Here is a 72,089-nt window from a genome sequence, read left to right on the forward strand (position 1 = left end):
GGTAAGTACTGCCGCTGTCTGTGTGTAATGTGGGAACATCTCATGAGCTCTTACTGAAATATCTGGAGCAAAAGATCAGAAACATAGGTGTCTATGGGAGTTGTGTTACTGTCATTTCGGGGATACAGCGCTCCAAAACAAATACTGTGTTCCTACATAAAGTTAAGAAGGGAAAAAAAAACTTCCATCCCGGAGCCATCACTAAACTCAAGCCCCTGTTAATGGTGTAGAATAGAGAGATAGAATAGAAGGGAAAAAGGACCTAAGTAGTATTGAAGGTAGATGAAGAATGTATCTCCGGTCCCCTCCTCGTTTTGCTCTCCTGGTTCTTTACTTGCCAGTGAGCCATTTGTTAGTTTTTTTAGTATGGTGCATGAAAATTGGGCTTCACGCATAATAGAAGCAGGGTGTTAGGACTATGCCTATAGGGATCTTGGAGTAGTCCTCGGATTGCGTAGTACGACCGAGACTGCGTTTTTGTTATAGCTTTGTACTCATTTTGTGATTTCTTTTCTGTTGTCTGAACCTTCTATTGTCTTGTTTGGTTTCCTTGCTTATTAGCTGCTCCTATCTTCACCTGCTGTGTCCTCCTGTCTTATGGTCCTTCTATACGGAGCGATAATTCGCTCAATTGATCATTTAACGATGCATGCAAAACATAGGAATCCTGGCGGCACTACAAGTCACATCCAGCACTAAGGCTATTGTTAGCAAACGGACTCTGCACACAAAGTAATGGAGGTGCCAACTCAACTGTATAGAGAATTTCAGTCCAATAAATAGAGATTGAAAATGTAAAAGTTCCTTGTCTTTATTCCATCTTTACAAAAACATAACGATGCAGGACTTGGTGCAGGCAAAGTGAATGCAGACGCTGCAAGGGTGTTGGTGACAGGCTATTTCACGCCCTCTATGGCGCTTCTACGGACCACCCTCTTGCCACCTCATCACGTTATTTAACCCCTTAAGAACCGGGCCTTAAATGGCCTTAAGGACCGAGGCAAATTTTATGAATATGACCTGTGTCACTGTATTCATTAATAACTTGGGAATGCTTTTACCTATCCGGCTGATTCTGAGATTTTTTTCTCGTGACATATGGTACTTCACATTTCTGGTAAATTGGAGTCGATACTTATAACGAATCTTTATGAAAAAAAACAAAATAACATGAAAAATTGTGAAAAAATGCATTTTTCCAACTTTGAAACCTTTCTGCTTATCCAAAAAATGGTTATGCCACATAAATTATATATTAAATAGCATAGGCAATATGTCTACTTTATGTTGGCGGCATTTATTAAACTTTCTTTCATTTTTTTTAAACAATAGAAAGCTTAAAACATTTGCAGCAAATTTCCAAATTTTCAGTAAAATTTCAAAATCAGATATTTTTAGGGACCTGTTCAGGTTTAAAGTGTATTTGAGGGGCCTGTATGTTAGAAAGCCCCACAAAGCACCCCATTTCAGAAACTGCACCCCCCAAACTCTGCAAAAGCACATCCAGAAAGTTTTTTTAACCCTTTAGGGGAGTCACAGAAATAAAAGCTAAGTGTGTAAGAAATTTAAATTTTTTTATTTTCTGTGCAGAGATTTTATTGTAATCCAATATCTTTCATAATTATAAACCTATTACCAGAGAAATGCACCCCAATATTGATTGCCCCGTTTCTGCAGTTTATAGAAGTACCCCATATGTGGCCCTATTGCGCTATTTGACGCAACCACAAGCCTCAGATATAAAGGAGCGCCTAGTGGATCTCAACGCCTCCGTTATATTTGGTCATTTTTGACTGTACCACTTCAGGTTGGCAGAGGCTCTGGAGTGCCAAAACCTAAAAAACACCCCTAAAGGGACACCATTTAGAAAACTACACCCCTCAAGGAATGTAACAAGGGGTGCGGTGAGCATTTGGACCCCACAATTGCTTCACAGATTGTCAGAACATTGTGGCGTGAAAAAAGAAAAAATTATTTTTTACACTAAAACGTTGTTCTAGCCTTCAATTTTTCATTTTCACAAAGGGATAAAAGGAATAAAAACCCAAAAACCGTGTAGCGCAGTTTCTCCCAAGTACGGAAATACCCCACATGTGGACATAAAGTGCCAAGCAGGCGCAAGACGAGCCTCCAAAGGGAGGAGCGCCAATTGGCTTTTGGAAGCTGGATTTCACTGGAATGGATTTCAAGGGCCATGTCGCACTTACAAAGCGATCCATTCTGGAAACTTCACCCCTCAAGGAATCTAACAAGGGGTGCAGTGAGCATATGGACCCCACTGGTGACGGGCACAAATGTGGAACAATGTGACGTGAAAGGGAAAATTTTCATTTTTTCACTTTCAAGGCACAAATGTGCCCTTCATCAAGGGGTCCATATCCTCACTGCACCCCTTGTTAGATTCCTTGAGGGGTGTAGTTTCCAGAATGGGGTCACTTGTGGGGGGTTTCCAGTGTTTTGGCAGCACCAGGGCTCTGTAAATGCGACATGGCGTTCATCATCCATTCTGGCCAAAACCAGCCTCCAAAATCCAAATGGCGCTCCTTCCCTTTGGAGGCTTGCCCTGCGCCCACATGGCGCTTTATGTCCACATGTGGGGTATTTACGGACTCGGGGGGAAATTGCTCTACACATTTTGTGTCTTTTTTTATCTTTTAACCCCTTGTTAACATGAAAAAATCAAGGCCAGACCAACATTATAGTGTAAAAAATGTAATATTTCATTTTCACTCCACAGTGTTCTACATTTTTGCCTGTCACCTGTGGGGTCCATATACTCACTACACCCCTTGTTACATTCCTTGAGGGGTGTAGTTTCCATAATGGGGTCACTTGTGGGGGGTTTCAACTGTCTTGGCAACACAGGGGCCTTTTAAATGAAACATGGCCCTTGAAATCCATTCCAGCCAAATCCAGCCTCTAAAAGCGAAATGGCGCTCCTTCCCTTTGGAGGCTTACCCTGCACCCGCATGTGGCCTGAAGTCCACATGTGGGGTATTTCAGTACTCAGTGGAAATTGCTCTACACATTTTGTGTTTTTTTTTATCTTTTAACTCCTTGTTAAAATGAAAAAATCAAGACAAGATCAATGATTTAGTATAAAAATTAAAAAATCTTTACTCTAAATGTTGGTCTAGCCTTGATTTTTTCCATTTCCTCAAGGGGTTAAAAAAGGAAATGAATGCAAAACGTGTAGGGTAGTTTCCCCTGAGTACAAAAATACCCCACATGTGGACATAATGGGCCATATGGGCACAGGGCAAGCCACCAAAGGGACAGAGCGCCATTTAGAGGCTGGAAAGGAGGATGGAGGCCATGTCGCAATTACAAAGCTCCTGTGCTGCCAGGACAGTAGAAACCCCCCACAAGTGACCCCATTCTGGAAACTACACCCCATAAGGAATCTAACAAGGGGTACAATGAGCATATGGACCCCACTGGTGACGGGCACATATGTAAAACATGTGGTGTGAAAATAAAAAATCCCATTTTTTTCATTTTCACGGCACAAATGTGGCCGTCACCAGGGGGCCATATCCCCGCTGCCCCCCTTGTTAGATTCCTTATGGGGTGTAATTACTACTTCTGATATTTTCGGATCGTGCCGCAAGCTACAGTATCTCGGGCAGTGACTGACCAGAAGAGGGGGTGCTGGTATAAATGTTATCCCCGTACAGGTGGTGACCTTTATCCAGCAGTGGGAAGATCAGTTCCCGGACGATCTTCCCACTAACTCTGAGGACGGGAGAGGGGGGGAGGGGGTTCATCTGGGGGCATCTGGGGCTGGATTTGGGTGTCCCTTCCTTCATACACTCTAAGGGTACGTGCACACTGCGGAATGGCGAAGGATAACCCTTTGTGCATTTCGCAGCTGGCACCCGCCGGCGGACTGATGGAGGCGCGCACGTCTCCGCACATATCATAGACTCCATTCTATGTACGGGCGGATTCCGCCCTCTGTCCAAAGAATGAACGTGTTCATTCTCGGGATTGATGACAGTATCCGCCCGTGCATAGAATGGAGTCTATGACATGGGCGGAGACGTGCGAACCCCCATTAGTCTGCCGGCGGGTGCCAGCTGCGGAATGCACAAAGGGTTATCCTTCGCCATTCCGCAGTGTGCACGTACCCTAAAGCTGGGTTCACACTACGTATATTTGAGGCTGTATGTTTGAGGCTGTATAGCAACCAAAACAAGGAGTGGATTGAAAACACAGAAAGGCTATGTTCACATAATGTTGTAATTGAGTGGATGGCCGTCATTTAATGGCAAATATTTGCTGTTATTTTAAAACAACGGCTGTTATATTGAAATAATGGAAGTTATTTACCGTTATATGGCGGCCATCCACTCAATTTCAACATTGTGTGAACAGATCCTTTCTGGGTTTTCAATCCACTCCTGGTTTTGGTTGCTATGAGGACCTGACATGAGGACCAAATACAGCCTGAAATATACATAGTGTGAACCCAGCCTTAATCTGTAAGTGTACCCTGAGGTACTCTCACAGAGTTTGTAGAATTTCACGCCATACCGTCATCTCTTATTGGGACGGTACTGGCGGAAAAGACATGTCAGGATGAATGGAGGAAAGAAGGATCCCCCCCATTCATCCTCACTGGCTGTTTCGGTGTTGGAGGCAATAATAACGTATGCGTCCGACGCCGAAAACACCCTGGGGGCCATTTTTATACGGGGATTGGTATATGGGGTATGTAAATGTGTAGTGGTGTAGTGTAAAACTTTATTCCGTGTAGTGTAATGGTGTTTTTTACATGTTTTTTTAACATTAAGTATAAAAAAAAAAAACTACGCCAAGAAAGGAGTTGCCGATAAATGCCGCACTTATGTGCGGCACTTATCAGCAGACCGTGGCTGTAGGATATAGGAAAAAACCACCCTACGCCAAAAAGGAGGAGTTGCTGATCAGCGGCGCACTTACGTGCAATGCTGATCAGCACTCAGCAGCAATAGGGTGCGGAAAAAAAAAAAAAAAACTTGGAAAAGAAAAAAAAAAAAAAACTTTCTTCAACCCTGTCGCTACTGATATGTGTATTATATACACTTATCAGCCGCTAGGGGGCAGTAGGACCCGAATTCCGGAAATTTCCGAAGTTTTTTCCCCCTGCAACATCAGCCTGTCCCCCCATCACCCCAGCCTCCCTCCCCTGCAACATCAGCCTGTCCCCCCATCACCCCAGCCTCTCTCCCCCATCACCCCAGACTCTCTCTCTCCTGCCACCCCAGCCTCTCTCCCTCCTGCCACCCCAGCCTCTCTCCCCCCTGTCACCCCAGCCTCTCTCTCCCCTGCCACCCCAGCCTCTCTCCCCCCTGTCACCCCAGCATCTATCCCCCCTGCCAGGGGCGTAGCTAGAGGTTCAGCCTAGGGGGGGCGAGTGAGTCTCAGTGGGCCCCCAACCGATTGTTACCCATAGGGAACCTCAGTAGGTGACAATGCTTTCTGAATAATAAAGGGTATTTTCTACTACATTATTCATAGCAAACAGGGACTGAGAACAGTGGGAAAGACTTTCTACATTTCACATATATAACCATGTAAAAATTAAAGGGGCTATCCAGCTTTGCAAAAGCATAGCTGCCTTTTTCCAGAAACAGCGTCCCTGTCCTCCAAAGCTTGTGTGTGGTAGTGGTAATACCAGAATACCAGATAGCCATCCATCCATCCATCCATTCTTCTATCTCTTTATCTCATATCTATCTGTCTAATATCTATTTGGCAGCATGAGGACTACACCACAGCTGATGGTCAGTGACCAAATTAGCAACACCCGCAGTACCAATACAGTAAATGTATAGTACAAATGTTGGGTAATAACATGCAGTTCAAGGCAAGTATACTAAATAACCTATATACAAAAGAGCCAGACTACTGCAACATAACTAAATGGAATAATTACTTTATTAATCCATTGAAACAATATCAGCTCCAATAATCCTGGTGTACAGGGTATATGAGAGCAGCCAATTTATGCCTCCATGTAGTATTTAGACCCAATTTTATCCCTCATATAGTTCACAGGTTCCTTCTATGCTCTCATATAGTAAAAAGGTCACCATCTATACGCTAACATTGTAGATTATCCCCCCTAGTTCCTCCCTGTGCACCCCATATTGTAGTCACGCCCCTCTGTACCTTCATGTTGAAATTCAGTTTTCTGTGCCCCAACATAGTTATTATTTCCCTCTGCTTCCATGTAGTAGTAGTTAGGGCCCTCTGTGCCTTTATACAGAAGTTTGACCCTCCTCTGTGCTTTTATCTAGTATTTAAACCTCTCTGTGCAGGCAATCCCCCCCCCCCCCCCCCCAAAAAAAAAAAAAAGAATGTTGTATCCTCCATGTAGGCATCCTCTCCAGCACCATCTCATGTAGATAATCCCTCCCCCTGGTATGTATTCCCCATGCAGTCACACCCTTCCCCAGCAGTAATCTCCCTGGTGGTTAGACCCACCACCACCACTGTGAGTAGACTGTACCTCTAAATTAGGTACTACCTTTTCAGTTAGCCAGCACATCCCATACCCCAACCCCCATAGATAACCTCCTTCCCAGGAATTAGCCCCACCCACATAGGTCTTCTCCTCTTTTACTAAGTGAAAATATCCATACTTACCTGCAGTGTGGTTGCAGTACTGTAGTCTTCTCATGTCAGCTCTCTTCCTGCTCTGTGAGCGCACGAGTGACATCACTCATGTCCCACAGCTCTAAGGGAGGGAACGGCCTATTGTGGCCACAACAGTGATTGGCAGGGTGGAGAGCCAATGCTCTCCTCGCCTTTTCAATCACCCTGCAGTATTCGGCTATGTTCACACTAAGTAAAACTACGGCCGTTGTTGCCGATGGCAACAACGGCCATAGTTTTTGTGCAGTGCAACACAGCCTATTGAGCAATGACATCCCGGCTGGAGCGTACACACATTGTATACGGTCCGGGCGGAATCTGTGCGGCCCCGCAAATAACTGACAGGTCAGTTTTCTGCGGGCGGAATTCAGTGAATTCCGGCCGCAGAAAGACCTGTCAGTTCACACAGTGAAGCGAGCAGCTCCAGCCACTTGCTTCACTGTGTGCTGTGAGAAGCTCTGATGCAGGCGCACGCTGATGCGCCCGCATCAAAACTCTGCTGTCGGAAAGATCATCCAGCCGGTACTTAAGTACCGGCTGAGATGATCTGGCCAGAGACCGGCCGTTCCGTGACCCGGCCGGGGTCACGGAACGGCCGGTCTCATACGTAGTGTGAACATAGCCTTCAACTGTATGTCCTCCTCACATACAAGCGCATACAGCTAAATTGTCAGACACAACATTTGGTAGCCATGTGGGCGCCCCAGAAGCACTGGTTGCTGTCCAGGGGCAACCTACAGCCAATAGACATTTGTTAAGTCTGTCTGCAAAAGCAATAGCTTTGGCGGACAGAATTAACTGGCCAAATCTTCAGTGGGCCCCCTGCCTGTGTGGGCCCGGGAGCGGCCGCCCCCTCTGCCCCCACCAAATTACGCTACTGCCCCCTGCCACCCCAGCCTCTCTCCCTCCTGCCACCCCAGCCTCTCTCCCCCTGTCACCCCAGCCTCCCTCCCCCTGTCACCCCAGCCTCTCTCCCTCCTGTCACCCCAGCCTCTCTCCCTTCTGCCACCCCAGCCTCCCCCCCGTCACCCCAGCCTCTCTCCCTCCTGTCACCCCAGCCTCTCTCCCTCCTGCCACCCCAGCCTCTCTCCCTTCTGCCACCCCAGCCTCCCCCCGTCACCCCAGCCTCTCTCCCCTGTCACCCCAGCATCTATCCCCCTGTCACCCCAGCCTCTCTCCCCCCTGTCACCCCAGCATCTATCCCCCTGTCACCCCAGCCTCTCTCCCCCCTGCCACCCCAGCCTCTCTCCCTCCTGTCACCCCAGCATCTCTCCCTCCTGCCACCCCAGCCTCTCTCCCCCGTCACCCCAGCCTCTCTCCCTCCTGTCACCCCAGCCTCTCTCCCTTCTGCCACCCCAGCCTCTCTCCCTCCTGCCACCCCAGCCTCTCTCCCCCCTGTCATCCCAGCATCTACCCCCCCTGCCACATCAGACTGTTCCTCCATCACCCCAGCCTCTCCCTCCCCAATAGCCTGTACTCTCCTGTTTATGTATGTATGTGTATATATATATATATATATATATATATATATATATATACTGTATATATACACACACACACACACACACAGTGGTACCTTGGTTTAAGAGTAACTTGGTTTAAGAGCTCACAGTTTTTCAAAATAGTGACTTGGTGTAAGAGCATTGCTTTGGTGTAAGAGCTCCCTGTACTGGGTGGGAGGGGGGTGGGGGAGGGGCATGGTCTGCATAACGTGGTCTACAGCCCTGTACTCTGACCCAGGAAGTCTCCCTCACCTTCCAAATCATAGCAGATCCACTTCAGGCTGGGGCTTACATCAGGGGACAGGACTGTGGAGGTAATCTCTCCATAGCTGTAACCCCTCTCTCCCCGGACAGAGAGTGCTGCTATACTGTGCCCACATCTGCCCCGCTCATTCCTTCCTGCTCCCTGCAGTCTCTGTCAGCCCTTGTGTTTCCCATCCTCTCCATTACTGTACAGTAACTTATAATATCACAGATTCTGCTGTTTCTCAATGTTTGTTTCATCTGTTTTACATGTTATTCAGAATAATAAATCATTATTTTTGGGGTGTGGAACCAATTTTCTGCAGATCAGTGATTTCTTATGGGAAAATTTGCCTTGGTTTAAGAGTGGATTTGGATTACAAGCGCGGTCCCAGAACTAATTATGCTCGTAATCCAAGGCACCACTGTATATATATATATATATATATATATATATATATATATAAATATATATATATATACACCTCCTACCTGTGTAATGTATATACACTGCTGAAACCAGAGAGCAATAGCCTGTGTACAATATATATATATATATATATATATATATATATATATATATACACACACACACATATACACACATCCTCTACCTGTGTAATGTATGACATGAGCTTTCTGTACGAGCGTAACAACAATACTATGTGCATGCGGGGGATGGGCAGTGAGAAGTGCGGGAGGTGTGTGTGGGCAGGCGAACTTTATATGGTTCTGCAGCAGCTGAGGTGTATTATGAAAGAATAGGGACATGTTTCTTCTATCTGTACTGCTGTGCAGACAACAACAAAATGGCGCTGCCCAACAGTACACATAATATCACCTTTCCCCTTTTTGTTCTCCTGTGAAAAGAGGGGGGAGGTGATGATGTCACAGCAGTTGAGCAGAGACTGCCTCTTTTTTTCAGCAGCCAGGTTTCAGGTTACTTTTACAAGCAGTTTTCTGCTGGAGCTCCCCCTGGTGGCCATCACTGGGAAATATGAAAAATTAGATTGTTAATTTTTCATATTTCCTTACATGTAAAAAAAAATGAAAAACGCATATAAATTAACAAAAAAATAAATAAATTCACTTTCAAAAATTTTTTTTTACTTGGCGACACATTCCCTTTAATGGAACCCAGGTCGCTCTTAAAGGGACCCAGGTCGCTCTTAAAGGGACCCAGGTCGCTCTTAAAGGGACCCAGGTTGCTCTTAAAGGGACCCAGGTTGCTCTTAATGGGACCCATTTTGCTCTTAAAGGGACCCAGATCACTCTTATAGAGACCCAGGTCGCTCTTAAAGGGATCCAGATCGCTCTTAAAGGGACCAATTTCACTCTTAAAGGGACCCAGGTCACTCTTAAAGGGACCAATTTCATTCTTAAAGGGACCCATTTCGCTCTTAAAGAGACCCAGGTTGCTCTCAAAGGGACCCAGGTCGCTCTTAAAGGGACCCAGGTCGCACCTAAAGGGACCCATTTTGCTCTTAAAGGTACATATTTAGCTCTTAAAGGGACCCAGGTCGCTCTTAGAGGGACCTACTTTGCTCTCAAAGGGACCCAGGTCGCTCTTAAAGGGTCCCATTTCGCTCTTGAAGGGACCCATTTCACTCTTACAGGGACCCAGATCGCTCTTAAAGGGACCCATTTCACTCTTACAGGGACCAATTTCGCTCTTAAAGGAACCCAGGTCGCTCTTAACCCCTTAACGACATAGGGCGTATATTTACGCCCTGATGCCGTTAAGGACGTTCAGAGCGGGGCCGTGCCCGCTAATACAGTAATCAGATGCAGCTGTCAAACATGACAGCTGCATCCGATTACCGGACGCAGCACTTCCCAGGTGTCTAGTGGAGGAGATCGCTCCTCCGGGATGTTATCCCGGAGGAGCGATCTCCGTAACTGAAACCGTCCAGGGACTCGTCCAAGATGGCGCCGTCCCCGGCTCGGCACTCGTTTACTTCCGGCTGCAGCAGCCGGAAGTAAACGAGTGCCTATCTCATGGATCTCTGCAGCATATCTATGCTGCAGAGATCTCTATGAGAGATCAGAGCACTTATACTAGAAGTCCCCTAGGGGGAATAACCCTAACCCCAGGGGGAATAACCCTAACCCCAGGGGGGAATAACCCTAACCCCAGGGGGGAATAACCCTAACTACAGGGGGGCTTCTAGTATAAGTGTAAAAGTAAAAAAAAAATATTGTTATTAGTAAAAAAAAAAACCTCCCCTAATAAAAGTCTGAATCACCCCCCTTTTCCCAGGTTATAAATAAAAGTAAATAAATAAATAAATAAACATGTTTGCTATCGCCGCGTGCGTAATCGCCCGAACTATTAATTAATCACATTTCTGATCTCGCACGGTAAACGGCATCAGTGCAAAAAAATCCCAAAGTGCAAAATTGCGCATTTTTGGTCGCATCAAATCCAGAAAAATTGTAATAAAAAGCGATCAAAAAGTCATATATGCGCAATCAAGGTACCGATAGAAAGAACACATCATGGCGCAAAAAATGACACCTGACACAGCCCCATAGACCAAAGGATAAAAGCGCTATAAGCCTGGGAATGGAGCGATTTTAAGTGACGTACTGTATATTTGTTGACAATGGTTTGAATTTTTTACAGGCCATCAGATACAATATAAGTTATACATGTTATATATCGTTTTAATCATAACGACTTAAGGAACATATATAACAAGTCAGATTTACCCCAGGGTGAATGGCGTAAAAACACATTTCCCCCAAATAAACAAAATGCTTTTTATTTTTTTTCAATTTCACCACCACAATTTTTTTCTGGTTTTGCAGTGTACTTTATGGAAAAATTCAGCCTGTCATTGCAAAGTACAATTAGTGACGCAAAAAATAAGGGCTCATGTGGGTCTCTAGGTGGAAAAATGCAAGTGCTATGGCCTTTTAAGCACAAGGAAAAAAAAAAACGAAAACGCAAAAATCGAAATTGGCTCTGTCCTTAAGGGGTTAAAGGGACCCAGGTCGCACCTAAAGGGACCCATTTTGCTCTTAAAGGGACATATTTAGTTCTTAAACAGCCCCAGGTCGCTCTTAGAGGGACCTATTTCGCTCTTAAAGGGACCCAGGTCGCTCTTAAAGGGACCCAGGTCGCTCTTAAAGGGACCCAGGTCGCTCTTAAAGGGTCCCATTTCACTCTTACAGGGACCCAGATCGCTCTTAAAGGGACCCATTTTGCTCTTAAAGGGACCCAGGTCGATCTTAAAGGGACCCAGGTCGCTCTTAAAGTGACCCAGGTCGCTTTTAAGGGGACCCAGGTAGCTCTTAAAAGGGACCCAGGTCGCTCTTAAAGGGACCAAGATCGCACTTAAAGGGACCCAGTTCGCTCTTAAATGGACCCAGGTCGCTCTTAAAGGGACCAATTTCAAGCTTAAAGGGACCCATTTCGCTCTTAAAAGGACCCATTTTGCTCTTAAAGGGACATATTTCGCTCTTAAAGGGACCCTGGTCACTCTTAAAGGGACCCAGGTCGCTCTTTAAGGGACCCAGGTCGATCTTAAAGGGACCCAGATCGCACTTTAAGGGACACAGTTTGCTCTTAAATGGACCCAGTTCGCTCTTAAAGGGACCCAGGTCACTCTTAAAGGCACCCAGGTCGCTCTTAAAAGGACCAATTCCGCTCTTAAAGGGACCAATTTTGCTCTTAAAGGGACCCAGGTCGCTCTTAAAGGGACCCATTTCCCTCTTAACGGGACCCATTTCGCTCTTAAAGGGACTCATTTTGCTCTTAGAGGGACATATTTCGATCTTAAAGGGACGAATTTCACTCTTAAAGGGACCCATTTCGCTCTTAAAAGGGACCCAGGTCGCTCTTAAAGGGACCAAGATCGCTGTTAAAGGGACCCATTTCGCTCTTAAAGGGACCCAGGTCGCTCTTCAAGGGACCCAGGTCGCTCTTTAACCCCTTAAGGACAGAGCCTGAAATGGCCTTAATGACAGAGACAAATTTTATGAATATGACCAGTGTCACTTTATTCATTAATAACTTCGGGATGCTTTTACCTATCCGGCTGATTCTGAGAATGTTTTCTCGTGACAAATGGTACTTTACATTTCTGGTAAATTGGAGTCGATACTCATAACGAATCTTTATGAAAAACACCAAAATAACGTGAAAAAATGCATTTTTCCAACTTTAAACCTTTTCTGCTTATACAGAAAATGGTTATACCACATAAATTATATATTAAATAGCATTAGAAACATGTCTACTTTATGTTGGCGGCATTTATTAAACTATATTTCATTTTTTTTAGACAATAGAAAGCTTAAATCATTAGCAGCAATTTTCCAAATTTTCTGTAAAATTTCAAAATCAGATATTTTTAGGGACCTGTTCAGGTTGAAAGTGTATTTGAGGGGCCTGTATGTTAGAAAGCCCCACAAAGCACCCCATTTCAGAAACTGCACCCCCCAAACTCTGCAAAAGCATATCCAGAAAGTGTTTTAACCCTTTAGGGGAGTCACAGAAATAAAAGCTAAGTGTGTAAGAAATTTGAAAATTTTTATTTTCTGTGCAGAGATTTTATTGTAATCCAATATCTTTCATAATGATAAACCTATTAGCAGAGAAATGCACCCCAATATTGATTGCCCCGTTTCTGCAGTTTATAGAAATACCCCATATGTGGCCCTATTGCGCTACTAGACGCAACCACAAGCCTCAGATACAAAGGAGCGCCTAGTGAATTTCAACGCCTCTGTTATATTTGGTTATTTTTGACCGTACCACTTCAGGTTGGCAGAGGCTCTGGGGTGCCAAAACATAAGAAACACCCCTAAAGGGACACCATTTAGAAAACTACACCCCTCAAGGAATGTAACAAGGGGTGCGGTTTGGACCCCAAAGGGGCTTCACAGATTTTCAGAACAATGTGGTGTAAAAAAGGAAAAATTCTATTTTTTACACTAAAACGTTGTTTTAGCCTTCATTTTTCATTTTTACAAGGGGATAAAAGAAAAAAAAAACACCAAACGTGTAGCGCAGTTTCTCCCGAGTACGGAAATACCCCACATGTGGACATAAAGTGATAAGCGGGCGCAGAACGAGCCTCCAAAGGGAAGGAGCGCCAATTGGCCTTTGCAAGCTTGATTTTACTGGAATGAATTTCAAGGGCCATGTCGCATTTACAGATCCCTCGTGCTGCCAAAACACTGGAAACCCCCCACAAGTGACCCCATTCTGGAAACTACACCCCTCAAGGAATCTAACAAGGGGGGCAGTGAGCATATGGACCCCACTGGTGACGGGCACAAATGTGGAACAATGTGACGTGAAAGGGAAAATGTTCATTTTTTCACTTTCTCGGCACAAATGTGGCCGTCATCAAGGGGTCCATATCCTCACTGCACCCCTTGATAGATTCCTTGAGGGGTGTAGTTTCCAGAATGGGGTCATTTGTGGGGGGTTTCCAGTGTTTTGGCAGCACGATTGCTCTGTAAATGCGACATGGCGTTCATCATCCATTCTGGCCAAATCCAGCCTCCAAAATCCAAATGGCGCTCCTTCCCTTCGGAGGCTTGCCCTGCACCCACACGGCGCTTTATGTCCACATGTGGGGTATTTACGGACTCAGGGGGAATTGCTCTACACATTTTGTGTGTTTTTTTCTCTTTTAACCCCTTGTGAAAATGAAAAAATTAAGGCTAAACCAACATTATAGTGTAAAAAATGTAATATTTAATTTTCACGCCATATTGTTCCACATTTGTGCCCGTCACCAGTGGGGTCCATATGCTCACTACACCCCTTGTTACATTCCCTGAGGGGTGTAGTTTCCATAATGGAGTCAATTGTGGGGGGGTTCAACTGTCTTGGCAACACAGGGGCCTTTTAAATGCAACATGGCCCCTCAAAATTCATTCCAGCCAAATCCAGCCTTCAAAAACCAAATGGCGCTCCTTCCCTTTGGAGGCTTACCCTGCACCCACATGGCGCTTTATGTCCACATGTCGGGTATTTCCATACTCAGGGGAAATTGCGCTACACATTTAGTGTTTTTTTTGTCTTTTAACCCCTTGTGAAAATGAAAAAATCAAGACAAAATCAATGATTTAGTGTAAAAATTAAACATTTTTTACACTAAATGTTGGTCTAGCCTTGATTTTTTTCCTTTTCCACAAGGGGTTAAAAAAGAAAGTGAACACAAAACGTGTAGGGTAGTTTCCCCTGAGTACGAAAATACCCCACATGTGGACATAATGTGCCATATTGGCACAGGGCAAGCCACCAAAGGGACAGAGCGCCATTTAGAGGCTGGAATGGAGGATGGAGGCCATGTCGCATTTACAAAGCTCCTGTGCTGCCAGAACAGTAGAAACCCCCCTAAAGTGACCCCATTATGGAAACTACACCCCATAAGGAATCCAACAAGGGGTGCAGTGAGCATATGGACCCCACTGGTGATGGGCACTTACGTAGAACATGTGCCGAGAAAATAAAAAATACCATTTTTTTTCATTTTCACGTCCCAAATGTGGCCGTCACCAGGGGGCCATATCCCCGCTGCCCCCCTTGTTAGATTCCTTATGGGGTGTAGTTTCCAGAATGGGGTCACTTGTGGGGGGTTTCTACTGTCCTGGCCGCACAGAGGCTTTGTAATTGCATCATGGCATCCTCTAATGGGAATGGCGGCCATACCTACTTAGCTGGGGAAAAGGGACAATTCTAATTTATTTGGGGGTATTAGGCCAATTATTAGTTTATAAGGTTGGAAATGACAGGTGTCCATCAAATTCAACCTGTGTTGATCCAGAGGAAGGCAAAAAACCCTCGTGAGGCAGACGACAGTAGCCTCATCAGTGGGAAAAATTCCTTCCCGACTCCATAATGGCGATCAGAATAATCCCTGGATCAACGTGACCCCTGAAATAGGAATAAGGGACAGAATTTAGATAATGTAGAACCCCAGTGACGTGTGGTGCACCTTGAAGCGATCCAATATGCAGAGGCCGGGGTGATCAGGACAGGTGTCACACTGGGAAATGGCGTCCTTCCTGATCCCCCTGTTACGCCACACTCTGCACTTCTTCTGGGGTCTCCTGTTTTCCAGTGTGGGGGACGTCACCTGGAAAATGTTGTCCTGGTGCGATCCGGGGTCCTTCATATCCAGAAGCGCTGGGTCCGCTCCATGGCTGCTAAATATTAGGGCTCTATTACCACTTCTGATATTTTTGGATTGTGCCGCAAGCTACAGTAGCTCGGGCAGCGAGGGACCAGAAGAGGGGGGCGCTGGTATAAATGTTATCCCCGTACGGGTGGTAACCTTTATCCAGCAGTGGGAAGATCAGTTCCTGGACGATCTCCCCACTAACTCCGAGGATGGGGGGGGAGGGGGCATCTGGGGGCATCTGGGGCTGGATTCGGGTGTCCCTTCCTTCATACACTGTAATGGTACATGTACACTGCGGAATGGCGAAGGATAACCCTTTGTGCATTCCGCAGCTGGCATTTGCCAGCGGACTGATGGAGGCGTGCGTCTCCGCTCGTGTCACACTCCATTCTATGCACGGGCGGATTCCGCCCTCTGTCCAAAGAATGAATGTGTTCATTCTTTGGACGGACAACGGAATCCGCCCATGCATAGAATAGAGTCTATGACACGGGCGGAGACGCGCGCCTGCATCAGTCCGCCGGCGGGTGCCAGCTGAGGAATGCACAAAGGGTTATCCTTCGCCATTCCGCAGTGTGCACGCACCCTAAATCTGTAAGTGTACCGTGAGGTACGCTCACAGAGTTTGTAGAATTTCACGCCATACCGTGATCTCTTATTGGGACGTTACTGGCGGAAAAGACGTGTCTGGGGGGCAGCGTACGCTACGCTACCCCCAGACACGTCACTTGATGATGATGATGATGATGAGGATGAATGGGGGAAAGAAGGATCCCCCCATTCATTCTCACTGGCTGTTTCGGTGTTGGAGGCAATAATAGCATATGCGTCCGACGCCGAAAACACCCTGGGGGCCATCTTTATACGGGGACTAGTATATGGGGTATGTAAATGTTTATTGTAAAACTTTATTTCATGTAGTATAGTGTAATGTAGTGTTTTTTAAGTTTTTTTGACAGTAAGAAAATAATATCCATACGCCAAGAAAGGAGCTGCTGATAAATGCCGCACTTACGTGCGGCACTTATCAGCAGACAGTGGCGGTAGGATATAGGGGGGAAAAAACGCTCCTACGCCAAAAAGGAGGAGTTGCTGATCAGTGGCGCACTTACGTGCGATGCTGATCAGTACTCAGCGGCGTTAGGGCGCAAAAAAAGTAAAAAAAAAAAAATTGGGGGAAAAAAAAAAAAATTCTTTTTAACTCAAAGCAACTGATCAGTGAATGATATTCACTGATCAGCCGCTAGGGGGCAGTAGAGAGAAGATTGACGGAGATTACCGAGGCCCGCCCAAAACGAAGACCCGAGTGTTTCCGAAGATTTCCGACGCTGGACGAACGAACCCGGCAGCGACGCGAAGAAGATGCGAGGATGGCGCGGACCGCAGATCTTCGCTCCGGACGGCCAGATCAGGTGAGTATGGTACACCTGCACCACACACACCTGTTCTGCACCTCTCAGCTACCTAGCTGGGGGGTGCAGAACCCGGCAAAACTGTTTTTTACAGTATGATCGCCGTGATGGGCCGGCCGGTACTGGCCGGCCTATCACGGCGATTGTGGGGGTGGCATCGGCGCCATCTTTGGTGGGGACACTTATGGCGATTGGTGCTATCTCGGACAGCACCAATCGCCATTGCTTTCCGGGTCACCGATGACCCGGAAAGCTGTTTTCAGCTGCTATATGCTGATCTGTATTGATCAGCATATAGCAGCGATCGTCGGCACGGGAGGGGTTAATCACCCCCCGTGCCGACGAGCAGAGATGGCCTGCTATACATTATAGCAGGCCATCTTCCCCGACCGCTGTGTGTGAACACACAGCGATCGGGGAAACATCGGGCGTACCTATACGCCCGTTTGCGTTAAAGCCCACCCTGCGGGGGCGTATAGGTACGCCCGATGTCGTTAAGGGGTTAAGGGACCCAGGTCGCTCTTTAAGGGACATATTTCGCTCTTAAAAGGACCCAGGTCGCTCATAAAGGGACCCGGGTCGCTCTTAAAGGGACCCAGATCGCTCTAGCCACGTGGGTCTCTTTAAGAGCGACATGGGTCCCATACCTTTTGGAGTGACTTGGGTCCCTTTAAGAAGAACATGTGTCCCGTCCGTTTAAGAGCAACTTGGGTCCCGTCCCTTTAAGGGCATTTTGGATCCCCTTAAGAGCTACATGGTACCCTTTAAGAGCGACTTGGGTCCCGTCCCTTTAAGAACGACTTGGGTCCCTTTAAGAGCGACATGGCTCCCGTCCCTTTAAGAGCGACTTGGGTCCCTTTAAGAGCGACTTGCATTCCTTTAAGGGCGACCTGGGTCCCTTTAAGAGCGATCTAAGTACTTATAATGGCAAAGATCTTTGCTCGGTTACCATGACAATCTTACTCATGTCGGGGAGACAAAATGGTTAAGGACCTTCCATATATTACATCTTCTATTGGCCAATAGTGGACATGTGACTGTGGATGTTGTAATACAGTGCCTGACGAGACCTTAGAGTTCCTATTGGCTGCTATATTTCAGCTATTTGCATATGTATTGTGATTGGCTGTTAGCGGTTAGAGTGTGGCCATTATTTGCAATGGGCCATTATTTTCTATGGGAAATTCGGGGTCTTTAAACGTAAATTTCTTAAAAACGACAAATTCGATCGAAACGAAAAATAGATAGCACACCACAGACCACCGAGGGCTTCGAAAAGAAGTTTGAACGGAGTGTGTGCGCAAAGCGGTTCGGGCTGTATTACGCGCAGAAAAATGGCTGGAAGAAGAAGAAACAGAAGAAGAAGAAGAATACGGATTACAATATAGGGATTTTCAAGCACTATAATTATCTTTTAGGTCATTTTTTAACCACATATTCATATTTTCTTTTTTAGAAGCAAATTTGCTCTGAATTAAATTATTCTTTGGGTTATACTTCGTCTAAACGTTATAAAGGGTTTGTTTTCTACCCATTCTCCAAAAGATGTATCACCCTCCAGTATATTCCAATATTTATTGATAACACTATGGATTTGTGGGGCCATGGGAGACAGCTTAAAGGAAAAAGCAAATCTATTGTTATTCTTTTTACATTGTGATGCTGTTCTGAGAAGAATTGCCCTATCTTTCATTTTTGCTCTATTGCATGCTTCATCTAGAAGGGATGTCGCATAGCCTCTCTGCAAAACCCTCTCACCAAATATCTATGCCAACAGAACACAGAAATCTTAGCAACGTATTTTATGGGATGTGTTGACAATGTATTTCTAGGAGACCCCATTAAATACATCCATAGACTTCTGCATGAAATGTGAGATGAAATCTTTTTCCCCCCCCACAGAATAAAACTCCTAGAATATGAGCAGCTGATGGCTTTTATTTTTGCCATTGATGAAATTAACAGGAACCCCGATATCCTCCCTAATGTCACCCTGGGGTATCATGTGTTTGATTCCTGTGGAAATATAAATAAAGTTATAAAGGACGTTCTGCATATAATGACCGGGATTTGGAGCCCATTTGGAATTCCTAACTATTCCTATAAGAAGCACAGTAGACTGGCCGGTTACATTGGAGATCTCCATTCATCCACTACAGTGCCCATGGCCCAATTTTTGAGCATGTTTGGATACACTCAGGTAACTGCACTTCCCGAGATGACTATAGGTCTGTTCACCCAAGAGTTGTTATAGAAATGTCTCAACACAAAAATAGTTCCATTCATTTGGGTCCATGTGTACATGTATGTTAGTGTTGTTTTGGGCACCTTTTTTTGTTTTTACCCAACTCTTCAAAAGAATTCCTTGAGGAATCACATACTGTAAGTTGTAATGAGAAAAATGCAGGGGATAAAACACTAAGGGGGACATTTACTAAGGAGTCTTCTAATTAGGATTTGTGTATATTTTGTTCCAATATCTTGTGACTGATTTATTAAATTGTAGCACGGCCATAGTGATTTCATATAAGTAAAAAGTTGCAAAAAGTAAAATATTGCGCAGATATATTCCCCTGGTACTGACCAGACATAGGCCTGCACCAGTTTGTAAGACTTTATAAAAAGTCGGAAATGATAAATTGGGTGCTAATCCAGTGAAAACAACGTAAAAAAATGTAAACATTTATGAATAATAAAAACAGTCAGGTAAACCCCTTAACGACCGCGGGCGTAAATGTATGCCCCCGAAGTCCGTGCCTTAACGCAAACGGACGTACATTTACGTCCGCGGTTTCCCTGATCGCTGTGTGTACACACACAGCGATCGGGGAAGAAGGCCTGCTATGATGTATAGCAGGCCATCTCTGCTCGTCGGCACGAGGGGTGATTAAACCCCCCCCCCATGCCGATGATCGCTGCTATAGGCTGATCAATTCAGATCAGCCAATAGCAGCTGAAAAGTCCGAGACAGCACCAATCGCCATCAGTGTCCTGGGGAAAGATGGCGCCTGTGCCACCCCCACGATCACCGTGAAACTCCAGCTTGCATATGCAAGTCTATAGCCTGCTACCGCTTGCAGTCAAGATTCATCTGTTGCACGCAGTGGTGCGAAACAACTCTTCACATCCAACTCTTCACTTCACATTTATGCTGTCTTGAAATGCTTTGCGTACTCAACAAATATGGTCAACATTGAAGACACCATCATCTGCGCTATTAGAGATGGGTGAAGTGAATCTGCCGAATCACGTAGTCAAATCACTCCGCTTTGTGAACCAAATTCTGCGCGTTTTGTTACCAAATTGGCAGGGCCGATTCTAAAATGGTGCGAACCCTGAAATGGTGCCCCCACCTCTGCCAAACCTATTGAAAATCATAAGTAAGGTGTGTGTGCTGAAAATGTGCAAATAATAATAATAATAATAATAAGTGCTTACACAATCCAGCTCCACCAAACACCTACCTGGTCAATCACTACCTTCCATCCTCACATAGGATAAGACGGGAAAAGATTTAAAGTTTCAAATTCCACCAGTGTGTAAATAATTCTTTAATCTTTATTGTTTGGAATTCGCTTAACAAAACAACGCGCACTGACAGCGCAATTTGCAGCAAAACTTAAATTGCCAGATTCAGTTTGCTCATCTCTACTTATAATACTTTAATCTTTTGGGCCATGTTCCCATGGCGTATAACATTGCGTGTTACTGAAGATCATCCCAGCCGGTACTGCAGAATGATCTTTATTTCTGATGAATTAGGATGCGTGCGCACAGTATGAAACGACATGTCTGTACAGCTGCAATTCAATTAATAGCGGCCGCACAAAACTGACATGTCAGTTTTTCGTGCAGCCTGTTAGAATCCCGGCCGGAGTGATTTAAAGTTTTATTATTGGATGGTTCCATTTACAAATATAAAAAATGTTCTTCTCTTTTTTTTACGCATATTTATAGTCCCCTGTGGGATTTCTTTGAGTAATATACTGTTTTCTCATAGGAATCAATGCAGTAAATACATTGATCAATGATTCTGCACCCCACTGCCTTCAGCAGCCTGTAGCTATCGCCAATGTAAGGCAGCCATGGGGGCTTAGCAAAGGCCTCTAGTGGCCTGTACAATAGATTGGGTCACCACAACCTCACAGCAGAGAGCTGCACCAATGCGCCACCAACAGGGCGATTTCAATACTTCAATCAGTTTTGTCAGCAGCATCTAAATGGTTAAATAGCCAACATGGATGATCATCCCATGCCAGCCCGAATACATATGTTGTTAAGGGCTTAAAGGGACTCTGTACCCACAATCTGCCCCCCCCCCCCTCAGTTTGGCAGGTGATGCAGTTATTGTCCTAAAAAAACAACTTTTAAACTTGCAGCCCCGTGCCCTACGGGCGTGGCCTAGATTGTGTATGCATTAGTCTGGCACAACCTCTCTGTCCCTCCTCCCCGCCCTCCTCATCATTAGGAATGCTCCAGGCAGATTGCCTACTATTCGTCAGCTGTGTCAGCATGGCACATGGGTTGCATCGTTAAGGTACCTGTGCAATGTTCAGACAGGAGAAAATGTTCCAGTGGCATTCCTAATGATGAGGAGGGTGGGGAGGAGGGACAGAGGGGTAGTGCAAAGTTAGGGCACAGATACTTCCGTAGGGCACAGGGCTGCAAGTTTAAAAGTAATGTTTTATGACAATAACTGCATCACCTGCCGAAGGGCCCCAAGGACAGATCTTGGACTAAAAGCAGCTATCCGAGGGTACAAGTGGTTTGGGGGGGGGGGGATTGTGAGTATTAAAGTATATAGGAGCTGCCACTATTGTTAGTATAGAGCCAACTGCTTATAGGTCCGTCCTCTGTGTACAAGCACCAACCAACTGATCCAGCAGATGGGCTTTCAATGGTTATCTGTTGGAAAACCTTGTTAAAGGGGGTCTCCGGGAAAAAAAGTTTTTAAATGGTATCTTTCACAAATTTTATGCTACCTTAAATTAATGCAGCATAAACTAGTGACAGAAATGCTGAACAGAATGGGTTATTACTTACACAGGAGAATCGGCCTCGTGCTGCACCAATCCCTCCCGCTGCTGATTGACAGCCGACTGCCTATACACAGTATAGATAGACAACTGCCAATGAGCAGCCAGTGGTCAGAGGAATCTGGTGCTCATGCATATCGATGACTACTTTGCCCACGCACATATTGGAATAGTGTGCGCTCCTGAAAGTCCTTCTTATTTGGAGGGATATCTATGAATCAGCTGCACAAAACAAGGTAAGTGATACATCATTCTGTTCAGTCTAACACGGTGCTCCCCGCTGACACCTCTGTACATATTTGACATTAACTTTATGCCTATAGATCAGTTATGGAGCCAGAGATCCACTACTTAGCGACAGGAAGCTGTATCCAAACTTTTTCCGAACTGTGCAGGACTATGAGATACAACATGTGGCGATTGCAAAATTAATAAAAAGATTCGGATGGAACTGGGTCGGGGTCATAACCTCAGCCGATGACCCCGGAGAACGTGAAGCTGAACATCTGACCCAAACACTCAGCGAATATGGGATTTGCACTGAATTCAACCATAAAGTTTCCGAAAAAAAAGATTCAATAAAAAAAATCAAAGAACTTAAATCTTCTTCTTCTCAGATTTTTATTATTTGCGGGACATTCGCCACGAGTTATATGCAGTCACTTCCTGACATAGCAGACATTCTGGGACAAAGAACGGCCATCCTTCCGGCATCATGGTCAAGTGCCGTAGAATTTACTAATCCTTTTTTTAATTATATGCTGGATCATAGTCTGGTGTTTGTTCCTCCATTCCGTCACATCCCTGGATTTAGGGAACATTTATTTACCTTTCATCCATCTACCCGACCCCATGATAAGATACTGGAGGACATCTGGATACAATTGTATTCCTGCCTCTCAGGAAACAAGCGTAAAGATAAATTATATTCCATAGACTTCGATATAACTCTACATAATTGTACTGAGGAGAAGACATATGAAAAGCTTTTCAAGAATATTGGAGATCCAGTGGCCTACAAAGTATATTTATCAGTGATGAGTATGGCGCACGCCCTCCATGATTTATCCACCTTCTTACATATAACTGGAGCAAAGGAACTGAAAGCTTTTCGGTATCAAAATACAGTAAGTAAAAAGTGTGTCTGTGTGTGTGTGTGTGTGTGTGTGGGGGGGTGTTAACAGGTCTGGTGCTGGTGTGAGGAGATGAGGATTACTAGTCAGGCTGGCTGGAGCCCTATAAAAGGGGTATACACTGCTCAGGAAAAAAAGGAAAACTCAAATAACACATCCTAGATCTGAATGAATGAAATATTCTCATTGGATTCTGTACAAAGCTGAATGTGCTAACAACAAAATCACACAAACATCATCAATGGAAATCACATTTATTACCCAATGGCGGCCTGGATTTGGAGTCACACACAAAATTCCAGTGGGAAAAAAACCCTCCAGACTGATCCAACTTTGCTGTAATGTCCTTAAAACAAGTCACCATGAGGCTGAGTATAGTGTGTGCCCTCCACGTGCCTGAATGACCTCCCTACAACACCTGGGCATGCTCCTGATGAGGTGGCGGATGGTCTCCTAAGGGATCTCCTCCCAGACCTGGACTAAAGCATCCACCAACATCAGTGTGTACTGCAACGTGACGTTGGTGGATAGAGCGAGACATGATATCCCAGATGTGCTCAATCGGATTCAGGTCTGGGGAACAGGTGGCCCGTCCATAGCTTCAATGCCTTCATCTTGCAGAAATTGCTGACACACTCCAGCCACATGAAGTCTAGCATTGTCCTGTATTAGGAGGAACCCAGGGCCAACTGCACCAGCATATGGTCTCACAAGGGCTCTGAGGTTCTCATCTCGGTACCTAATGGCAGTACGCTGGATTTGCCAATCCTGGTGTTTTTTGCAAATGCCAAGCGTCCTGCACGGTGTTGGTGGTGCTCTGAGCACAACCCCCATCTGTAAACGTCGGGCCCTCATACCATCCTCATGGAGTCAGTTTGTAACCATTTTTGCAGACACATGCATATTTGTGGACTGCTGGAGGTCATTTTGCAGGGCTCTGGCAGTGCTTCTCCTGTTCCTCCTTGCCCAAAGCTGGAGGTAGCGGTCCTGCTGCTGGGTTGTTGGCCTCCTATGTCCTCCTCCACATCTCCTGGTGTACTGGCCTGTCTCCTGGTAGCGCTTTCAGCCTCTGGACATCTCACTGCCACAGCTCGCATTGATGTGCCATCCTGGATAAGCTGCACTACGTGAGCCACTTGTGTGGGTTCAGTCCGTCTCATGGTACCACAAGTGTGAAAGAACCACCAACATTCAAAAGTGACTAAAACCTCAGCCAGAAAGCATAGGTACTGAGAAGTGAACCTGTAGTATTTTTTCAACTTGAATTTTGTGTGTGACTCTAAATCCAGGCCGCCATTCGTTAATAAATGTGATTTCCACTGATGTTGTTTGTGTGATTTTGTTGTCAGTAGGGATGGTTTGAACCTGACGAGTTTCGGGTTCGTACGAACCTGAACTCTCGGCAGGTTCGGACCATCCCTAGTTGTCAGTACATTCAAATTTGTACAGAACAAATGTTTAAATAAGAATATTTCATTCATTCAGATCTAGAATGTGTTATTTGAGTGTTCCCTTTATTTTTTGAGCAGTGTATATATCATCCAAACATAGTTTATCTTCAAACCTTTCAAAGAAATTCTATTTTTCAAAAATGAAAATTTTGCAGTTCGTTTTGAATTAAACTTTTTTTTAATGATGGCAGCTTTAGGAACTTACGAGGAAAGAAGCTCAGAAAATAAAAATCACACATAATGGCTGCAGTGGCATAGTTACTATGGAGGCAGACCACACAACTGTTATGGGGCCCATGTGGCAGGGCTCATTCCCCCCCCCCCCCCCTTCTTAGCAACAGGTGACAGGCAGAAAGATGCAGAGAGCAGCAGGTCTCTTCTGACCCCCCTCCCCTGCAGTGACCCCCTCCTGTATACAGCTCTGCAGTCGGTGAGGAGGGGGAGTGACTGCACACTGCACAGTCTAGGCTGAAAGAAGAGGAAGAGGAGACTTCATAAGAGGACATCCCTCAAGTTTACTGTTCTGCATAAAAGGTAAGTGTGTGTGTGTGTGTGTGTGTGTGTGTGTGCATATCTGTGTAATGTCTGGGTGTGTTTGTACATGTCTGTCACCATGTGTCTATTTGTGTGTTAGTACAATAGATATATGTATATGTAAACTGTGTGTGTTTGTATCTGTGTAATTTGTGTGTGTGTGTTTGAATACTTGTGCATCTATGTAATGTGCATTGAAAATACTTTAATGCAAGTCAGCTTTAACAGTAACAACTTCAGGAGCAGGTGCAGGTGATAAAAATGAAGACTAGGAAATGCAGTTGAGGTAGCTTAGGGTAGGGTAGAGTAGGTATGGGAACCATCTCGGGGGCCTTGTCCAAGTAGTAGCGTACTTTGCCGGGAAGTAGATTAGTAGTAGAGTTGAGGGAGAGTGAAGAATACTTTTGTTCACATTTAGATTAGTTGCTGACCGCCTTGTACCCAACCAGATCAAAGAGTAACAGGTTGGGTAGTACGAGCCCCAGGCCTTTACAACTGGGTGTAGCAGACTTTCTGAGGCTTCCCAGAAATGCTGTGCGCAGTCTTTAAGATAATTTTCTCGCTATTTGTCTTACTGGGGATGAGTTCCTTGTTGTGGCAACTGTTCTGAGAATACGGGCAGTAGCGGATTAAAATCGGTCCATTTCAGGTGATAGTCTGGTGCCCTGAGCTCCTGGGGGCCCATGCAACGCAACGTAAAAAGACCTATACTTTCAGTGGTGTATTATCTCCTTTCTACAGTTTTGCCATGATTTGCAAATTAAATAGCTGATTTTCTACCTCAATTTTGCAAAACTCAGTCACAGGACTTGTAGGAGATGGAGGTCACAGGACTGGTAGGAGATGGAGGGCACAGGACTGGTAGGAGATGGAGGTCACAGGACTGGTAGGAGATGGAGGTCACAGGACTGGTAGGAGATGGAGGGCACAGGACTGGTAGGAGATGGAGGTCACAGGACTGGTAGGAGATGGAGGTCACAGGACTGGTAGGAGATGGAGTCACAGAACTGGTAGGAGATGGAGTCACAGAACTGGTAGGAGATGGGGGTCATAGAACTGGTAGGAGATGGAGTCCCAGGACTGGTAGGAGATGGAGTCATAGAACTGGTAGGAGATGGAGTCACAGGACTGGTAGGAGATGGAGTTACATGACTGGTAGGAGATGGAGTCATAGGACTGGTAGGAGATGGAGGTCACAGGACTGGTAGGAGATGGGGGTCATAGAACTGGTAGGAGATGGAGTCACAGGACTGGTAGGAGATAGAGGTCACAGGACTGGTAGGAGATGGGGGTCATAGAACTGGTAGGAGATGGAGTCCCAGGACTGGTAGGAGATGGAGTCATAGAACTGGTAGGAGATGGAGTCATAGAACTGGTAGGAGATGGAGTCACAGGATTGGTAGGAGATGGAGTTACATGACTGGTAGGAGATGGAGTCATAGGATTGGTAGGAGATGGAGTCACAGGACTGGTAGGAGATGGAGTTACATGACTGGTAGGAGATGGAGTCATAGGACCGATAGGAGATGGAGTCACAGGACTGGTAGGAGATGGAGTCATAGGATTGGTAGGAGATTGAGTCACAGGACTGGTAGGAGATGGAGTTACATGACTGGTAGGAGATGGAGTCATAGGACTGGTAGGAGATGGAGTTACATGACTGGTAGGAAATGGAGTCACAGGACTGGCAGGAAATGGAGTCAAAGCACCGAAGGGAGATGGACTTACAGGTCTAGTAGGAGATGATGTTACAGGACAGAGAGGAGATGGAGTCATAACACTGGTAGGAAATGGATACATAGGACTGGTAGGAGATGAAGTTACAAGACTAGTAGGAGATTGGATCAAAAGACTGGTAGGAGATGGAATAATAGTAATCCATGCCAAAGCTATAAAGACTTTTACCTGATCAAACTCTGGAGCAGAAAACTTACCATCATCCATGCAAAAATAATTTTAACGGCACAAGGTTGTGTCTGTTATCCCGTACCTGCTGCGGATCACACTGCGCTTCTGTCATCTGGTCTTGTGCTCTTACTCAGTGTATTTGTCTTCTGGCAGCTTGTCACCTGTGCTGAGCCGGCTCCCTGGGGGATTGGGCTCCCTCTAGTGGCAGAAGCCCGCCTGTTTACCTGTATTTAAAGCGACTCTGTACCCACAATGTGCCCCCTCTTAACCACTTGTACCTTTGGATAGCTGTTTTTAATCCAAGATCTGTCCTGGGCTCCATTCAACAGGTGATGCAGTTATTATCCTAAAAAAAACAACTTTGAAACTTGCAGCCCTGTGTCAAATTGGTGTGGCCTAGAGTGTCTGTGCCCTAGGCCTGCACCACCTCTCTGTCCCTCCTCCCCACCCTCCTCATCATTAGGAATGCCCCTGGGCAGGATTATTTCCTATTCATCACATGTCTGAAGATTGCACATGTTAAGGTACCTGTGCGGTGTTCAGACAAGTGATGAATAGGAGAAATACTTACTTCCTAGCAACATTCTACATTTTTTGGATCTTGTTCTATCCCTGATTATCAGCTCAGCTTGGGTGTGGTCTCTCATCTCATAGTACATTGAAGTACATATGTCATCTCTAGAGTTGAGCGAACATGCTCGTCCCAGCTTGGTATTCGTTCGAGTATTAGGGTACCCGATGGTACTCATAGCATTATCCGTTTCCTGTAAGTTTGGGCGCTATTTCTCAGCCAATCAACATGCAGGAGACTCTGGTACATCCTGCGATCACATGAGACCCATACATGTTGATAGCAGCGATTGGTTGGCCAGATCAGATGACCATGCCAAGTAAAAATCTCTGCCGGCAGTGCTCGCTTCAGACGTGTGCTGGAAAAGATTAGGGACAGAGCTGCTGCTGGTCAGGGAGAGCGTTAGGGAGGGAATTAGCATTCCAGTAGGTAGGGAATACTAGAGAAAGAACCAAACAGCCCTTGTAAGCGCTTAAAATCGTTTTTTTTTTTTTTTTTATTAATACAGACTGCTGGCTGGGAGTTGCAGTGCAGCTACCACGATTTCAGCAGCACACTGTGGTGATCGGCTGCTGGCAGAAAGTGGACATTAGATGTTCCATACAGACCCCTAAGAAGTGCTCAGTACTATTTTATTATTTTGTGGCTGGTGGAGCTACTGTCGTAGATTGTATTGCTGTGATTTGTAGTACACCTGCATAGAACTTCACTGCTCATTGTCCTGTGTAACAGGTGCCATAAACCACAGACCACCACTTACACACAGACTCTATACGACAGCCTCCAAATACTAGTGTGACCAGTATATATTATTATTTCTGTATTTTTTAGTGCAGCCATATCCAAGCTCACTGCTAATTGCCCTGTGTAAGAGGGTGGCATACAGTGTATAGCTGCAGTCACCAACAGATTGTATACGACCGCTTCCAAAAAACTAGTGTGACCAGTATATTTTCTTATTTCTGTATTTCTTTGTGCACCCATATCCAAGCTCACTGTTAAGGTCAGTATGGCAAAGGCAGTCTGACAAAACACGGACAGTGAGCCCTGAGCTGACCCCACCCACTGACCCTGCCTACTTGCCACGGACGGCCCTAAACGGCCTGAGTCAATCCCTACACTGAATAGGTGCGACACACAAAGCACGGACAGACGAACAAAACACAATAAGAGGTGTCAGACAAACCAGGTCAGCAACAGTCGAGCGGTGAAGTACAAAAACAGCAAACAGGAGAATAGTCGAGGTCAGAAGCAGAAGGTCCAGAATACAGATATCAGAGTAACTAAACAGGGAGCTGAGCAGGCAAGTGAACTCTAATAGTCAGCAGGGAAGGGAGAAACTTGCTGCTTTTTATCTAGGACCAGAGACTAAGTCCAGCAGATGATTGGACCAGCCCTGATCCCAGCAGCAAGTTCAGCTGAGAAGATCAAGCAGAGCAGTAACCCCTGCACTGCCAGGAGTCTGCCAGGAAAAGCGGGTGTGGCTGGCAAATACAACACAATTCAGACAGAGTAAAAAAAAACACAGACAAACTCAGCGCTTCCTCGACCGCCCAGCATGGACCGAGGAGCGCAAAGTCATATTCCTAACAGTACCCCCCCTCTTATGAGGGGCCACTGGACCCTCACTCAAAGGACCAGGCTTAGAGGGGTTACGGGCATGAAACTGCCGAATAAGGTGTGAGGCATGTATGTCCTTACTGGCAACCCAAGTATTTTCCTCGGGACCGAATCCTTTCCACTGGACAAGATATTGGACGGAGTTTTGAACTTGGCGAGAGTCCAAAATCTTGTCCACTTCAAACTCCAGCTCACCTTGGATGACCAGAGGAGCAGGGAGGACTGCTGGAAGCACAGGAACTACATATTTTTTTTAACAATGATTTATGAAAGACATTGTGAATCCTCATATTATTGGGTAACTGTTCAGTGCCCTGCAGTGTCTGGCCTAATTTTGGGGAGGTTCAGTTGCTTCCTCACTCACTTGTAATGGTTCTCTGAGTGTTCAAGGCCCTGCAGTGTCTGGCCTAATTTTTGGAAGGCTCACTTGCTTCCTCACTCACTTTTAAGGGTTCTCTGTGTGCTCAGTGCCATGCTGTGTCTGGCCTAATTTTTGGGAGGCTCACTTGCTACATCACTTTTAATGGTTTTCTTTTTCCTCACTGCCATGCTGTGTCAGGCTTAATTTTGGGAGGCTCACTTGCTACATCACTTTTAATGGTTGTCTGTGTCCTCACTGCCATGCTGTGTCAGGCCTAATTTTTCTGAGGTTGAACGCCTTATCTACCTTGTTCACGGAGTTCTCACTGCCATGCTGTGTCAGGCTAAATTTTGGGGTGCTTCATATGCTACTTCTGTTTTAATGGTTCGCTTTGTCCTCACTGCCATGCTGTGTCAGGCTAATTTGGGGTACTTCATATGCTACCTCTGTTTTAATGGTTCACTGTGTTCTCACTGCCATGCTGTCAGGCTAAGTTTTTGGGTGGTTCATATGCTACCTCTGTTTTAATGGTTAACTGTGTTCTCACCGCCATGCTGTGTCAGGCAAAATTTTAGGGTGCTTCATATGCTTCCTCTGTTTTAACCAGGCTGTTGCCCAGAATTTGACATAATGGTGCAATTAGGCAGCCTCAGAGGCATCCATACATGCTGCCCCTGCTGTTTCCTGTCATTTTCCATGGTGATTCCATCATTTTCTGAGGTTCACAGGTTTTCACACGACCTTCCCTCTGCTGAACTTGGGTCCCCTGCAAAAATGTTCGAATTTCCCATTGACTTCAATGGGGTTTCTTACTGGAAACGAGCACCCGAGTATCGGGAAATATTCGTCTCGAGTAACGAGCACCCGAGCATTTTCATACTCGGTCTTCACTAATCATCTCATAGTACATTGAAGTTTGTCAGACGTTATAGTTCATCTAGTCACAGGCTCAATTAGATCTTAATTCTCTATAGTCGGCAGTCAGCGAGGAACCTAAGGTAGCAACCTGGGAGTTTCCCACAGTAAAGCCCATCCTGCCTTGCGGCGGTCTCTGATGAATACCATGGACTCCTTAGTCTCCGCTCCTTGGAGATGGTATGTCAGCTCTCCTCGGTGATCCTGACGGGTACCTCTACTCAAAGAAAAAGGTTCTGACACACGCCGATTAATAGACAGTGTCGCAAGGGAGGAATCATATAGGGTATGAATCAAACTCACCAACCGAGGGCGAAGCCCCATCTTGTCTAAAGTAGCCCAAAGAAATTCCCACTTCACCCTGTCAAACGCCTTAGTGGCATCTAAGGACAGGATGGAGCGGGAACCCGGGACCCCATGCTGAATATTGGTGAATACTCTCAAGACGTTGTCATGTACAGTCGGACCTGGAATGAAACCCCCTGGCTCAGGGCCAATTAAAGTCCGAATCACACCAGACCCTCCCTCCCCCTTATACTAGTTATATCTTGCCTCGTTCCTTGATCCTTAAGAATATTAGCCAGCACTCTATTAGGTTTACCCCCTTCTACATACTTCTTCTGGCCCTGAAAAAATAGTTTATGTTGTACCTTTTCCTTCAGGAACTCGGAATATTTCTCCTGGGCGGATTGCAACCCTGACCAATCATCCTGCTGTTGGGTTTGATTATATCTCTGGGCGGCCTCCTCCACCCCTCTAAGGAGCTCTGATTCCTTTTGGGAAAAGAATTTCTTTTTACAGCAAATTTGCTTGAATAGGACGCCCCTCAAGAAACCCTTGAAGGCGTCCCTCACAACCAAAAGGTCTGTAGAGTTTGTATTAATCTTCCAGAAAACCTCAAGATCGTTTTTAATAAACTCATCACAATTAATAACAGACAGCCAATAGGGGTTAACTCTATATGGAAGGGAACTAACTATCTATGTTCCACTACTTATATCTACCAACATAGGGGTATGGTTAGAAATTGTTTGAGGTTCGATCTTAATCTTGTTTACCAACTTCAATCCTACATTATTACAGAGAACCAAATCGATTCTTGAAGCTGCTTCGTAAGATGTACTATAGCTGTTGTGAGCAGAAATTCCCACAACCCTCACCCAGGCCACGCCTCCTGCCTACCCCAATCCCTACTCCCGCCTAAAGATACCTAGAACATAAGCATGATTATTATTGTAGTTGGCTTAATGTACATATTTAACATCTCATACAAAGGGAGACACTCACTCCAGTCCTTCCCCCATCCAGCCAGGACCTGACCTCTTTAGGATTATAAAAAAAAAAAGCAGGGAGTTTTTCTACACAACACGAAGCTTCGCTGGAAACAAAAGAGAAAACGGGTTGCCATGGTTCTTTAATTGTTTCTTGACTTCTCTAAATGACCCCCGCCGTAGCTGGGTTGCCCTCGAAAAGTCAGGAAAAAGGGCAATTCTAGCGTCATTATATCTGATATCCCCTATTTCCCTTGACCATTTCAGTATGGCATCCCGGTCATTTGAGCAGAGAATTTTTACAATCATTGTCCTAGAGGAACTGCCTGGAGGGGGCCTTTAACAAGGCACCCAGTGTGCCCGTTCCAAACCAAAAAGCGGGGACAGCGTTTGCTCCCCCAGAGTTTGTAGCAGCCAATCTTGACAGAATTTGTTGAGTTGTCTCCCTCTATACCCTCAGGAAAGCCAATTATATGTACATTACACTGACATGCCCTATCCTCAATATCAGCTAGTTTCGCTCGGATGTCATGATTATCCTTCTTCAAGTCCTTGACCTCCTTTCCCAACTGTCCCGTTCTAGTAGCCAAGTCAGGGACATGTTTCTCCAAGGATAGTATTCGCTCTCTCATATCCTTAAAGTCCTGTCTCAGCAACAGCAATATCAGAAGACACCGAACCTAGCTGGGTAGTCAAATCTAATACTGAAAGATTATATTTCCTAATTTCAGACAGAATAACCTCCAATCCGCTGGCCTGACCCTCCAACCCCTCCACCCCCATAGAATTATCGCTGCTAATCTCCTCCTCCGGTCCCAAAAGCCGAGAACCAGTGGACATTGACTGACCAACTGAGACAGGCTTCTCAACCTGAGGAGGAGTCTTTAAAAGTTTTTCCAATCTGGGCGAATTCGAGTTATTACTTGCCCCCCGATTACCCGTTTTCTGATTTGTTGATTTAGTAGCCATGTTATACAATGGAGAGCAAAAACACATAAACTATATAATATTCTCACTTCCAAGAGTTGCTAACCAAGGGCCTTCCTTACTAAGGATATATAGATAGATATAGATAATATATGTGGTATAGATTATGATATCAACTATCAAGCTGGGCGCCTTCTACCAATATTAGGAGTGAACAATATCGCCCAATATGACAGTAAACAGAAAATTATCCTATTGCAAGGAAATTCCATTCAGAAGGGCTCTTAACACATGATAGGTAATATTATTTTTGATAAATGCCAAAAATAGCAAGATAGCTATCTATTAAAATGGAAGGCAGAAGGAAAGTCCAATCTGGTCAATAGTCCATCTATTTTACTCTCAGAGCTGGAAGCACAGACAGTAGGATCTTTGGGTACTGCAGAGTGTAATACCACTCCCAAAAAAAAAAAAAAAGAAAAAAATATATGTAGGAATAGATAAGACCGCAACCAATCAAACGCCTTCTACCAGCAGTAGAAGTACACAATCCACCCAATATAACTCATGAACAGTAAAAAAGCTGACTTTTAACGGGGTAGTTCCATTCGGATAGCCTCTTAATACATGATGGATAATATTATCTTTTGGTAAATCTCCAAGTTAGCGAAACAGTCATCTGTAATAATAGAACCTGTTTTCCTGTGTGAGTTCTCTGGTATTGGAAGGCAACAGAGAAGCTCAATTTGGTCAGTGATCCATGTGTTTTGTTCTAAAGGCTGGAACCACAGGTATATCTTCAAATACTGCAAAGTATAGCTCTGCTTCGATAAGACTTCTTCCCAGGGGAGAATTACCCTGTCCAAGGGAGAAAAAGAAAAAGAGAGATTGCAAAAACAGCAAAGAAAAAAACAGTTTTTATCTCCCTGGGTAAGGAAAATCCAGCAAAATAATTTGGCTGATTAAGACTCATTATATCCAACAGCCTGACTTACCAGGCAGCTTAGAGACAGGGGAGATTGTTCAGAGGCCCTCTTCCAGCCACAGTATTCTCCTCAAAATGGTGGGGAGGGAGATAAAAGCAAAGGGGGATAAGCTAAAACTGTACCGTGACCATATTTGCATGGGCAATGTCGGTCCCAGCCATGCGGCTGGTATATGTAGTAGGGCAGAAACTACCTTGTAGAAGGGTGCAGCAGATAGCAATGGGAGAGTGCGTCCGGATGGGAATAGGAGCTCCACGAGGTGCCGGCGTCCTGTCGCCATGTCGGATGGTCTCTGCCAGGCTTCCTTTTATGGGGCCGCACAGCTCCGGACGCTCCAACCAATCACTGCGGGCCTGTTTTAAACACTTTCTTTTGGGCCGTCCTGAATCTCCGGGGCCTTCCAGGACTGCCCATCCAGCATGCCTGTTCAGGCGGCTCCAGGTCGCCCGCATCCAAAGGCCAAAACGGGTGTCTCTCCCTCGGTGAACCCACCGGCAACCTTGCACCTTCCCCATAATGGCCTCCGCCTCTCCACAGACCTCCCTTCTCCACAACCGGATCACTGGCATCTCTGGACACTCCTCACCGGGCGGTCGGCATCCCGTCGGGCAACAAGCCAACTCACATCACAGGCGGGAGAAGAGGAGCGGCGAGGTACGTGCAGCTAGCCTAGCATGTTGCTAGCTCCGCCCCCCCATCACCTGTATCCTAAGTTTAAAGAGGATGTACCACCAGGGAACAGGAACCGGGCCTGTACCACCATGCACAGGAACCGGGCCGGGCCGCGGTCTGAAAAATGGACCGCGGCACCGGCTTCCCCATGACGGCGCCGTTCGATCCGTCGGTTCAGATTAAAGAGGATGTACCTGGTGGTACATCCTCTTTAATAGGGAGCCAATGTAGTGACTGGCACAGGGGGGAGGCATCTTTATAGCGGCTGGACAGGGAGATGAGCCTGGCCGCTGTATCAAGAATGGACTGGAGAGAGGAGAGTTTAGAGGAAGGAAGGCCGATTAGTAAGGAATTGCAGTAGTCAAGACGGGAATGAATAAGAGCGGCAATGAGAGGTTTAGCAGATTCGACAGGAAGGAAGGGACGGATTTTAGAGATGTTTTTTTATATGCAGATTACAGGAACATGAAAAAGATTTAATATGAGGAGTGAAGGACAGATCTGAGTCAAACATAACTCCAAGGCAGCGGGCTTGCTGTGTAGGGGTTATGGTTGCACCACAGACAGAGATGGAGATGTCAGGTGGGGGGCGGTTAGCAGAGGGAGGGAAGACAAGAAGCTCAGTCTTAGAAAGGTTTAGTTTTAGGAATAGGGAGGACATAACGTTAGAGACGGCAGACAGACAGTTACTGGTCTTCTGTAGAAGTGCGGGGGTGATATCACGGGAGGAGGTATACAGCTGGGTATCATCAGCATAGAGATGGTATATAGCTGGGTGATATCACGGGAGGAGGTATACAGCTGGGTATCATCAGCATAGAGATGGTATATAGCTGGGTGATATCACGGGAGGAGGTATACAGCTGGGTATCATCAGCATAGAGATGGTAATGTAAACCAAACTTGCTAATGACTTGTCCTATGGGTAAAGTGTAAAGTGAGAAATGGAAAGAGCCTAGGACTGATCTCTGAAGAACTCCGACTGTAAGGGGAAGAGAAGATGAGGTAGAGCCAGAAAGTGATACACTAAAGGAGCGGTCAGAGAGATAGGAGGAAAACCAGGAAAGAGCAGAGTCCTTGAGGGCGATGGAGCGGAGCGTGGAGAGGAGGAGCTGGTGGTCTACAGTGTCAAATGCTGCAGATAGATCCAGGAAATAAGCAGAGAATGGTCACCTTTAGATTTGGCGGAGAGGAGATCATTAGAGACTTTAGTAAGGGCAGTTTCTGAAAAATGGTGAGGACGGAAACCGGAATGAAGGGGGTCAAGAAGAGAGTTAGGCAGGAATAGCATGAGCAAAAAAAGAAAGAATGTCCGCTCACCAAACTGCTGTAGTGGTTGGCCACAACCCGTATAACATCTGAAAAAGGTAAGTGTCCACAGCTTCTTAAAATATAAGGTTCTTTATTTCAGCATCAAAACATAAAAAACAAAACAAAAGGTGAACAGTGAGCTAAAAAACGCAGACGCGTTGCGAGGCTCTACCTTTTAATGGGCAGGAATAGACCAGACATTCCAAGAGTTTAGAGATAAAAGGGAGATTAGAGACAGGTCGATAGTTGGCGGCACAGGAGGGGTCTAGGGAGGGTTTTTTTTCAGTAATGGAGTGATGACAGAGTGTTTGAAAGTTTGAAAGATGATGCCAGAGGAGAGGGAGAGGTTGAAGATTTTAGTAAGGTAAGTAGTAACAACAGGAGAGAGAGACTGGACAAGGTGTGAGGGAATAGGGTCACTAGGGCAGGTGGTGGGGCGAGAGGAGGAGAGGAGTCTGGAGACTTCCTCCTCTGTCACTGGCTCAAAGGCTGAGAGGGAAGCGGAGGAACAGTAAGAGGGAATAGGATCAAAACTACTTGGCGACTGGGAGGTGATCTCCTGACGGATTGTGTCTATTTTGTCCTTGAAGTAGGATGCTAAGTCTTCAGCACAGAGGTTAGTGATGGGTGTCTGAGGTTTGGGTTTAAGGAGAGAGTTGAGGGTATCAAAGAGGCGTTTTGGGTTATGGGAAAGAGAAGAGATCAGAGTGGTGAAGTAGGATTGCTTAGCAGAGTGAAGAGCAGTGTGGTAGCACCTTAGCATGAACTTATAATGTAGGAGATTGGCTGTTGTCTTGGATTTCCTCCACAGACGTTCAGCACACCTAGAACACTGTCTAAGAAAATAAGTTCTGGATGTGTGCCAGGGTTGTGGCCGTCTGTGTCGGGCTGTTTGGGGTATAGGGGGTGCAAGTTTGTTGAGGGTGGTTTTTAGGGTGTTGTGGTAATGGTTGGCAGCCAGATTAGGACAGGAGAGGGAAGAGGTGGGGGGCAATGATGACTGTACAGTGGCTAAAAACTGTTGGGTGTCTATAGCATATAGGTTCCTGTATGTGAGTGAGGTCGGGGTGTCAGGAGGAGGACGAGAATTTGTTATCATAAAGGAGAGGAAGTTGTGGTCTGAGAGTTCAGTGGTAAAGTTAGTAAAGTGGGAAACTGGGCTAATCTGAAAAAGACCAGGTCCAGGGTATTCCCACCCTTGTGGATTGGAGAGTCAGAATGCTGAGAGAGGCCAAGGGAGGAGGTTAGAGAGGCCAAGGGAGAAGGTTAGAGAAAGAAACTGAGCCACTGATGGGGAAATTGGGTTGTTAATGGGATTGTAAAAATTACCCATGATTAGAGCAGGAATATCAGAAGATAGAAAGTAAGGAAGCCAGGTAGAGAAGTGATCAAGAAACTTAGTGGGTGAACCAGGAGGGCGATAGATGACTGCGACTCTCAGGGAAAATGGACAGAAATGTCGTACGGTGTGAACCTCAAAAGATGAAAATAAGAGGGAGGGCACAGGGGGATTGACCTGGTAAATTCAGTCTGGGGAGAGAAGTACCCCAGCTCCTCCACCATGCCTGTTATCAGGTCTAGGGGTATGGGAAAGGTGTAAGCCACCATGGGTCAGAGCGGCGGGTGAGGCTGTGTGAGACCCTTGTAGCCATGTTTCTGTGAGAGCCATTGGGTGGAACGATTTAGTGATAAACATCCTCACTAAAGACTAGTTCACACACAAGATGTTACTGCTCCCAATTTGTTTATTATTATTATTGTTTGAAATAACTGGGGAAAGGAATGCATTTTGGGAATAGAAGATCTGAGCACCTGCTCAACCAGTAGGTATATGTTTTTGACATGTTGGAGAGAAGATTACAAATGCACAAAACTAATGAATTTTTGGTGGTTTGAGAACTGGGTCAGAAAGATGAGGATTGTTATTTGCTTCGGTGGCATTTTTATTTATTTTACCTGATGTTAGAGTTCCCCTTTAATGTAAAATATTTTCTGTTTTTGTAAGCTGAGGAATTTTCTACTCAATGCCAAAATTTTGTTGGACAAAGGAGGATACAGTAAGTTTAACGAGAAAGGAGAAATGCCGGAATATCTGTTCATTGAGAACTGGGTGAAAGAAAAATGGAAACCATCTAATCGCAGCCATCATGCCTCTTATCACTATGCTGTGGGCAGCTTTAGTCCATCCCAAGAAGGAGAGAAGCAGATGACTGTATTCCCTCAGAGGATAACATGGAGACACGGAAAGGTGAGGAGAAAGTTCCAAACATTCCACCTACAATAGATAATTATAGTGCTTGAAAAAACACTACAGTGGTGCCTTGGAATACAAGAATAATTCGTTCCTGGGCCGCGCTTGTAATCCAAATTCACTCTTAAACCAAAGCAAATTTTCCAGAAAGAAATCATTGAAATGCCGACAATTGGTTCCACACCCAAAAAATAATGATTATTTATTCTGAATAACATGTAAAACTAATAAAACAAAATTATAAACAGTTAGATATGTGATATTATAAGTTACTGTACAGTATAGCAATCAGCATGTGGAGTATAATGTATAGTAACTGCATAACCCTGATAACACAGAAGCAGTTTGTAGAAGTAAGTATACAGCAAAGATCAATGAGAGATCAAAGTGCATATACTAGAAGTCCCCCAGGGGGAGTAACCCTAACCCCAGGGGGAATAACCCTAACCCCAGGGGGGAATAACCCTAACCCCAGGGGGAATAACCCTAACCCCAGGGGGAATAACCCTAACCCCAGGGGGGAATAACCCTAACCCCAGGGGGGAATAACCCTAACCCCAGGGGGAATAACCCTAACCCCAGGGGGAATAACCCTAACCCCAGGAGGGAATAACCCTAACCCCCGGGGGGAATAACCCTAACCCCAGGGGGGAATAACCCTAACAGCAGGGGGGCTTCTAGTATAAGTGTAAAAAAAAAAAAAAAAAAAAGGATTGTTATTAGTAAAAGCCCCCTCCCCCTAATAAAAGTCTGAATCACCCCCCTTTTCCTAGGTTTTAAATAAAAGTAAATAAATAAACATGTTTGCTATCGCCACGTGCATAATCGCCCGAACTATTAATTAATCACATTCCTGATCTCGTACGGTAAACGGCGTCAGCGCAAAAAAATCCCAAAGTGCAAAATTGCGCATTTTTGGTCGCATCAAATCCAGAAAAATTGTAATAAAAAGCGATCAAAAAGTCGTATATGCGCAATCAAGGTACCGATAGAAAGAACACATCATGGCGCAAAAAATGACACCTGACACAGCCCCATAGACCAAAGGATAAAAGCGCTATAAGCCTGGGAATGGAGCGATTTTAAGGAACGTATATTTCAGACAACCTATAAAGTCCTGCCTACATTATTCTATAGTGCAACAAAAATACAAAACCAAAACCAAAGAAATTGCACAATTATGTAGAGGTATACAAAAGTCTTTATTACAATAAATCAATTCATAAAAGCAGATAAAATGACATATGGGATAGAACACAGAGGTCAAAACCAGAGGGGGAGGAAGACGTCAGTGTGGTATAACAGAGATAAGAATAAAGTATACTGTGGTGGAAAATAATAAGACACTACCATCTAGTGGTCGTTACTTGTACGGCAAGAAAAAAGGCTCATAGCAGATAGAAAGCTAAGGCTACGTTCACATTAGCGTTTGACCATCCGGCACCATTCCGTCTACCTTTTCCGTTTTAGAGTAAGCAAAACAGAAACTGTCGGATCCATTAAAATCCCCATAGACTCCCATGCTATTTTAGTGTGCTCCGTTTACCCTAATTGTGCTCCGTTTGCATGCAATCCGTTCAAGATCTGTTTTTTGAACGGAAGAAAAAATAGTGTTTGCAGTATTTTTCTTTCAGCTTAAAAAAACGGATCACGAACGAAAAGTGCACTTCCGTTTTTTTTTTTACATTGTAGTCAATGAGGACGGATCTAAAACGGAAGGTATTTCCGTTGACTTCCGTTTTTTCCTTCCGTTTATGCACTGAGCATGCGCAGAAGCAGCAAGAAACCAAAGAAGAAAAATAAACGGATAAAAAACGGATGCTGACTGATGTACAAAAGTCAGTTTTTTTAAGCCAAAATACAAACGGACCATTAAAAAAAGATGAACATTTTGCAATCAGTTTACATCAGTCTGCTCATCCGTTTATGCTCATCCGTTAAATTAATATAGACGGATCCGTTAGAAACAAAGAAAAACGCTAGTGTGGCTGAGCCCTAAGTGATAACAACAAACCATAAGACATGTATATAGTATACATATAGTATAGTATATATATTGTATGTGACCCCCAAAAAAGTTTGCAATAGTGCAAATGAGTAAATTTAGTGATTAACCTAACATACACAGAAGGAAAAATAATGTAACCATACACAAATAAATGATACCATGGAACCAACACTGAAGTCTTACCCCCCCCCCCCCCCCCCCACGTTTCGCTCACTTCATCATTAGCTCCTGATGCAGTGAGCGAAACGTAATAAGACACTAGATGGTAGTGTCTTATTATTTTCCACCACAGTATACTTTATTCTTATCTCTGTTATACCACACTGACGTCTTCCTCCCCCTCTGGTTTTGACCTCTGTGTTCTATCCCATATGTCATTTTATCTGCTTTTATGAATTGATTTATTGTAATAAAGACTTTTGTATACCTCTATATAATTGTGCAATTTCTTTGGTTTTGGAACGTATATTTGTTAACAACGGTTTGAATTTTTTACAAGCTATCAAATAAAAAAAAAGTTATACATGTTATATATCGTTTTAATTGTAACGACTTGAGTAACATGGATAACAAGTCAGTTTTACCCCAGGGCGAATGGCGTAAAAACAAATACCCTCCAAATAAAAGAAATGCCTTTTTTTTTTTCTTTCAATTTCACCACACTTTGAATTTTTTTCTGGTTTCGCAGTGTACTTTATGCAAAAATTCAGCCTGTCATTGCAAAGCACAATTAGTGGCGCAAAAATAAGGGTTCATGTGGGTCTCTAGGTGGAAAAATGCAACTGCTATGGCCTTTTATGCACAAGGAGGAAAAAACGAAAACGCAAAAACAAAAATTGTCCCCGTCCTTAAAGGGTTAAAGGTACCCAGGTCGCTCTTAACCCCTTAGTGACCACCATGCTGCCTTTTCACGGCGGTCACTAATGGGCTTTATTCCGATGCGTACGCCTTTTAACGGCGTACGCATCAGATTGAATCGCTGCCCGGCGGCAGCTGCAGGACGGAAAATCAGCGGTCAGTGTGACAGCTGACCCCCTCCTGTAACTGTCCGGGCAGTTTAACCCGTTAAATGCCGCTGTCAAAGCATGACAGCAGCATCTAACGGGTTCCGGTTGGCGCCGCGGGTATACTGACCTGATCAGAAGTCCTGCGGCGAAGTCCGGTCCCCCGACGGTCTCCGCGGTGATCCTGGGGTCCTAATGAAGGCCCCGGGCTTACCATGGAGATGCCTCTGCTCTGCCATACAGAGGTATGGCCGAGCAGATGCCTGTCAGCAAGTAGCTGACACATACTCAATACACTGCATTACAGTAGTAATGCAGTGTATTGAGTATCAGTGATCAATGATCACTGATCAGTATTACACTAGTGTACAGTAATGTACACTAGTGTAAAAGTGAAAAAAAAAAAACGTGCACCAAACACACAACCCCCCCCCCCAGGCCCCCCAATAATAAAAATGCATTACACCCCCCATACACTATAAAACGTTACATAAAAGTGATCAAAAACACAAATCCTATACATATTTGGTATCTCTACGTCCGTAACGACCCAATCTATAAAACTATATCAATAATTATATCGCACGACACACGCTGTAAAAAAAAAAAAAACAGTACCAGAATAGCTGTATTTTATCAATCCACTTTAGAAAATACATCATAAAAGAGATCAAAAAGTCATATACATATAAAACTTGGTATCAATAGAAACTACAGATCTTCCCGCAAACAATAAGCCCAAAACCAGCTCTGTCGCGCAAAAGATAAGAACGCTATGGATCTTGCAATGCGGCAACAGTTTTTGTGGGTTTTTGCTAGGCAGATAGTTTCTATTGCGCCAAAGCGGTAATAGTTAAAAAAAACCTACACAAATGTGGTATCGCCGCAACCATAGTGACCCAGAGAATACATGTATTATGTTATTAGTGACCGCCGATACAGATTTTTACGGCGATCACTAATGGGCTCTATTCTGCTGCCATCAGCTCTTTATGGCGATGGTGCAGAATAGTGCAGCGGCGCCGGTAATGCCCGCAGCCCCCTCCTCTCAGCTACCGGAGGTAGCTGAGGGGTTGGGGCAGAGTGTGGGCTCAGTCCCGGCCAGTCCCCTCACCGGCGATCGCCGTTATTACCAGTATAACAGCGGCCACCGGTAACGGACATTGTCAGCACAGTTTAACGCTTTCATCTCTTCTCACCGTGAATCCACAGTGAGAGGAGATGAAAACATGTCCCCCCCCCCCCCCTGTCCCCAGAATTAACCCTAGTGACCTGGTCACTGACCCTCCCCTCCCTGGGCGGCTATCTGATCCAAGATGGCCTCCGCCATCACTGTGAACAGACTCTGTTCAAAGTGATGGATTCCTAAAAATGATCAAAGCTTCATTCTCTCCACCACCGGAGGTGGCAGAAAGCATGGGGCAATGATCGGGGACCACCCGGTGTGGTCCCAGTACAAGTGATCAGTGGTATATACTATATACCACTGATCGCTTGTTCCAAATGGTGCCGGCACTTTTTTATGCCTGTCACCAAAGTCAAGTGCCCTGGATTACCTGTAACCACCCTGGATTACTTGTAACCACCCCAGATTACCTGTAACCACCCCAGATTGCCCGTCACCACCCCAGATTACCCGTCACCACCCCAGATTGTCCGTAATCTCCCCAGATTGTCCGTAATCTCCCCAGATTGCCCGTATACACCCCAGATTGCCGTATCCACCCCAGATAGCCCATAACCATCCCAGACAGCCCATAACCACCCCAGATTGTCCGTCACCACCCCAGATTGCTCGTCACTACCCCAGATTGCTCGTCACTACCCCAGATTGCCTGTAATCTCCCCAGATTGCCCGTAATCTTCCCAGATTGCCCGTATCCCCCCCAGATTGCCTTCAACCCCCCCCCAGATAGCCCATAACCATTCCAGACAGCCCGTAACCACCACAGATTGCCCGTAACCACCCCAGATTGCCACAGACTGCCTGTAACTACCCCAAATTGCCTGTAACCACCCCAGATTGCTCGCAACCACCCCAGATTGCTCGCAACCACCCCAGATTGCCCGTCACCACCCCAGATAGTCAGTGAACACCACCAGATTGCCCATCACCACCCCAGATAGCCAGTGAACACCCCCAGATTGCCCATCACTACCCCAGATAGCCAGTAAACACCCCAAGATTGCCCATCACCACCCCAGATAGCCAGTAAACACCCCAAGATTGCCCATAACCCCCCCATACAGCCAGTAAACACCCCCAGATTGCCCGTAACTACCCCAGATTGCCCGTGACCACCCCAGATTGACCGTAACCATCCCAGATTGGCACAGACTGCTCGTAACCCCCCCCCCCCCAGGTTGCCCATAACCCCACCAGATTGCCTGTTGCCACCTCAGATAGCCAGTAACCCCCCCCCCCCGAGATTGTCCATTACCGCCCCAGATAACCAGTAAACACCCACATATTGCCTGTAACTAAAATGACACTCCTTTTCTTCTGAGCCATGCTGTGTGCCCATACAGTGGTTTATGCCCACATATGGGGTACCATTGTACTCAGGAGAACCTCCGTTACAAATTTTGGGGTGCTTTTTCTCCCCTGTTCCTAGTGAAATTGAGAAATTTCAAACTAAACAAACAAACATCCTATATCCTGATTACTACACCCCATAATCTGTTCTAAAAAGGTCTATCTACACCCACCCATGTTGCTCTGATTCTGGGGCACATTTTAAGGGGTCACGCACCTCTCTGTGACTCCTCACAGTGCAGCCCCCAAGCCTGAAAGAGACAGCGGCTTTTCCTGTGTTTCCCTGCCAGTGGTTATTCACTGCCACCCAGATTCATCTCATCTGCTCTGCTGCAGTCCCGACCACACACTAAGCTGGCAGGGCCGCTTTAACCAAAGGGCAAAAGGTGCACGTGCACTGGGCCCACTGGTTAAAAGGCCCCCCGAGCAGGCTGGCCTTTGCTATGTGTGACTAGTGCGGTCGCACAAGGCCCGGGCCACCAGCCTGTCATGGCACCCCCTGCAGGGCCCCCCTCTCCGTCCGCTGCTACGCTGTACATTGTAACTATGAGCGCTCCTAACTAGCACTCATAGATACCTTCAGCAGCAGCACTGACAGAGAGAGAGAGCCATTGGCTCCCTCCCTGTCAGTCACTCTTGTGGCCGCACTTCCTGCGATCACAAGAGGCCGCACTCTCCCTCTGCTGTCTGTGCCCAACGTCACTGGAGCGCCAGCACCAGGGTAAGGGGAGTGCGGCCTCTTGTGACTGCTGAAGTGCTGTCACAAGAGTGATGAGAAGAGGAACGCGTGGACCCAGGTGAGTATAAGTGTTTGTTTTTTTAATGTTATATGGGAGAGGGAGCACACGGGGGGCTATATACTATTGTGGGAGCGCTCAGGGGGGCTATATACTATTGGGGGAGAGCACAGGGGGCTATATACTATTGGGGGAGCACACAGAGGGTCTATATACTACTGGGGGAGCACAGGGGGGCTATATAATATACGGGGAGCACAGGGGGCTATATACTATTGGGAGAGTGCACAGGGGGATATATACTATTGGGGGAGTGCACAGGAGGGCTATATACTACTGGGGGAGTGCACAGGGGGGCTATATACTACTGGGGAGAGCGCACAGGGGGCTATATACTACTGAAGGAGCTCACGGGGGGCTATATACTACTGGGGGAGCACCCAGGAGGGCTGTATATAACTGGGGAGCATAGGGGGGTCTATATGCCACAGGGACACCTTAAAACTATGAGGGTACAGAGGGGTGTAACTATATAGGTGTAACTACTATATAAGGGTACAAGGGACCTAACTACTGTATGTGTTGGAGCCTAAAATATTTGTCTGGCAGATTCTGGAGAGAGGAGTCACAGCCAGGAGAAGACTTCAAGGTGGCCCAGGCTGGATGGAGAGAAAAAGCAAAGGTGACAGACTCTGATCGGAGAAGACGCCCTCTGTGAGTCACTGGATGTAATATGTAATCACTGTATGGTGGAAATAGTGTTGTAAGGCAGCTACTGTGTGTTTGTGGGGGAAGGAGGGGGGCGCCGAAAGTGAAGGGGGGGGACACTCTTGAGGGCTGTGCACCGGGTCCACCAATGTATTAAAATGGCCCTGTAAGCTGAAGCTCTCTCCTGTTGGAATTGCCTGCTGGTTATTGTAATCTCACTTTTATGACAAGGACTACACCAAACTCTCTCTCCCAATTACCTTCTTTTTGTTTCTTTTTTCTCTTACTACATGTAGAAACTACTACAAAATAATCCTTTAACCAATCTCGTAGTCAGACAAAAACTTAGCCCAAGACTCCTGCGACGAAAACTTGTTAGCAAGCTGGAAACATGTCGGACCCTCTATTTTCACAGATGGAAGAGTCTCAACAATCACATCCAGATATCCTACACCCTGATGACCTCACTCCTCCAAATTTATCACCGACACGTAGCACTGACTCATGCTCTGTTACTCCTCCAGCTGCCACACTGGCCCAAGAGGTCTCTTGCTACCTATTTCCCCTTTTGGATAAATGTTTCCATGTACTACGTTCTTCCATCAACTCTGCTCAGAAAATTGTAGACCTGGAAACCAGAACTCTCCTTGGTCAAAATTGAGCAATCTCTCAACCAACCACAGAATGCAGATATTATTCTAAGAGACAAGTTGGAAGATCTTGAAAAACGGGATAGGAGGAACAACCTAGTTTTCTGGGCATCCCAGAATCCGAAGCAGGAGATGTCTTAACCCAATATCTTACTAAAGACCTTCCGGCTGCACTTCAGGTTGACCTGGTGCCTGACCCATGTATGATTGAACGGGGAGGGGAGAGAGAGCAACGACCTAGACTGTTTGAAGCCAAATACCAACACTGGCCTATCAAAGAGAAGATCCTGCAGGCTTACCGTTAAAAGAACACGCTGCTCATCCATGACAGAAAGATTCTCATCTTTCAAGACTTCTCTGTGGCAGTGACAGCAAAAAGAAGAGACTTTACTCCAATCTGCCATTACCTGTTTGACCATAAAATTAGGTTTCAACTACTCTACCCTGCCCGAATGAAAGACCAGTCTTCTACGAAGATCCTGAAGAAGCCCGAAGTCAGCTGATGAGAGATGAGCCTGGCTAGACCTGCCCGCATGCCTCCTAGGGAGCGCAATTTCCTCATTTTCTTTAATCTAATGTTTACTGTTGAACACTACCTGCTGCCTACCGCCCGGCCGTTTGCCATTACCTGGGCACATTTTGTATTTTTGTTTCTAAGAGCACATTTGTTGTTTACAGTTCTTTTTTCCTTTCTACAGGACTCCTTACACCCCCCTCCCCCGGCACCCGGACCCCTTCGCCTCCTCCTCAAAAGACCTCCGCTGGCTGGGACGGAGAGATCTTCTTGGCACAACTTCCATCCAATAGACGTCACCATTTCCCAACAGTAGTAGGATGAGTACCTTTGTTCACACACTTTCCTCCACTACCACTCCACATCACACGCTATTTTCTGTCTCGGCTGCAGCAAGGAAGTCCATTCTCCCTTGCTGGATAGAACCCTCTCCACCGACAAGACGGCTCCTTCTTGAGAAACGAGTTCATCTATTTCATATTGACTGGGTACAGGCCTCTTTACTTAAAGAAAAGAAGGTCCAACATTTCTACCTCCCATGTTCTAAATTCCTCCCTCTCATCCCACGGCATGTAAGAGACAGACTGATTTATCACGTTAAATGATCCATTATAATAGGCTAATATGCTTTATCTTTATGGACAAAATGATGTGCTATCATATTTTTGTTTTGTTATTTGATGACACAATGCTCATAGGATCGTACTTCTATATTACTTTTGACCTTTCCCCTTCCCTTTTATTGCTGTTGAAAAATGTCAATAAAAACAAGGTTAAAAAAAAAAAAAAAATTGCACTTTTTCAATTTCACTTCACAAATATTTTATTTTCTGGTTTCGCTGCATATTTTATGGAAAAATTAAGTCTTTCATTGCAAAGTAAAATTGGTGTTGCAAAAAATAAGGGTTTATGTGGGTCTGTAGGTGAAAAAAAAGTAAGTGCTATGGCCTTTTAAACACAAGGACGACAAAATTAAAGCGCAAAGATGAAAATTGGCTCGGTCCTTAAGGAGTTAAACACCCCAAGAGATGAGTGCATGGGTTGTGTCTTGCACTTTGTCCAATAACTAACCCAGTGTTCATATGTATGGTTAGGAACGTGACTTTGCCCCCCTCGGTCCGTGCCGGGCGACCCAGGAAGCGCTGAGTTTCTGTCTGTGTTTTTTGCATCTGTCTGTGTGAATTGTGTCTTTATTTGCCAACCACACGCACCTTGCCTGTTAGACTTCTGGAGTTACTGCACTGCTGGATCTGCTGGGATCAGGTCTGTTCCAATCAGCTGCTGGACCCAGTCTCTGATCCTGGGTATATAGCAGCAGGTTCTTCATTTCCACGTTGAGTTTACTTGCCTGCTCAGCTTCCTATCCCTTCTTTCTGTGCTCCGTATTCCTGACCTTTATTGCCATCCTCGACTTTGCCTATTGCCAACAGCCCAGACCTCTTGCTAGTGACCCCCACTATCCACCTGCTTACTGTTTTTGTACTACGCCGCCCGACTGTTGCTGACCTGGTTTGTCTGACATCTCTTATTGTGTTTGTTTGTCTGTCTGTCAATGTTCTGTGTTCCATGTATTCAGATTAGGGAACGTCTTCGTGGTTGTCCGCAGTCGCCTAGGATTGTCTTGTGGCAAGTAGGGTGGGACAGTGAGTAGGGTTAGCTTAGGGCTCACTGTACTTTTGCCATACCTGATCCTTACATGTATGCAGGTCTTGGAAAAAGGCTGAGGCCCAGATTCAGCAAAGTTTTTGAACACATTATTTCCATCATATTTTTATTTTATATTTTTTAAATACAGTATAGTGGGAAAATATTCTCCAAGGCCGTACGCAAAGTCGCCACTCTTTTATTTAATCCAATCAGTGTAAAGCCTTCTTTTCTGGTGGGGTTTCCAGTCTATTTAAGCTTATCCCAATTGACTAGGAGTTAATTTGTATTTTTTGGCAGTTGAATGGTCCATTCAGCTCAATTCTCATATTACAATAATTTTACTTATAATAATTTAAAAAAGTGACAAGTGTGAAAATTCATTGGGTTATTTCTTTTCTAATATATTTAAAAAAAAAAAGGAAAGTCTTACTACAGTTTCCACCGTACACTGTCTGTGCTAGATATTCTATGATATTCATGAAGAAAAGGTAAGTATACAACAGCGATTCAACAACGTCCATTGCTGTCCTAGGAGAAAGTGTCATTTTTTGCTGCTTATTTACCAATGCGGTGGATGTTTAAAATAAATTTAAGAAATTAACTTAAATCAAATTAAAATTGAATTGAAATCTAAATAATTCAAATTGAAACAATCTGAAAAAATAAATGACACTGAAATTGTTGCCACTTTAATTGACAGGGGAGACAAAGGCTGCCACACAAGTGGAGGTGATAGGGTACTTGAAGGTGATTGGAACATGTGAAATGTTTTATTAGAAAGATTTCCAATTTTCTGCCCCTGATGCACCAAGGTCCTCTGCTGTCCACGGCGGAAATTGAATGATTAACTGGCTGATTAACATTTATTTCAAATTGTCAATTTTTAATTTTTGACGCTATAACAACAACATCTGAAAAAAAAAAATTGCTACCCTGTATTAGGACCTTTATTGTAGCTACTATAGTTTTGCTGTTTAACCCTTTCACGACCTGGGGCCATTGATACATCAATGCCCAGGTCATGTTTTTGACATCAGCTTATGGGATCATAATGATTCCATAAGCTGATGTCCCCTACGTCTGCCCCCTCTCCTCTGTCCCCTGCCACTGTTACTATCTTGTAACAGCGACACAGGAATGAGGGGAGGGGGCAGAGCTTACAGGCACGCGCCCCGCACGCCCAGCCTTCCCTCCCGACCCCCGCCGGCTTCCATAGCCAGGTAACAGGAAGCCTGATGTTTCCGGTTTCCATGGCTACCATCGGGGCTCTGCGATTACTTCGCAGAGCCCCAATGGCCACTGGAGAGAGAGTTCTCCCTCTGTAGAGGGAGAATTCTCTCTCTGGAGCCCTGTAGATGCTGTGGTTGTGCTGCCCGCAGTATCTATAGGGTTAACGCTCAGCACCGGAGCGCGGCTCCGGTGCTGAGAGTTGCGGCGGGTCCCTGGCTATCAGCCAAAGCAGGTGGGCTTTGGTGTTTTCAATGGGGCACTTGTTACGGTGGCCCGGAGTGGCGTTACCCACCCCCGGACACACAGACACTGGGCTTTGTAAAGGGTAAAACAATGTGTGGGTGAAGGTGCGGCGAAAAAATGAGTACAAAGCCCAGCACTTAAACAAGGAATGGTTTTACTTGAGAATGTCAGTTCAATACATGTTAATAAAGGAAACAGCTTATTAGGTGCTGGTACAGGTACATGTGTAGGTTGTGCTTAAGTTAGTGACTGATAGAAGATAGGGTCCATTTACACAGAAAGATTATCTGCCAAAAATTTGAAGCCAAAGCCAGGAATTAATTTAAAATACGAGAAAACTCAGGCTTTCCTTTATGACCTGATCTCTGTTTATAGTCTGTTTCTGGCTTTGGCTTTAAATCTTTGGCAGATAATCTGTGTAAATGGACCCTTAGTTGAAGAAGTGTAGCTTGACTTGAGATTGATACGGTGGCCATCTTGCCTAATTAGTGAAGTACTCTTCTGGGATAGTGCAGAGTGTGTTGCTGAAGAAATCCTTGAATTACCGCCTTTTGCCAAACCAGCAGCCCAGAGACTGTCAGGTTCAGTAGCATGACTCCAAGGCTTGAACTACTGGGCAAAGCTAACCCCTCAAGATTACCTTAAAGTTCAAGCAGGTACCAGTGGGATACTTCAGCTTAGGCCCTTTGTCCCAATGAGGACCAATCCCTTGACTTGATACATTGCCCTGACTTAGAATAATACCAGACATAGGCAAGGCTGAGTCCAGGTGACAGTTACCCCCCCCCCCCCCCCTTTGGGTTTAGCAGTGCATCTTAACTTGAAAAGTCTCTCTCTAACATACTGTGTCTTTGTCTCACACCAACTCCACTACAGAAGACCTTCCCACTAGGAACTAACAAGCTTATATAGGGGTGACCGGATGTAACCTCCTATTGGTGGGAAACATTCAAGGTGTGTGTGGTACCTGCACCAGTGATTGGTTGAATTAGTGAACAGCAAACACAATAGTTAACCCTTACACCTTCAGGTGTGCAAACAAACAGGGAAGAGTGAGACATAGTGTGAAAAGGCACCTATCATCCCAGACTGTGACATGTGACAGAGTTACCTTTTGACAGGTGATAGAACATAGAGGCACATCCATACTGGGACACTACAGATAGAGGTAGAAAAATGCTCACTGTACAAACAAGGTGTCAGAATTTAGGACTATTTGACAATTTTAGAAAATCCGTAACATTTTTGCACCACTAATTGTACTTTGCAATACCAGACTTAATTTTTCCACAAAAGATGCTGTGAAACTGGGGGAAATTTTAAATAAAATAAAATAAAATGCAATTCTTTTTTATTTGGGGGGGGGGGGGGGGGAGGGGTTATGCTGTTTGCCTTATGGTAAAGCTGATATGTTACTTATGTTCCCTAGGTCGGTACAATTACAATAATATGCAATTTTATTTTATTTGACAGCTATTAAAACATTAAAATCTTTGAAAAAAAAAAAAAAAATGTTCCTTAAAATCGCTCTATTCCCATCCTTATAGCGCTTTTATCCTTTGGTCTATGGGGCTGATTGAGGTGTGATTTACTGCACCATGAGCTGTATTTTCAATTGGTACCCTGCTTGTGTATATGCCACTTTTTGATCACTTTTTATTACTTCTTGATTTGATGCGACCTAAAATCAGCAAATTTGCACTTTGGCGGGTTTTTCAGCTTACGCTATTTACTGTGCGAGATCAGAAATGTAAAAATGTAATAGCTTGGGCAATTACGTACACGGCGATACCAAATATTGTTTTATTTATATTTATAAAATGGGAAAAGGAAGGGATTTTTTAATAATAAAAAAAATATATTTTTTTTATACTTATACTAATATGAAGTCCCCCTGGGGGACTTCTAATACAACTGCAATGATCTCTCATAGAGTGCAGTGCAGTATACATTATACAGCTTTGATCCATAAGTGCTCCGTACGGTCGGATTGGCGATCTTCTCTAGGCTCTAGGTGAAGAATGCCGATAGTACTGATCAATACTGTGCAGTGGCATAGTATTGATCAGTATATGCAATTTAATGACTGCTTATTTAATTTTTTCTAAAATTCTAAATTTTTTATAATTTTTTTTTCTTTTACACCAATATGATGCCAATCAAAAAATTTGAGATCATGGTTCAATAAATGATGCCCCAACCAGTCCTGTGGGTGGAAAAATAAAAGTGTTATGGCAGTCAGAAGGCGAGGAGGAGGAGAGCACTGCTTCATTGTGACCGAGCATGTGGACATCTGTGCATCAATGACCTTTGGCCATGAAGGGGTTAACATCCATATTTTTTTTTTTCTAGATGCCAGTGAGTTTATGTTCTGACCCTTGTTTTCCTGGAACTCGACGATCTCCAAAGGAAACCTATCACACCTGCTGCCATGATTGTATTTCATGTCCAGAAGGACATATATCCAATGTATCTGGTAAATATTTCCTTTATATATAGTAAAGGTAGGGCTATACAGCGAACCCTCCCTGACCTCAGGGCGACAGTGTCAGACACTTGTGGGCCACCTTCTGACCCCATATGTTTGAAAGAGAAGCAGAGTTACACAACGCGACAGGCAGCAACATGGTGGTTGGTGGTCGCATAACCAGGAATTGCTGCATAGACCTAGTCTAAATGTCTAAATGCATGGGGAAATTCAATCTACAGTAGGGATTGAGCATCAGGAAGGATAGTTAGGCTGTTGTCACACGTAAGGGTATGTGCACACTGCAGAATAACGACGGATAACCCGTCGCTCATTCCGCAGCTCGCACACGCCGATGTTCATTCTTTGGACGGACGACGGAACCGCCCGTGCATAGAATGGAGTCTATGAAATGGGTGGAGACACCAGCAGGTGCAAGCTGCGGAATGCTCAATGAGTTATCCGTTGCCATTCCGCAGTATGCACGTACCCTAATATTTTTTTTTCCTTATATTGGCAGTAACCCACTGAGGCGAGATGTACACGGGGATATATAATGTGCTGCAGGTGTGGCATTTCCATCATGCCAATTATTTGTGTTTTTCTTTCATTGACCATTATTAGGTTTTCCTGCTTTAAAAAAAAATCATAAATCAATGTGTGTTGTTTTTTTTTGTGTGTGTCATTTTACATTTTACAAGAGAAATCCGTAAAGTGTCCCTGTCGTTATAAAAAAAAAAAGTCTGACATGTCAATGAGACACATGCCAAAAGTTTTGATCAGTGCAGGTCTGAGTGTTCAGACCTGTACCGATCTGGAGTCTGACCCTTGTGTAACTTGGAGTCGGGAGAGCACCAGGCTTAGCACGGTCTTCTCCCGGTTTGTTCTCCTTATTGGTATGGGTCTGAGTAATCCAAAGAATCAAAACTTTTTCATGTCGCATGTCAAATATTTTTATAATAACAGGTATTCTTTAAAGGGAACCAGTCAGAACATTTTTGCTGATTGGGCTCCCAGGATGCGCCTCGCAGCCGCCTCAGCTGTGGTGTCGGGGGTTCTGGGCTCAATAGACTTCTTGTCCTGTAAAATGTATTTTAATCCCGCACGTGAGGCCGGGGCAGAGACATGAACTAGTGATCTGGGCTGTGATTCTGTCCTGTCTGCACGCTCTGAGAGGTGATTGACGGGAATGGAGGCCCATTAATGGCAGATGTTTGGTAAATCTGTGGCACTTAAACAATGTCTAGTTTTTTGGTGGAAAGTGTAAACCAGCTATTACTTGGGTTGAAGTCCACCAGAATTTTCAGCAAGATTAAGGGGTTTTTTTTGTACCAAGCAGAAAAGTGTCTAAAAGTAGTGGGAAGAATAAATATGGAGAACAGTCCAATGTACCACTTTTTTAGCCAAAAATATCTAAATAGATAAATTAGAGAAAGAGGGATGAAACAACAGTGTCTCCTTTCCCTTATACTACTCAGGAAAGGCTGTTGTTTCCCTGTCATTGGCCAGGGGATCACTGTGTGATGTGAATGGTCAGCGGGGTTACAGACGTGTTGTCAGTGGAGCAGGAAGTGAAGATTGAGTGAGTCAGGATGTACTGCAGACAAACGGCCCATTTTATGTAATAGACACCTAATACACGTAGGTATAGATTATGGGTAGGAATTGAATAGAGTTAAATTTTTCTTAATTGAAGTCTCCTTTTAAGCCAAAATATATAATATTTTGAGTAAGGCTCTAGATTCTTATGTTACATATATTGCTAATGTAATAATGTGATAATGTAATGTGATAATGTAATTTTTATTTCATTTTCAGGCAGTGAAAATTGTCAAAAGTGTCCTGATGGTCAATGGCCCAATGATGAGAGAGATGAATGTTTTCCAAAAATAATAGAGTATCTGTCCTATGATGATGACATAATGGCTGCCGTGTTCTCCTCCATATCTGGACTATTTCTTATCATAACCGTTTCTGTATCCGGGATCTTCATCTCATTCCTGGACTCTCCGATAGTAAAAGCCAATAATCGCAGCATCAGCTTCATTCTTCTTCTCTCCCTGAAGCTGAGTTTATTCTGTGTCTTCCTGTTCATTGGTCGCCCAGATGATATAACCTGCATGCTACGACAAATCTCCACCGGAGTCACCTTCACTGTTGCCGTGTCTTCCATCCTGGCCAAGACCATTATGGTTTCCATCGCTTTCAAAGCCACCAGACCTGGAAGCTCCTGGAGGAAATGGATGGGGGTAAAGCTGCCCAATTCTGTAGTATTGATCTGCTCCTCTCTTCAGCTCCTGAATGGAGTTATTTGGTTGGGGGTTTCTCCTCCATCTCAGGAGCAGGACATGGACTCTTATCCTGGAAAGATCATCATTCAGTGTAATGAAGGTTATGTTGGGGCATTTTATTTCATGTTGGGGTATTTGGGGTTTCTGGCAGCGGTGAGTTTTGTTCTGGCCTTTATGGTGAGGACATTACCTGATATCTATAATGAAGCCAAGTACATCACCTTCAGCATGCTGGTGTTCTGCAGTGTGTGGATCTGCGCCATCCCAGCCTATCTGAGCAGTAAGGGGAAGAACATGGTCATGGTGGAGATATTTGCTATATTGGCTTCAGAGATTGGGATTCTGAGCTGTATATTCTTCCCTAAATGCTACAATATTATTAGTAGGCCGGAGATGAACAGCAAGAGGCAGTTCCTGGAGAAGCAATAATTCATGGACTGATAATACTTAGTACATTGGTAATAACAAGAATTGTCCATCTTATACTGTACAAATACAGGAATCATAAAGAGCAGAATCCACAATATCATATCGTGTCTCAGTGTTATTTATTGCAGTAGCTAGACGGCCAGGGACCCTCTAAATGCTAAGGAATGGGAAGAATAGTAAAAACATATAAGAAAAAAGATTTACATAAGGATCTGAAATGATGGTCCTCCAGGATGATGAGGTCAGGTACTGGTTAGTGGTTAACCTTCTTCCTCCCCCTCATCTCACCTCCAGGCTGGAATGAGTTGGGGTCTTAGCATCTTTACTATCATATAAAGAATATTTGTAGAAGTATGGTCGTATATCTTTCTGTTTGTGATTTTTCAAAAATGTCTAAAATGAAGGAATATCATCTGAAAGATTCACTTTATTATGTTTCCTCTACTGTCGTTGCTGCTGGATTCCAAATGATACATGGAACTTTGGTCACATGACCTTCCCTTAGACCAGTGTAGACTAGTCAGTGAGTGTGAGCAGCCTTCCTGTTTGCTTCCTTCTTGGCCATCTGAGGAAAATAGGTTTCGTCCTAGTTTCCTCTACATTTCCCTACCAGAAAATCATGTTGCAAGCAAGTAAACCAAGCTATGGCTCTGCCAGTGAATCTACATCCAGTTACAGTCGCTTACCTCTAACCTTATCCCATAATGATAATGATTGAGTTTGAGGCCACAATAATAATTAATTGAGTTTGAGGTCCTTGAGGTGACAGCAGAGCGTGAAAAATAGTGATGGCTAGGGACCGAATACAAAGGGACAGCCACCTCCATCATGAAAAGATTCTGTTTCCACAAGCCTAAATAAACAAAGGAACAAGCCTGAAGAAAAAAATGCTCAGCAAATCCAGAAATTATACCCAAAATATACTTTATTAAATATTGACAGGTAAAAATACACAAAAAAAAAAAGAAAAAGCTGTATACAGCATTAAAAACTAACTCCAAGGGGGGAGACCAAGATGAGTCGACCCTCCAACCGGGATCCTCCACATGAATCTAGCATGTTTTGAAAGTGTGATACGCCTCACATACAAGTGTCCAGTACATGCATAAATAATGGTTAAAATAGAATAACATGTGAGAGTCATACATACACAAAGTGACTAAATAAATGCAGTACCGTTCATACCAAAGTATGAAAATAGTAGAGGGATGAGAGTGACCCCGGTATATACCCTCCCCCACGCGTTACGTCAGCAAGACACTGACTTCATCAGGGGTCTGTGCCTAAATCTACAATACGAGACATTTTATAATATAACAATTAATTAGTCAACCAATTACAGACCAGATCCGGCAGTACTCACAGGTGCAAACATCAATCTTGCCTGCCGGCGTCCAACATGGAGTGTCTGCCAGAAGCAACAACCAACAAAAGAGTAAGCCGGAAATAGCCGGTCACATGGGAGCTTCACATCACATGAGTCGGCTGACTCACAAATATGTAAGGGAAGAGGAATGGCAATCTGGTATGTACGCCCGCCCCTCTGGTCACGTGAGCGGAACTAATCATCACCTGATGAGCTAGGTCACATGGTAGCATTACGTAGCTTCCTACTCACATAGGAAAGTGGTCTGGTTAGCTGTAAAGTCCGCCCTCCAGGTCACATGAGCAGGACCATGCATCATTTATATGCAGTGTCCCAGAATACGCTGTCTGTTTCTCACTGTCAGTTTATTTTTGCTATTACAGCCATGCCTGTTCTGGAAACTATTTGTACTGCAACTGTGACTATACAGTCCCTATTATTCTCAGGTTCCTGTATATTGTACATGTGTTTAACTCTGTGCAGTGGTATGCAAAGGCTGAGGATCACGTGACCATGCCCTGTAACCATGGTTCCTCCAATGGCTGTCGAGCTTTGGCCAGAGGTTACCATGTGACATCCTCTTGCCAGAGAGTCTGCTCCCAAGCAAGGAGATTGTGTTCCTGTGTGTCCCTCTTCACCTTCAGAAGAGTGGACTTGGTGCTCTGCTGTACAGATCCTGGCTGCTCAACTGCTCAAGTGCCTGGAGTATCTCCTCCTCATCTGGGTGACGTTCCTGTTATTCCTCTGCTCAACAAGTCAATATATTTACAGCAAGTATTCTAAACCACCCAGCATCTGTATTCTTCTCTCACTACTACTCCCATCATCCGGCACGTTTCACCTCAGCCTACTGTATGCAGCACCACCTTTGCTCTGTCTATATAAGTCTGCTATATACCCGGTTGCATCCGGAAGAGACTGTTGCTACCAGTTACCTCAGTTACAATAAAAGTGTAACCACCGCTGTTACTGAACCCTGGCATTGGTGTCCGTTTACTGGTGCCCTGACTAGGAACAGCGAAGAATCGCATGCCCAGTAGTAAGTATACTGCAGTATCTGCAGACCGGTCCCTCAGCTGTGCCACCCTCAGGCCCTGTACTGTGACAATCCTATACCCTGCAGCTGCCCCGGTTCCTGCCCGCTCACAACATCTGCACTGCGAAGTGACCCACACGGGTCAGGGCATCGCAATTTTGGCGTCATGAACAGGATACAGACTGTGTTTTTAAGTGCCCAGAACTGTACTGAAACTCCCCCAGAGACTTTGCCGCACTGCGGCCTACGGAGGGATTAAAACAAGGGGGCTGATGTGTTTCTCCTGAGTGCGCGCGCTGTGCAAGCTCCGCCTCCCGGCCCTGCTGTACTGCAGCCTCTGTTGCGAGGGGGAAGAAGATTGTGAACGGACCGCCGGAAGTCCTAGGAGCCGACTTCCGCCCTATCTCCCCAACCCCGGGCATACTGCACTGCTGTGTCCGCTGGTCCTGCTACTCCAAGGCTGCCACCTACAAGCTCTGCACTCTCTCATCACCCGGCCTGTCTGCCCAGCGCTCCAGCACAGTCCCGCTCCCTTAAAGGCGCAGTACCCCGGATCTCACCATCATGTCTACCGGCCGCGACAGTGACTCTGATGGGTCAGGCAGTCCGCCTGCAGCACGTGCTGCTGCCCCTGCCCCTGCCGCTATAGTCACCGCAGCCGTGCTGTTCTTCATCGGGCCCTCCAATCTCCCCAGCTATAAAGGGGAACCCCACATGCTAGCTGCTTTTAAGGAGAAAATCTCCCGCACACTTGAACTTGTCTCACTCTCTCCCACTCAGCAGGTGCAGTTACTGTTAGGACAACTCGAGGGTCCCGCTGCTGAAGAAGTACGTTCCTGGCCCCCCTCTGAGAAAGCTGATGTCCAACAGATCCTGGTCCGGCTAAGCAAAGAATTTGAGGTACAGTCACCCACGGAGGTCCGCCTCAAGTTCTATGACCGGCGCCAGAGGCCAGGTGAGACCCTCAGGGACTATGCGCTAGCTCTCTAATCTGCCTATCGGTCCCTCAGGCAAGTAGACACTATAGACCCCTCGGCTGTAGAGAGCATGATAACTGACTGTTTCATAGAGGGGGTGGATTCTAGACTCATCCAGAGCCAACTGCGGATGCTAGCCGCCCAAAACCCTACGATGCCTTTCCTGGACTTTAAGACTCTGGCTCTAAGGGTGGTTGGCACTGACACTCCCTCTGCTTGCGGTACCCCAGGTCCAGTTCCTCTAGATCCAGTGGGACCCACCCTCTCACCTCCAGGCTCAATTGTGGCCCCACCTGTTGCTGCTGTACAAGCCGCTCAACAGCCGGTCTGTGCCAATCCACCAGTGGCCCCCGACCTTCTCACACAGGTGGTTGACTCTCTCTGCCAAGCCCTATGGGGGCTGCAAGGGGCCTCTGCTGCACCTCTACCTCAGGACTTCTACACCGACTACGAGGAGCCTGATGAACCTCGCCCACAAAGACTTAGAACCCCTGAACGACCCTATTGCCGCCACTGCAGGCGGCATGGACACTACCGATCTTAGTGCTATCAGTTAAACAGGCTTCCCCTGGGTCCGAGGGCCAACACCCAGGAGGTCAAACCCCAGGCCCGCAAGAAGCACAGTGGTTCTCCAAATTCCTCTCACAATGCCCCCATGTGACTCTCTGGATAGACAATGTCCCCTTGGAGGCCCTCATAGACACTGGTTCCCAGGTTACCATGATACCTCGACATGTTTTTGAGGAACATTGGAACCCACAGGCCTTGAGCCCGGTTGAGGAGTACCGTTTAAAGCTCATTGCTAGCAATGGCTGGCCTATTGTGCAACTAGAGTACTGGGAACCGACTATCTGTATTGGTAGCCGAGAACTACCTCGGCAGGGTGTCATTGTTACTGAGGCCCAGGGAGATGGCAGTACTGTTGTGTTAGGCATGAATGTTATTCGCCATGTGTTTGCTGAAGTGCTCGATGCTTTACATGCCTCCCTGTCTCATGCCTTCTCTCAATACAGGCAAGCTGTCCAGAAGACAATCAAGACGCTCACCGCTCAGCGGAGGTTTGCCGATCAGCGAGGAGAAATCTGCCGTGTCCGCACTAAGGACGCTCGCCCGATCACCATCACGGCTAACAGTGAGTTTCTTATCTGGTGCAGAGTCCGCCCGGGCCTTGACAATGCTGACTATGCCACTCTGTTGGATGCTATTGAGATCGAGGGACAACCCCTCGTCAGAGCTGCTAGGAGCCTGGTGACTGTCTCCAATGGCCAGGTCCGTCCTTGTACGCCTGGTGAATCTTGGGGACTCCGCCGCTGACCTACCTAAGTTCACTACAGTGGCCAAGCTGTATCAACTTGATCCTGAGGACGTTGTCTGTGAGGAGACTATTGCCTTTCAAAGGTCTATCCGCGGTACCCAAAGAGACTCAAACAGGGCCCCCGTCCCTTGGTGGGATGAACTCCACATTGGCGACACCAATACTCCCCTTGAATATCTCCATGGCATTCTCAAAGTTGCCAAACGGTACCACGAGGCCTTTAGCAAGCACTCCCTTGATTTTGGGAAGACCACTCTGGTCCAGCATCGAATAAATACTGGAGACCATTTGCCTATCAAGGAGAAGCATCGGCCAATTCCCCCTGCCAGCTATCAGCAGGTCAAGAAACTGCTCAAGGAGATAAAAGACTCTAATGTCATCCAAGAAAGTCAGAGTCCGTGGGCCGCCCCTATTGTCCTCGTGAAAAAGACGGTAACATCCGGTTCTGCGTGGACTATAGGAAGATAAACACGATTACCCACAAGGATGCCTATCCATTACCCCAGATTGAAGAGTCTATTGCCGCTTTAAGGTCAGCCGCCTACTTCTCCACCTTGGACCTCACCAGTGGGTACTGGCAGGTGCACATGGCACCCGAAGACCGCGAGAAGACGGCCTTCACTACCCCTATGGGGCTCTTTGAGTTCACCAGCATGCCCTTCGGTCTGTGCAACGCCCCCGCTACCTTCCAGCGATTGATGGAGAGGTGTCTCGGCCATCTTCACTTCCAGGGTGTCCTGCTATACCTAGATGATGTGATTGTCTATTCACGTACCTACGAAGACCACGTCCATCATCTGGCTGAAGTGTTCCAGGTCCTAATTGATCATGGGTACCGTGGTCTGTAGATGCCACTGCACCAGACACTTTAGATCACTATTTGCACAAGAGGGCCATGACTCTGATGGGCTGCTGGACGCAATTGCACTTTAGTGGAGGACGGAGGTTCCGATGAGCTGCTAGTGACATTTGCACTTTATTTGATCAGCTGTACAGCATTGTACACTTTAGGGCAGGCCAGGCAATGTGAGCAATTGAGACAATATAGCACCACTGTGTATGTAAAAGGTACCCCGAGATATGTTTATGGAATTTTAGCATATTTGAAGTTTTTTTATTTTTGTATTATGAGTTAATATTGGTTTTGATACCCTATTTGGTGTTTTCCCCTGATGAATTTGGTTACCCAGAGGAAACGTGACACGTTGGGAGTAAATACAGGGTATAACAGGGACTGTACAAAGGGATAGACCGGGGCAGGGGTCGCCCTTTCTAGGGCGAGTGCCCCGACAGTTCCCTGAGAGAGAAGGGGTAGTGACCAACACGCAGACAAGAACGAGGGCGTTATAGGGAGAGTAAGACTCCTGATTGGTCACAACCTTTTGATTTTTTGCACGATCTACAGAAACGCAAGAACAGATCCGCAGGATTTCGGGACGACAGACTGGTGAGATACACCTGGTTTTATTTTCATATATCCCGGCTGGGACTGCGTAGATCGTATGTGTTTGTGGACTGGTGTAATTACAGACTCATTTGGACTTGGGTTATGGTTGTGGGGTTGTATGTTTTTTAGAAGAATATTAAAAGTGATGTTTTAATGGTGTTCACCCCTTATGTATATTGACTTACTCACCGTTAGGGTGTTTTGTTCTAGTCCGCTGGTGTGAGACGGACTTGTGATTGTCTAATTGATCATGGCCTAAAAATCAAGCCTTCCAAGTGCCATCTTCTCAAACCCCAAGTGAACTATCTGGCGCATGTTGTGAGTGCTGAGGGGATACGACCTGATCCAGAGAAGATCTCGGCTGTGGAACACTGGGATACCCCTAAGACCGTCAAGGAGGTGAGAAGTTTTCTGGGATTTGCCGGTTATTACCGCCGCTTCATTCCCCACTTTGCACAAGCCCCTCAACGAGTTATTCCGGGGTTGTCCTCGAGAAAGCTACAACCGACGACTCCCCGTCGAGTGGTCCGAACGGCAAGAGGTTGCCTTTCAAACCCTGAAACGCCTGTTGACCACGCCTCCTATCCTGGCCTACCCGGACTATAACCTTCCCTTCCGGCTCTACACGGACGCCAGCTTTCAAGGCCTGGGAGCTGTGCTGTCCCAGGTTCAAGATGGCCAAGAGAGAGTTGTGGCCTATGCCAGCCGGAGTCTGCGGGGCGCTGAAAAGAATGACAACAATTATAGCTCCTTCAAGTTGGAGTTACTAGCCCTAGTGTGGGCCGTCACTAAAAAGTTCAAGGACTACCTCGCGGCCACCCCTGTTTCTATCTTTACGGATCTCAACACAGCTCGGCTGGGTGCCCTGGAACAGCGGTGGGCTTCTCGACTGGCCAACTTCCAGTTTGAAATCAAGTACCGCAGTGGCAAAGCTAACGTCAATGCAGACCTCCTGTCCCGGTTACCCAAGGGTGAAGAGGCCCCAGAGGACAGTGATTGGGAAGATGTAGAAATGCCTCCCTTCTATCAAAGGTTCGTCACTCAGAGTGCAATTGATGCAGCTGGGCCTGAAACGCCTCCGCCTCCACCTAGGGCCCCGCAAGACTTGGCAAGGTGGCAGACCGTCCAGGAAGAGTCCCGTGTCCTGGGGGAGATCTATGACTACCTCTCTACTGGTCGGGTCCCCATGCGGATTAAGAGGCCCTACTCTGATGTCGAAGTAAGGCGACTCTGGAGGCAAAGAAAGAGGCTCTTCTTACAGAAGGGACTGATCCTGCAGAACTCTCTTGACCCGGTTTCTGGAGAGAGGTGCCACCAGATCCTCATTCCCAGACGAGACGCTAAGATGGTACTAGATGCCTACCATGACCGTTCCGGTCATTTCGGGGTACACAAGACGGAGGCAACTATCCGACAGCGGTTCTACTGAATCGTAATGAGGGCTGACATTGAGAACTGGTGTGCTGAGTGCCCTGCCTGTAATATCTAAAAAGCTGGTGGACGAGAAGTCAGGGCCCCTTTGCATCCAATCACCTCCCACCGGCCGAATCAGTTAGTCGCCCTAGACCGTGTGAAGCTGGCCCCTACAAGATGCGGGTATACCTACGCCCTCACCATGGTCAACCATTACTTCAAGTGGGTAGTCGTGGTACCTGTCAGAGACTTAACCACCAGAACCACTGCCCTCACTTTTTACAAGGAGTATGTAAAGCACTATGGGTGCCCAGAGTCTCTGCTGACGGACCGGGGTCCGGCCTTCGAGTCGCAACTTTTCCAGGAGCTGTGTGCCTACCACGAGTGTAAGAAACTCCGTACCACGGCCTATCATCCTCAAGGGAATGGTCTATGTGAAAAAGTTAACCAGGTCTTTATCAACATGCTCCGAACGGCCTCAGTGACGAAGAGAGTAGAGTGGCCCCACTTGTTGGATGAACTGGTGGAGATCTATAACAATACCACTCATTGTTCCACTGGCTACTCCCCGTTCTACCTGATGTTCGGGCGCCAAGGCCAACTTCCTCAGGACCGTGCTCTTGGAGTCCAAGCTCCTGACGCCTTCAACCCCCTACCTGAAACTGACTGGGTTCAGGAGCATCAGAGGAGAATCCAGGATGCCCGGGAAATTGTTGACAAGAGGATGGGGGAAGCTCAACAGCGCCAGGAGGATGCCTACAACCAAAGGGCAAATGCCACACCACTACAAGTGGGAGATAAAGTTTGGCTAAAGAAATATCATCGCTCTCACAAACTTGAAAGCCTTTGGGAGCCTGAGCCCTATGTCATCTCTTCTATCCCTTACCCAGAGACTGATGTGTATGAGGTCAAAAAGCCAGGGCTAGCCCCACAGACGGTGCACCGAAATAGGATAAAGCGTTGCACTAAGGAGGACCTACAAGGCCTTACAACCCAGTGTCCGGTACCTGCACCAACGCCTCCGGTTCCCCGAGCGGCTACAGCTAAACCTCTCTTTCTGGAAGAAATGTTCCAAGTTGAACCGTTCCTCATGCCCATAGGCTATTCAGCGGTCCCTGTGCACATTCCAGTGGGCCCTCCGCTTCCAGTTGTGCCTCCAACAGCTCCACCTCCACAGCCAGCCACTGGGGGTGATCCTCGACCTGTACCTGCACTGACCACTGTTGAAGAGGATCCTCCGCTGAGACAGTCTGAGCGCTCTACGACAGGAATTCCTCCAATTCGCTACAGAGACCAAAGTACTTAAACTGTTCTTCTTGTTTTGTTGACTGTTGATGTTCTAAGTTTTTGCAATGCAACGTTTAAGGTTCGTGTCTAGTCCTCCTGACCAAGTTTCCTGTACTAATCAGCCATGAGCTGATGGACACTTACCATTACAAAACTGTTCTCTAGTGCCTGTCCCAGAGCCTTTACATGGACGATGGTTTCAATTGCCTAAAAGAGACTCTACCAAACAGAGACACTTAACCCATTCCTTCCTAAAGCACTTTTGTCCAATTATGTGGTGTGACAGGGCGATTATCAGAGAACACACGGGGATGGAGCAACTTATAGAAAAGGAGGAGAATTTATTGAATCCAACTGTATGAAGCAGGTAATCCAATGCCAATAGAGTCCACCCATACGGATTTAGCAAGAGTCCACACAGTCTATCAGTCCTCAGGTCCCCATGGAGTTCTTCCTCTTCATCCCACCGGGTGCTGTGCTCACATCAGCTCCTCTTCTCTCCTCATAAATCTTCTGAGTTCTTGGGGCCCCAGGATCTGCCACAGCTGCAGCTCCTGGCTTCTTCACTATCTCACAATCAACTCTCTTCTGTCTTCTAAGTTCTTTTTCTTCTGCCCAGTCTGTTGGGGGTGGGGGTCTGCATAACCTACAGCCCCCTGCTCCACACCTAGTGTCCTCTATAAATTCCCCAGCAGAAGGTGATAAGACTCCATGCTGCCCTGCCCCCTTCCTTCTCCTCCAGACTCCTTGTCTCTGGTTAGAAGTCCACAGCCAGGCACACTGTCACAACCTCTCCCCCCCCCCTTAAAATGTGTACGACCAAGTGACCTCCACAGGTCGCTTGTTGAGTACACAGGCAGATTAATAATTCTGTGGATGGGAGTAGTGTATGGCTGTGGGCCAGACTCCCGACAGAGGCCCGGACTGCCCACATCTGTAATATCTGTCCTCTATTACTCTTCCTCTGTATCTGGGGATGGGGTCAAGGGCAGCTGGAAGTGCAGGGCGTGGCCCCCTCCGACTGGTTGGGCAACTGGCCTGCAGATGCCCCATCTGCCCACATCCATACCATCTGCGCTTTATCATGTTACCTCCACATCTCCTTCTGGGATAGGGCTTATGGGTAGCCGTCTGCCTCTGGGCTGGACTCTGGGTCACTGCACCCAAGAAATGGCATTGTAGATTTCCCATATCATTTCCTAGGAGAACATCTGCGGGCAGACCACCCATCACCCCAATCGTGCATTGCTTGGCCCCAAAGCCATAGGCCAGCTCCACACGTGCCTTAGGTATAGTCCTTCTGATGCCTCCAGCCAGTTCAATATTTATCCCTGGTCCCGGCTGTATCGCCTCTGGCCGAACTACATGGGGTTCAGCTAGGGTGAGGAATGCTCCTGAGTCCCGAAAGCCAATGACTCCTTGACCATCCAGCGTAACCTTCTGTAGATGCCTGCTCTGGAGGTCAGAGGGATGTAAGGTGGTGGGCCAAACTCCATAGACCCCAATGGATGGGACAGTCCGGTCTGGTTCATTGGGACAGTCAAGTTGTGCGGGTGAGAGCCCTTCCTCTATTGAAGGGGCTTTCAGATAGTTTATCGTTTGAGTTGGTGTAGAGCGACCCCCTCTACGAAGAGTTGGGCAGCTTGATTGTAGATGCCCCGGCTGCCCACACTCATAACACTTGCGTTCAAATACTTTTCCTCCGTGACGCATTTGGGGAAAGTTCAGGTTGGCTGGAGAACGGTACCCACCTGTGGGTAAGTGAAGCGAGGTTTGGTTTTGGAGTCCAGCAGTGGAGACTTTTGGATAGCATACGTGTGGTTGAGTGGAGCCCTACTGACCCCCTCCCAATAGCTTCTTCCACTGGGGCTTTATGCTAAGAACCTCGTCAGCCAAAGCCGCTGCTTCTGTTAGAGTTGCTGGGTTCCTTTCTCGCACCCATTCTCGGATCTCGGCAGGGCATTTGGCAAAGAATTGTTCCTTTAGGATAGCTTGCAGTATTGTGTCCACAGTGTAGGCCCCCTCTCCCTCCAGCCACCGCCGGCATGCTTGGGTAATTTTATGAGCATACATTTTGAGGGAACTCTCCCCATTGCAGGACAAGAAACGAAACTGTACCCTGTAGTTCTCGGGGGTTACTGCATAATGCTCGAATATGGTTTGTTTAATCGTTTCATAGTCTCGGTTATATTGAGGGTCCATGGCTCGGTACGCCGCTGCAGCTCCCCCTTCCAGAAGCCCCACAAGATGACGGACCCACTCTGCGTCTGGGACTTCCATTAATTTACATTGGTGTTCAAAGTCCTGGAAGAATCCCTCAATGTCCTCCTCGCGGAATGGCTTAAAGTCTTTGCGGGACACTCGTGGGGATTCCCTCCTAGAGAATGTTGTGCTTATGGATTGCTCACGCTGCAGAGTTACCGTGTCCCTTTCATGGGCTCTTCTAATGGCCGCCCTCTTATCATCTGCTGTCACATCTGCCCCAAGCAGGGCCAGTTCCTCCTCCACCCACACAAGCCTCCGATCTTTTCGGGTATTTACCTCTAGGGAGATCTCCTCTGTTCCTTCTCGAAGGCTCAGCTGCTCCAAGGCTTCAATCAGCTCCTGTTTGGAGAGTCCCTTGTAGCTGAGGCCCAGCTCCCGAGCCTTGCCTTGGAGAGTCATCATAGTCCAGTTGTGGTATCCTGAGGCTGTGGCCCCACTTGTTGCTTGGTGGTTCTCCATCCCCTGGGCTCTTATCCCAGCGCTGCCAACCAGTTTGTGACGGGGCGATTATCAGAGAACACACGGGGATGGAGCAACTTATAGAAAAGGAGGAGAATTTATTGAATCCAACTGTATGAAGCAGGTAATCCAATGCCAATAGAGTCCACCCATACGGATTTAGCAAGAGTCCACACAGTCTATCAGTCCTCAGGTCCCCATGGAGTTCTTCCTCTTCATCCCAACGGGTGCTGTGCTCACATCAGCTCCTCTTCTCTCCTCATAAATCTTCTGAGTTCTTGGGGCCCCAGGATCTGCCACAGCTGCAGCTCCTGGCTTCTTCACTATCTCACAATCAACTCTCTTCTGTCTTCTAAGTTCTTTTTCTTCTGCCCAGTCTGTTGGGGGTGGGGGTCTGCATAACCTACAGCCCCCTGCTCCACACCTAGTGTCCTCTATAAATTCCCCAGCAGAAGGTGATAAGACTCCATGCTGCCCTGCCCCCTTCCTTCTCCTCCAGACTCCTTGTCTCTGGTTAGAAGTCCACAGCCAGGCACACTGTCACATGTGGTATCAATAGGTTATTATTGCACTTATTTCTAGTATCATATTCCAGTAGTATCAAGGTTATTCGTGTATGTTCCTCCTCTGAGTAAGCAAAAGGTCACAGAGGTAGCCTTAGAGTAGAGTGCCTCTTTTGAAAAGGAAACAGTATCTATCTATATTTTTGTGTCAGAGTCAGACAGCTCTTCCTCTGAGTAAGAGAAGTCAGTTTATATACCTCTTAGAGAAAGTATAGTTTTGCAGGAGTGTCTTTTCTTAACAAGTCTTGTATTTCTCATTACAGTATTATATCTACAGCTGGAAAGATTATTTGAGCCAGTTTTCTTCAGATGTCTTCAGAGTTATGTGAGCCAATCCTCCTCCAGACCTCGCAGTATTTGTTGTCTTTTGTATCTCCCTTCCTTTTGTTTCCAGTGTCTGTTCACCTCTGTCTTGTCCCTACACACCGTAGTTGCTACACATAGTCATACTTAACCTTTACATTTGTTCGTACATATTGCACTTTGAATACCTTTTCGTGTGTTTGGCCTATTGAGTAATTGTGTCGTGTGATTGACTGGTATGTATGGCGCGCCAAATGTATGCCTGCTTTTATTATTTTATTCTTTCTCTTCCAGGTGTCCAAGACACTTCACACAGACACCCAAGGCAGTACACAGGTCTTCACGGTTCTATTTTTCCAGTAGGGTAACTCTTTATATTAGAAACCTACTGTCTAACTGGCTGGAATATTGAGGGTCCCCCGCCAGCAGTTAAGTTGTCCTGGCTTCCATGTCAGATGGTTCACGCACTAACTACCTGTAACCAGAGTACGTTAGGAACCCCAAGGTGAATTCCTGCCACCAGGGTTTTCTCTCTTCTTAGTTTCACTTTGTCACCTGTGCCTTGAGCGTGGGAAACACACACTTCAGCACTCACAATCATCATTCAGTCCGGTTGTTTAATTGTCCAGTCTATTCATGTTTGCTACCCCTCGAGATTCGCCGAGGTCGGCTCAAACTTTCTAGGGAGGTATGCAGTGTCCCAGAACACGCTGTCTGTTTCTCACTGTCAGTTTATTTTTGCTATTACAGCCATGCCTGTTCTGGAAACTATTTGCACTGCAACTGTGACTATATAGTCCCTATTATTCTTAGGTTCCTGTATATTGTACATGTGTTTAACTCTGTGCAGTGGTATGCAAAGGCTGAGGATCACGTGACCATGCCCTGTAACCATGGTTCCTCCAATGGCCGTCGAGCTTTAGCCAGGGGTTACCATGTGACTTCCTCTTGCCAGAGAGTCTGCTTCCTGCTCCCAAGCAAGGAGGTTGTGTTCCTGTGTGTCCCTCTTCACCTTCAGAAGAGTGGACTTGGTGCTCTGCTGTACAGATCCTGGCTGCTCTACTGCTCAAGTGCCTGGAGTATCTCCTCATCTGGGTGACGTTCCTGTTATTCCTCTGCTCAACAAGTCAATATATTTACAGCAAGTATTCTAAACTACCTAGTATCTCTATTCTTCTCTCACTACTACTCCTATCATCCGGCACGTTTCACCTCAGCCTATGTAGCACCACCTTTGCTCTGTCTATATAAGTCTGCTATATACTCTGTTGCATCCGGAAGAGACTGTTGCTACCAGTTACCTCAGTTACAATAAAAGTGTAACCAACACTGTTACTGAACCCTGGCATTGGTGTCCGTTTACTGGTGCCCTGACTAGGAACAGCGAAGAATCGCATGCCCAGTAGTAAGTATACCGCAGTATCCGCAGACCGGTCCCTCAGCTGTGCCATCCTCAGGCCCTGTACTGTGACAATCCTATACCTTGCAGCTGCCCCGGTTCCTGCCCGCTCACAACATCTGCACTGCGAAGTGACCCACACGGGTCAGGGCATCGCATATACAAAACACCAAAATTGGCAAACTTCATAGTAAATACGTGATACCGCATGTTTAAAAGAGGATTGAGTCACCAGATTGTATAACAGATGAAATACATTATCGCATGATAAAAACATTACATAATAAATTATTGTATGATTAAAGAATAAAATCACAAATAAAATCCACAAGCCTAAATGGCAACATCTCCAGAACAGCATTTTGGAAATGTGGACTTTTAATGCATGAGCATGTAGGTGAGTGCCTGAGAAAAAGACTGGGATGAGGGCAACTGAAGGGAAGTGGAAGTGGATGCGGCAGATGATGGTGCAGGCGAAGGGGCAGATACAGGCAAAAGGGCAGATGAAGCATGTGTGTATGTGTCCTGGCTGGTAGACTGGAGTGCAGTGCCAGTGCCCAAAACGGGAAGAGGCAGTGGTGTCAGTCACTGGCACAGTTTGTTGTTTGCTTTCTCCCACTTAGGCCAGTGCTCAGCTTCCATGTGCCACCGCATGCCTTAGGAGGTCAGGTTGCTCCTTTCAGAGCCCCTACTATGAATGGCACAGTGTGCAAACTGCGCTCAATTTATCATCTGCTCATACTTTCAAATATCTCGACACCAAAAAAGAATGAGGCATCGAAGGGGGAGCTTTGCGCAAGGGGGTGCTATGAGAAATAGCTGCAGGCCTTCTGGTTCTGGCTTGCCTTCTCCATCTGGACTGTCCTCTCTTTCTGGCCACCCCATTGCCTCTCCCTGCCTGTTGCAGCACATGCCTCCCCATCTGCACTGCTGTCCTTGCTAGCCATGACACCTGCCCAGGTTGGGTCAGACACTTCTTCATCCACCACATCCTCTTTAATGTCCTCACACTGCTCCTTCTCCTGCCAAGTGGACATAGCAACAGGCTCCCTTGCATATGGGCACGGCTTGTACGTAAAACCATTTTTTATTTTTAAGTAGCACAGAGCACAAAAACATTTCCTGCAACAATTAGAATGTAACAGCAAATAGGTCAACACAGGCGTATTCAGGACAATTAGCACCCGCCTGCCTGTCTGTCTGTCAAAGTAGCTGATCTGCTGGTAGCCGGCCTATTCACTGTATAAACGGATCCATGGATCGGTCTCGGTGGCGTGCTATATGCTGTGCTGTGTAGCTGCCCTAGGAAGGGCTTTGGGGTCTTGCCTGCCTAAAATAAGCTAAAAGGCTAACTGTCCCTACTCCAAGGTCACTCCTTAGGATCAAGATGAGTAAGCCATCCAATGAATATACACACTGTTCTCATGATGTCTGTGAGCTCCTAGGGCCGTGACAGCCTCCCTGCATTGGCTAGAAAAACGCACCAACCCCGGTAGGAGGAGAATCAAATTTTTTACTGCGTTTTTAACAAGATACTCGATCGAGAACAAATTTCATTCTCGATTTAGTATTACTCGCTCATCTCTAGTCATCAAGTATCTGGATAGGATACCATATTATGCGGTTTTATCCCCGGTCAGTTTTTTGGCTTTCAGGCCCTTTCTATTCAGCAATATTTGTGACTTGAAACTGAGAAATTTCATTTCATGATCTGTAGTTTAGAAAGATCTCATATGTGTAATATTATTATTGTGGAGTCTTTTTATGAAATATAAAATGAGAATGGTAAAATTATATTACTTTCCCAGTAGAGAACAAGTCCAGGCCGTGACTTGTGAGCCGCTCCCCGGTGTAACCGCTCTATGGCTTTACTGTAACTGTATAAATGTAACACAGGTTTCTATGCTAATAAATAGGAGACATAAGATATATAACCGCTCCCCATCACAGTGTTACACACCACATTATGGAGAGCCTGGGCTGCTGTTACTGAGGACTACACAAGAAGACGAGACCTGATGATGTCCCTGATTTTTAGGAACTTTGCAATCTGTGGTTTTGTACATTGTCTCTTCTGGATTGTTCTTTTCTCTCTCATTTATAAGTGTGATGCTCAGAAACCTGGATGTAAGCTTCAGGCCCTTCCATATGTGTTTGAGTACGAGTATTCTCAGGAAGGAGACGTCATCATCGGAGGGATATTCCCTGCACATAATACAGTCACAAAAATTAATTATAAGGATGTTGGCAAAACACACAAACCGTACCCATTTTGCAATGTGTAAGTAATCTAATGTAGGAACATCTCATAAGGGGTTCATCTCATCTACTTTTTTAAGATATAAAGGAAAAGTAAAGTATTACAAAACCATCTTTCTGGAGGAAAAGCTGTGGGCAGTTGCTGAAGAGTTATATTGCCATCATTCAACTCTAAATACCTCTCCAGTGATCTCCTAGCTTACACTTAAAGGGGTTATCCAGCGAAAATCTTTTTCTTTCAAATGAACTGATGTCAGTAAGTTATATAGATTTGTAATTTACTTCTATTTAAAATTCTCCAGTCTCCCCATACTTATCAGATGTTTTATTTCCTGCAGGAAGTGGTGTATTCTCTCCAATCTGACACAGTGCTCTCTGCTGACATCTCTGGCCGAGAAAGGAACTGTCCAGAGGAGAGGCTTTGTATGGGGATTCCCATACAAAACTTCTCGGGGGGGGGGGGGGGGTCATGTTCTGCCTAGAGTGGTCTACAGTACTGTACTCTTACTCAGTACGTCTCCGTTACCTTCCAAATCATAGCAGATCCACACTCCAGGCTTGGGCTTACATCAGGGGACAGGACTGTGGAGGTAATCTCGTGCTGCTATACTGTACATATACCCTGCTCATTCCTTCATGTCCCCTGCAGTCTCTATCAGCCCTTATGTTTCCCATCCTCTCCATTCCTGGTGTAATGTGCCTGCACTCACACTCAGCTACACTGCTGATATAATGTGCCTGCACTCACACTCAGCTATACACACTGCTGCTATAATCTGGCTGCACTCACACTCAGCTATACACACTGCTGCTATAATCTGGCTGCACTTACACTGAGCTATACACACTGCTGCTATTAATCTGCCTGCACTTACACTCAGCTATACACATTTAGAATAGTGTCTGTCACTGTCCTCCTGTATAGCTCTGTGATTCTCACTTCCTGATTGGTCCATGCTGAACATACATCCATCCCTATTGCTGTTATGTGACCACACAGACCTCTGACAGGAGCCCTGCTTCTCTATTCTAGCCTGTTGTACTACGCTACTGCTTTATGGGGATCTGCAGTTCCACCCTGTATCTACAAACTAATGCTGTGTTATCAGGGTTATACAGTTACTATATACTATACACCACATGCTGCTATACTGTACAGTAACTTATATATCACATATTCAGCTGCTGTGTTATCAGGGTTATACAGTTACTATACATTATACATCACATGCTGCTATACTGTACAGTAACTTATATATCACATATCCAGCTGCTGTGTTATCAGGGTTATACAGTTACTATACATTATACTCCACATGCTAATTGCTAAACTGTACAGTAACCTATCACAGATATCACAGATTCAGCTGTTTCTAAATGTTTGTTTTATTTGTTCTACATGTTATTCAGAATAATAAATCATTATTTTTGGTGTGTGCAACCAATTGTCTGCATTCCAGTGACTTCTTATGGGAAAATTTGCTTTGGTTTAAGAGTGATTTCAATTACAAGCGCGGTCCCAAAACTAATTATGCTCGTAATCCAAGGCACCACTGTATACTGTATGTATATTGTTAGTGATATCTGTGCAGCCCTTGCCTCAAATATAAAATAATAAACTTTATACTTTGATACTTGTCTACAC

At 45.9% G+C, this 72,089-nt stretch overlaps 1 protein-coding gene across 1 annotated transcript; it reads left to right on the top strand.

Moving 5' to 3' along the window:
- Window positions 1-16,894: 16,894 nt before the first annotated feature.
- Window positions 16,895-54,355, top strand: LOC138796444 (vomeronasal type-2 receptor 26-like). Its single transcript, XM_069976048.1, has 7 exons — window positions 16,895-16,944; window positions 18,847-19,144; window positions 22,304-23,107; window positions 34,195-34,311; window positions 37,646-37,888; window positions 51,521-51,644; window positions 53,454-54,355. The coding sequence occupies exons 1-7, from the start codon at window positions 16,895-16,897 to the stop codon at window positions 54,353-54,355; spliced, it is 2,538 nt and encodes an 845-aa protein (XP_069832149.1).
- The last annotated feature ends 17,734 nt before the right edge of the window (window positions 54,356-72,089 follow it).

Source organism: Dendropsophus ebraccatus, chromosome 7, assembly GCF_027789765.1.
Source record: "Dendropsophus ebraccatus isolate aDenEbr1 chromosome 7, aDenEbr1.pat, whole genome shotgun sequence".
Taxonomy (NCBI): domain Eukaryota; kingdom Metazoa; phylum Chordata; class Amphibia; order Anura; family Hylidae; genus Dendropsophus; species Dendropsophus ebraccatus.

Coding starts and splice junctions, on each gene's coding strand:
- LOC138796444 (XM_069976048.1), top strand. CDS start 16,895: ATGCGAGGATGGCGCGGACCGCAGATCTTCGCTCCGGACGGCCAGATC. Junction 34,312..37,645: donor GGGAGAAGAGGAGCGGCGAG/GTACGTGCAGCT, acceptor TGTTTTTGTAAG/CTGAGGAATTTTCTACTCAA. Junction 37,889..51,520: donor TAACATGGAGACACGGAAAG/GTGAGGAGAAAG, acceptor TTTTTTTTCTAG/ATGCCAGTGAGTTTATGTTC.